At 35.6% G+C, this 51,287-nt stretch overlaps 6 protein-coding genes across 7 annotated transcripts; 4 read left to right on the top strand and 2 right to left on the bottom strand.

Moving 5' to 3' along the window:
- The first annotated feature begins 1,778 nt into the window (after positions 1–1,778).
- On the top strand, positions 1,779–7,571 carry LOC306875735 (BBSome complex member BBS5). Its single transcript, XM_079426445.1, has 12 exons — positions 1,779–1,980; positions 3,713–3,795; positions 3,883–3,948; positions 4,152–4,201; positions 4,283–4,410; positions 4,991–5,126; positions 5,233–5,328; positions 5,423–5,485; positions 6,168–6,302; positions 6,451–6,534; positions 6,823–6,846; positions 6,921–7,571. Exons 1-12 carry the CDS (start codon positions 1,919–1,921, stop codon positions 7,020–7,022), a joined length of 1,029 nt encoding a protein of 342 aa, XP_079282571.1. The 5' UTR covers positions 1,779–1,918; the 3' UTR covers positions 7,023–7,571.
- A 616-nt stretch (positions 7,572–8,187) lies between these two features.
- LOC306876151 (kelch-like protein 41a) lies at positions 8,188–13,477 on the top strand. Its single transcript, XM_079427128.1, has 6 exons — positions 8,188–9,362; positions 10,791–10,948; positions 11,022–11,129; positions 11,217–11,402; positions 12,278–12,424; positions 12,926–13,477. Exons 1-6 carry the CDS (start codon positions 8,268–8,270, stop codon positions 13,035–13,037), a joined length of 1,806 nt encoding a protein of 601 aa, XP_079283254.1. The 5' UTR covers positions 8,188–8,267; the 3' UTR covers positions 13,038–13,477.
- On the bottom strand, positions 13,181–24,143 carry fastkd1 (FAST kinase domains 1). 2 transcript variants are annotated; one of them, XM_079426468.1, is made up of 15 exons: positions 23,856–24,143; positions 22,267–22,700; positions 21,803–21,871; positions 20,952–21,077; positions 20,469–20,867; positions 19,773–19,883; positions 19,149–19,280; positions 17,610–18,096; positions 16,397–16,511; positions 16,180–16,308; positions 15,470–15,601; positions 15,219–15,332; positions 13,990–14,137; positions 13,788–13,902; positions 13,181–13,717 (listed from the first exon to the last, which is right to left on the bottom strand). In XM_079426468.1, exons 2-15 carry the CDS (start codon positions 22,599–22,601, stop codon positions 13,631–13,633), a joined length of 2,499 nt encoding a protein of 832 aa, XP_079282594.1. In that variant the 5' UTR covers positions 22,602–22,700; positions 23,856–24,143; the 3' UTR covers positions 13,181–13,630. The 2 variants fall into 2 exon arrangements, with proteins under 2 accessions (XP_079282594.1, XP_079282595.1); XM_079426469.1 differs by having other exon boundaries at positions 22,267–22,638; positions 23,856–24,116.
- A 792-nt stretch (positions 24,144–24,935) lies between these two features.
- cfap210 (cilia and flagella associated protein 210) lies at positions 24,936–29,489 on the bottom strand. The gene is made up of 9 exons (XM_079427804.1): positions 29,256–29,489; positions 28,980–29,164; positions 28,460–28,633; positions 28,177–28,382; positions 27,936–28,092; positions 27,716–27,855; positions 26,638–26,830; positions 26,236–26,400; positions 24,936–25,353 (listed from the first exon to the last, which is right to left on the bottom strand). Exons 1-9 carry the CDS (start codon positions 29,353–29,355, stop codon positions 25,000–25,002), a joined length of 1,674 nt encoding a protein of 557 aa, XP_079283930.1. The 5' UTR covers positions 29,356–29,489; the 3' UTR covers positions 24,936–24,999.
- A 1,396-nt stretch (positions 29,490–30,885) lies between these two features.
- LOC306876533 (D-3-phosphoglycerate dehydrogenase-like) lies at positions 30,886–40,471 on the top strand. The gene is made up of 12 exons (XM_079427805.1): positions 30,886–31,186; positions 31,743–31,894; positions 33,991–34,056; positions 34,376–34,430; positions 34,738–34,836; positions 34,928–35,060; positions 35,615–35,763; positions 35,882–36,034; positions 37,507–37,645; positions 38,569–38,696; positions 38,829–39,042; positions 39,623–40,471. The coding sequence occupies exons 1-12, from the start codon at positions 30,989–30,991 to the stop codon at positions 39,775–39,777; spliced, it is 1,641 nt and encodes a 546-aa protein (XP_079283931.1). The 5' UTR covers positions 30,886–30,988; the 3' UTR covers positions 39,778–40,471.
- An 815-nt stretch (positions 40,472–41,286) lies between these two features.
- LOC306876271 (kelch-like protein 23) lies at positions 41,287–46,223 on the top strand. The gene is made up of 4 exons (XM_079427299.1): positions 41,287–41,629; positions 43,009–44,226; positions 44,709–44,861; positions 45,011–46,223. The coding sequence occupies exons 2-4, from the start codon at positions 43,014–43,016 to the stop codon at positions 45,319–45,321; spliced, it is 1,677 nt and encodes a 558-aa protein (XP_079283425.1). The 5' UTR covers positions 41,287–41,629; positions 43,009–43,013; the 3' UTR covers positions 45,322–46,223.
- Positions 46,224–51,287: the final 5,064 nt, after the last annotated feature.

Here is a 51,287-nt window from a genome sequence, read left to right as displayed (position 1 = left end):
CACAGCCAATCAAATGAGGCTCTCGCTGACTCTCGATTTACTCTTATCTGATTGGTTCAATAAACACTCCAGACGTGAGAACACATCTTTATCTTAATTTGACTCAGCGTCATTCTTATTGTAGGGATGGTATTTTTAATGCACAGATACATATTTAAAAAAAATTATTAATAATACAATAAAATAAAATAATAAAACAAAAAGCATGATCCTTAGAAGCTGTGTAGCATTAGGCCGACTACCATGTGCTCATACACTAATTTTCAAGCTAGAGTGAACTTTATTGGATTGGTTTTACGTTGCATTGAAATGTAAGATTTTAGATAATCTGCCTACACCACTGAAATGATGTTAAACTTTACAATCAAAATGTTTAATAGCGCTTTGTCTCCAAATTTGACTACAATGCAAACACTGACACTTCAAACCAAATCAACATTTAAAAAACTACAATTACTTTGACGTCTGGCGTGTTTATTGAACCAATCAGATAAGAGTAAATCGAGAGTCAGCGAGAGCCTCATTTGATTGGCTGTGAGAAGAAGGTCCCGCCTTCCACTTGCACTTGCAAATCTGAAATCAGTGAGAGAATCGTGCCAAAACTGCAAGCGCAAAGACGCCGACATAAATAGCGGGTTATTTGGGGAACATTTTACCCTACGCACACAAGAAGTTATTGAGACAGTTGCAACTATTTTTTTTCTCCACACACATATTGGTTTTACGCGGTCAATCCGTCTTGATACGGTTGTTTTCGCTTGCAAAACGCTGTGCACAGGCTTGCAATACTTTTGGCTGTATTTGGGCGAAACAACAGTAAGCGCGGAAAAATGGAAGTCAGAAGAATACAGATCATATTTATTTTGGCTTAGCATGAAGTTGCAGTTCCACAATACATGAATTACACTTACAAAAATCAGTAAAAGGCTGCAAATCTTTTTTTCTTACACTTGAAACGCGATCTTTTCTTGCGCATGCTAAATTAATTTACGCTTGCTATCTTATGTACACTTTGACAAATCTTACCCTGCGCATGCAAATCTTTTTGACGTCATTTTACCTTCATAGAATTGATTGTATATATGTTTTGTTTTATTTAAAATTGATACACAATTTGTGACTTGAGTAAAGCCCCAGGCAGATTTAGCACACTGAAACGCCATAAATGAGGGGTTTTATGGGGATATTATCATTTTGTAGGAAATAAAACAAATAAACAAACAAATCAAATAGTTAGGTCACTAAATCCTAATAATTTAAATGCAATTATGATTTTCAAAAAGGAAAACATTTTGTATATATTCTTTTTCATGTGTCACAGTTGCTTTATATTAACATTCAGACAAAATAGAGTTGCATTCCTGAATTTTGTATTCAAAACAATGTTTGCCTATTTTAATGAACCAACCCTTTCCTAACCGTTGTCTGAAATAAGCCGTTATTGAATTGTAGACATAACTTTTTTAACTGTTTTATATAAATGCTATTTTTGAACGTGTTCTTTTGTGGAATTCTTGAATAAAATGTTTGGTTAATAATGATCTCTAACCTTGTGCTTGTTATTGAATGAGAAAACAGATAGATAGATAGATAGATAGATAGATAGATAGATAGATAGATAGATAGTCTAATATAGATTCCACATCGACTGCTGCTTTAAACACATATTACTCCCGACAGCTATTGTTATAATATGACCATATACAAATGTACAGGTAATATAGCAAGCATGATAAATCTACTTTTAGATATTCGCGGTTTGTCCCTTCCAGCCCGCCGTACTCACTGATGTTGCCGTGGTGACGTGAAGACGCTCTCCGCTAAATCCTCTTACAGAGCGGCTGCGTTTCAGTCAATATTATCGAAGGAAAAACATATTTACTTTGGTTTAATTCGCTTATAACAGTAAGCACTGGTCATGGCGTCGGTGTTAGACGCACTCTGGGAGGATAGAGACGTGAGATTTGACATTACTCCGCAGTAAGTCCTCAGGCTAACCTGCTAGCTCAGAAGCTAATGACATTCATTTATTAAATCAGACACATGAAGAGTGATATTTTGTGCTACACGTCGACAGATGTACATCTAGTGTTTCCATATGATGTGTTTGTTGTGATTACAGTCAACGAATGAAAGAGATTCAACGATCTTTAAAGGTTTCAGTAAGGTTTATAAACGAATACCAGGCGCATTATTGTTAACTAAATTATAACAAAACTATTAAAAACGTTTGTTAATTCAAATAAAGATGAAACATGTAAATATTAGGTGAACAAATAAAAACTGCAACTCAAATTTAAATTAAAACTGAAACATAAACATAAAAGCTTATTTAAATTCTGGATAAAAACATCATTATATCCAAATAATATTAAAATAATGAATATTACATACAGTGCTGCTGGAAGTTTGTGAACCCTTTTTCTGCATACATATGACCCAAAACATAATCAGATTTTCGCACAAATCCTGAAAGTAGACAAAGAGAACCTAATCTGGATTAGCAGTTCATTTAAAGGTGAAATTAGAGTCCATCTGTGCAGAGGTGTTTTCAGTCAGTGCAATGATTATCAAATGTCAGTACGTGACCTGTTTTATTGTTTTATGCAAAAGTTCCCAGGGTCACTTCTAAGCAAATAAAGGCCTTTCTCACATTGGCTAATGTTCATGAGCCCACCATCAGGAGAACACTGAGCAACCATGGAGTGCATGGCAGAGGTGCAAGAAGAAAGCCGCTGTTCTCCAAAAAGAAAATTGCTTGCTAAAGATCATGTGGACAAGCCAGAGGACTATTGGAGAAAAGTTTAATGGATGGATGAAACCAAAACAGAACTTATTGGTTTAAATGAGAAGCTATTATTTTTGGAGAAAAGAACACACTGCGTTCCAGTTTAAGAATCTTATCCCATCTGTGAAACATGATGGTAGTATCATGGGTCTGTTTTGCTGCATCTCGGCCATCATTGATGGAACAATGAATTCTGAATTATACCAGCAAATTCTAAAGGAAAACGTCTATTTAAGAACAGCGTCTCAAGAGAACGTGGGTCATGCAGCAAGACAACAACCCCAAGCACACAAGTCATTCTACCAAAGAATGGTTAAAGAAGAACAAAGTTGATGTTTTTGAACGGCTGAGTCAAAGTCCAGACCTAAATCCAATTAAAATGTTGTGGAAGAACCTTAGCAAGCAGTTCATAGGAGGAAACCCACCAATATCACAGAGTTTAAGTGGTTCTGCACTAAGGAATGGGCTAAAACTCCTACATGTTATTGTGCAGGACTGATCAGCATTTACGAGAAACTTTACCTTCAGTTACTGCAGCAAAAGGGGGTCACACCAGATACTGAAAGCAAAGATTCACATACTTTTGCAACGCACAGATATGCAACACTGGGTCATTTTTCTCAACAAATAAATGACAAAGAAAATATTTTTCTCACACTTGTTTGATTGGGTTCTCTTTGTCTACTTTCAGGACTTACTGTATATGAAAATCTGATGGTTTTGGGTCATATTTATGCAGAAATATTGAAAATTCTAAAGGGTTCACAAACTTTCAAGCAGCACTGTATATCTAATTATTAAATACAATACATTTAAGGCATTTTATTACCTTTTTGATGTGGGCCTGTTTATTTATTTAAATGAACCATTTAGTATTTTATTCTCCTCTCAGACCGAAGCAAGTGATTTTCTGCTTCATTTTAGGCAGATGAAAACCAGACCAGGTGAAGCGCTTATCGACTGCCTGGATTCAATCGAGGACACAAAGGGAAATAATGGCGACAGAGGTGATTAAATGTATTATTTCAGCCTTATTACCTGTGGTTACCTTTATGTATATTAAGTTGTCATAATCTTGTTTTGTCTTGATATAGGAAGACTCCTGGTGACCAATTTGAGGATAATCTGGCATTCACTGGCACTGCCAAGAGTCAACTTGTGTGAGTATTATGTCTTTTATTGCACTCTCATAAAACATCAATTTGATTCTTTTCTTGTTTTTAAGTGAAACAAATTCTTCATTTGTGATGTAATGATTCATGCATCAGAAAGCTGCTTAACATCAGTTGATGAATCATTATCCGACTCATCTTGTCTTTTATATTTACCTTTTTATTTATCTTCTATTTTTATTTATTAACAGCTGTGGGATACAACTGCATTATTAATATCACCACGAGGACAGCAAATTCAGTGAGTCATCTCGATGCATGTTTTCCTCATATTCTTTTAAATGGCTCATATGGATGATGTCAAATTCCCTATTTTTTCCAGAAACTGAGAGGTCAGACTGAAGCGCTTTACATATTAACCAAATCTAATAACACTAGATTTGAGTTCATATTCACCAATGTGGTCCCAGGAAGTCCCAGACTGTTTACATCTGTCATTGCAGTTCACAGGTACTTATGCTGTACATAATGACACGATTAGACCACTTTAGTGACAGTACAATTATTATTATTTTTTGTTCTATTGTTCTATTGAGTTTCCATATTGACTAAATTAACAAACTATTATTTAAATCTAGTATTTAGATACATAGCTTAATATATACAATATTCTGTGAATTGCAGAATAAAAAATTCCACTTTTTTTTTATATTTACAGTATTTTAAGCAGCACTTTGAAGAAATGTTTAATACTTTAAAATAATTGTAATTATTAGATTTACAAAGGGACATAAAGAAATGCCACATAATCTGACAAAACAGAAATCCTTTTAATAAAATAAATTACTCAGAGGAAATATTATTATAGGAAAACCTATAAGAAATGTTGCATGAGATAAAAAAAAAAAATAGACTAAAATTATTACAAACAAAATATTATGCTGAAATTACTGGAATGTCAATAAAATATATTTATTTAATTTTATTCATTCAGCTAACACAAATAATAAGAAATATTAAGCCATGCCTTTACTTAAGGCATGAAAAGTATTAGTACAGTAAACTAACTATTTGTGTTTCTTTCTTTCAGAGCTTATGAAACTTCCAAAATGTATCGAGATCTGAAGCTAAGAGGAGCTCTTATTCAGAATAAACAGCTGAGGCTTCTGCCACAGGAGCAGATTTATGATAAAATTAATGGAGTCTGGAACCTGTCTAGTGATCAGGTGTTTTCAGTGGATTGACAGTATTATTGATTGCTCAATAGGAATTTAACTGAGAAAATGTCTGTTTCTGTGCCCTTAAACAACAAAGCATGGCCTTGTGTTTCAGGGTAATCTTGGAACGTTTTTCATTACTAACGTGAGGATAGTGTGGCATGCCAACATGAACGAGAGCTTCAACGTCAGCATTCCTTATCTACAAATTGTGAGTGTTTCTTTTGCTTCAAAAGACTCAGCCATCAGTAATGAGTTGTAATTATTAAAAGTGTGCTTTCTTTTTCTTATTACTTTGTTTGAAGCGCTCCATAAGGATTAGAGACTCTAAATTTGGACTTGCTCTTGTGATTGAGAGCTCTCAACAGGTAAGTTTGGACCAACATTAAGATCACCAGAAAAAAAACATTTATGTCATATAGTGTCATATTATGTGACCTATAATGACCCTAACATTTCATTAAAATCATATTTTCTTAAAATTATTATCATTTTTTGATGTAATGAATAAAGGGATAGTAATTTGTACACTACCAGGCAAATGTTAATTAAAAGAAATTATTTAGCAAGGACACATTAAATTGACCAAAAGTGATGGTAAAGAAATATTTACATTTTTCAATAAATGCTGTTCTTATAATCTTTCTGCTTATTAAAGAATCTTTAAAAAAAAATGTATCACGTATTCCACAAAAATGTTTTCAACATTGATAATAAGAAATATTTCTTGAGATGCAAATCGGCATATTAGAATGATTTCTGAAAGATAAAGTGACACTGAAGACTGGAGTAATGATGCTGGAAATTCAGCTTTGCATCACAGGAATAAATTACATTTTAAAATACATTCAAACAGTTATTTTAGATTGTAATAATATTTCACAACAGTACTGTATTTAATCAAATAAATGCAGTCTTGGTGAGTATGAGAAACTACTTTCAAAAACATAGAAAGATCTTACTGACCCCAAACTTTTGAATGGTTGTCAATGTAGAATTAATTCCCTGGTGTGAATGTAGTGACATTTTGTGCTGTTTTCTCTCTCTTAGACAGGAGGATATGTGCTGGGATTCAAGATCGACCCAATGGACAAGTTACAAGATGCAGTGAAGGAAATCAACTCCTTACACAAAGTGTACTCGGCAAACCCCATCTTTGGTGTGGAATATGAGATGGAAGAAAAGGTAGTATTGAAGGTTTTTGATCTATAGTGAAAAGCACAATAATTTTGTTCATCACTATTAAACACGGCTGGAATGGCTCCACTTTTCAATAAATTAAAAGCAAAAAAATGTTGGTAAATAACAAAAATAAATGAGCTTTCTGTCTCAGCCTCAGCCTCTGGAGGAGCTGACAGTAGAGCAGCCGCCTGATGACGTGGAGATTGAGCCAGATGAGCACACAGACGCTTTTACCGTGAGTTTTACCTCATCTGCTACTCTCAGAGATAATGACGCTCTGCTTTCAACACAGTTCTGTGTGTGTGTGTGTGTGTGTGTGTCTCACATGCTGAAAATAGCTGATCGCTTAAGCCACAACTCACAATGTCCCATCAACACAGACTTTTGTTGCCTGGTATCAAAAATGTTTACACAGAGCTCTGATGATTCTGACATAAGGAATGTTCTCTTATTTCATACTTATAGTTGATTTTATTACACATACAATCACTGATGTACTATTTCTTCTCTTTTTCACCTCAAGGCTTATTTTGCAGATGGAAATAAGGTAAATTCTATGTCTGTCAGTCTATCAGTCTAGAGGAACTTTCCATTTAAATGACATCTTTTCTTCTTCTTAAGCAACATGATCGTGAGCCGGTGTTCTCTGAAGACCTGGGTCTGGCTATAGAGAAACTAAAAGATGGATTCACACTACAGGGACTCTGGGAAGTTATGGGTTAAAATGCGCAAACTCTCCATTCCATTATGTATTTTGGCATTGCATTGTTTACATCCAATATATAGAATTTTTCATTAGCAAAATGTCAATTTTATTTATTTTCAGAGTATTTTTTGATATTTTATAATGACATATGTTTACAAATCAAATGTGAACCAAGTGTACGTTAGAAGAAAAATGCTGGAAAAAACATTCATATATGTGTTAAATATAAAATAATATTTGTATATTAGAAACTGTGAGCTTGTTTTAAGCATAGAACTTTACATACTCATTTTGCTGTTGTGTTGTAATAAATGTACGAGTGAAAATGATGATGGAAATTGTTTAATCTTGTTTTTCGACACCTGTTTAAGTAGTTTTCATAGCAGTGGGTTGATCAAACCAACACATGCATGTGTTGGCTCAGGTTTGACAGGTCTGTTTTAAAATGTGACAACTACTTCACAATTGACCAGAAGAGCTGATTAATTGCTCCTGTCTGACAGCAGCTGTTGTTTGCTGACCTTATAGGCAACAGAAGGTTATAAAATAAAAAGAGCATTTAAAGGAATACTTCACAAAAATAATTATTTACTCACCCTCATGTTGTTCCAAACTTGTGTGCTGTTAAGTTTTCTGTTGAACCAAAATGTAAATTTAGAAAAATGTACACTCATTTTTTCTATTTACAATGACATTTTATGGTCTGTCAAGCCCCAAAAAGAAAAAAAAATCCATACATTTTATGGATCATGATCACATCATGAAAGTACATAAATGACACCATTTTCATTTTTGGCTGAACATTTCTTTTAAATAGAAACCACCACGCAAATGAGTCACAGACCTATAAACTTACTAATGGTACAAATGACACCATGTGCAAAACAGAGGTAATGACACACACCTTTACAATTATTTAAAGCTCTCAGACACCTGCTGCATTCCTATTGACACGTCACTCCTTCCATCCTTTAGTCATACAGCACCAAACACACATTCATTTACAAAACACCCCTGACCTCTGAGTGTGTCCAAGGTTCACAGTTGTCTTTTTCAGTCTTTGACAGCTGCTTGATGCGACACTGGGCTCCCATTTGGTCAGCCTAAATTCTTTCTGACTGTATGAGGGGTCTATATTTAGAGGGGTGGACTTAAATTGCAGGGAGTTTGTGTTGGAGCCCTGTGTTATTTCAGCCTCTTACAACTGAGACGGCAAGACAAGAGGAAGTACAGCCTCCTCTTCGAGACCTGCACAATTTGAGATGGAACCCATGAGTAGCAAGGAGGACCTGAGGCTCTTTCAGAGCACCCTGCTCCAGGATGGTTTGAAGGAACTTCTGAAGGAGAACAAGTTTGTGGATTGTATTCTGAAGGTTGGAGATCGGAGTCTGCCCTGCCACAGACTCATCATGGCTGCATGCAGCCCCTATTTCCGAGAGCTGTACTTTACTGAAGATGGCGTTGAGAAGAAAGACTCCAGCAAGGAAGTAGAGCTGGAGAACGTGGATCCCACCATTATGGACATGATTGTTAACTATCTCTATTCGGCAGACATCGAAATCACAGATGAGAACGTGCAAGACGTCTTCGCAGTCGCCAACAGATTCCAAATCCCATCCGTGTTCACCGTTTGCGTCAACTATCTACAAAACAAGCTTTCGTTGGCTAACTGCTTGGCCATCTTCAGAATGGGACTGGTTTTGAACTGCCCTAGACTCGCTATCGCTGCTAGGGACTTCATAGCGGAGCGTTTTGAGACTTTATCCAAGGATGAGGACTTTCTTGAGTTCGACGCTCCCGAGTTGTTCGCTATCATCGGGTGCGATGCTCTGAACGTGGAAAAAGAAGAGGTCGTGTTCGAGCTCCTGATGAAATGGGTCAGGAAGAACAAGGAGATCCGGACGAAAGCTTTGGAAGATGCTTTCGAACACATCCGCTTCCGATTACTACCTGAGAAATACTTCAAGGAGAAGGTGGAAAAGGACGATATCATCAAGGCCGACCCTGAGCTTGCCAAGAAGTTGAAGGTCATCAAAGAGGCGTTTGCTGGAAAACTTCCTCTAAATAAGGAGGGCGAGAAAGGCGAAGGAGAAGATGGGGAAAAAGCCTTGCCTGGTTATCTCAATAATAACAAACGGCTGGGGATGTTCAACCAGGATCTCATCCTGATGATAAACGACACGGCGGCTGTGGCCTACGATGCTGATGAAAACGCATGCTTCCTAGCAGCCATAGCAGAGCAGATACCTCGAAATCATGTTAGCATCACGTCGAAGAAGAACCTGCTCTATGTTTTGGGAGGACTGTTTGTTGATGAAGACGACAAGGATTCACCACTGCAATGCTATTTCTTCCAGGTTAGGCTAGTCGCTCATTTATATAACAAAAGGCTGTTTACACCAAGGATTATAACTATACCTACATTTTTTGTGTTTGTGGTCTTACCTATTCTCATAGAATAAGTATAACAACATAGAGAAACGATTTCGATGAAATCACTTTTTTTTTCCTGCTGAAGAGCGATAAATTCATCGACAGGCCATCAGAATTTACCCGCATTTAAAGCGGCAGACGATCATAACAGCAGGTCGCGCTTAAACACAACATTGGCATACCAGGGGCCTGTTCCATAAAACAAGTTTACCAAATAAGCCAGGCTTATTTCAGTTAGTCTGACTTACTTTGCACCAAATAAACTGACAATAAGTCAGAGTAACTGAAATAAGCCTGGCTTATTTGGTAAACTTGTTTTATGAAACTGGCCCCAGGTTGTAGATGCTATTCAAAAGACTTAAAAAAAAAAATGTCAACATGGAAATTCTCTCATCATTTACTCACCTTCAGGATGTTCCAAACATGTTGTACTTTTCTTTTGGTAACACAGGACTAGTCATATAGCCCGGGATTTAGCACATAAGACTAATTTTATGGTAACGTTACGTTTTTTTTGCCATTTTTGAAGCTTTTGCATTTTTGCAGCCCCAGTCCCTTTCACTTACATTACATCGAAAAGAGTAATATTTTGTCTCTGAACTTCTTAGAGCTTTTCACATTGCAGTTAACCATGTGTTGTCATACTTTTAACCCTTGGTTATGAACTCTTTAGCTTTTAAACACGAATCGCAACCAATCAAAAAGTGAAATAATCATTCGGCCTTATTAAATATACACATTAATCACAGAAAATGCAAACAGTGTTATTTATCCAATAAATACAAACAAAAATTTTAGCACAGAATTGACAAACTTCTGTTTTTTTATATACTCTTTTCCTTTTAATTTGAGTAATTTTGTTGTTTTTGTATTTTTATTACTTTGAGTATGTCTATATAGTAATTTTTATGACTTTTTATTTCAATTTTAGTTTTAGTTAGTAGCCTACATCCAGCTAAATTAAAATAAAAAATCTTTCCATGGCAACAAGCTGAAATAAAATAGATTTTTCATATTTTAAGTGCATATTTTAGCCTAAGTAATTAACATTTTTATGGTTTTAGTTTTAGTTAAGAATGACCCTGGCTTAATTTTCAAGGGTAAAACCCCCACTTTTGTGTTGCATACTGGTTTGGAATGACATGAAGGTGAAGAAATGATGACTACATTTTTAATCTTGGGTGCACTATTCATTTAATTGCATGACTTTATATTTATAGGAAGTGGTTTTAGGTGCAGAAAAGTCTCAAATCATTAACAGGCCTAGCACAAAGGCCTATATCATCAGGGAAAATAAAATACATGAAAATTCAAATAATTGTAATTAATTTTAAATCATGCATATTGTTCAGCTGGACGCTCATTCTCCAAACTGGATAGCCCTGCCACCGATGCCATCGCCCAGGTGTCTGTTTGCCACGGGGGAGTTTGAAAACCTCTTGTTCGCAGTTGCTGGTAAAGACCTGCAGAGCAATGAGTCTCTGGACTCAGTGCTGTGTTATGATGTCGAGTAAGTTTTTTCTACATTTTCTGCTACATAAGCCAAACAAGTCCATCTAATAACTTTCTGTTGCTCTTGGCAGTAAGATGAAGTGGCAGGAGACCAAAAAACTGCCCTTAAGAATTCACGGTCACAGTGTGATCTCACAAAACGGACTAGTTCACTGCATAGGAGGAAAAACGGATGAGAAGTAAGTCAGATTTTAGTTCACATAAGCTTAAAAACAACATAAAAGCCTGAGATTAGGCTTCACTACTTGTTTCAATCTCTGGAACAGTAAAACCATCAACAAGATGTTTGCATACAACCACAAGAAGTCCGAATGGAAAGAGCTGGCAGCCATGAAGACACCCAGGTCCATGTTTGGAGCTGTAGTCCACAAAGGAAAGATCATTGTGGTTGGAGGGGTCAATGAAGATGGCCTTTTATCCTCCAGTGAAGCCTACGACTTTGGGACAAACAAGTATGTAATACATTACTAGTTTTTAACTAATACTTAATCCTAAAACCACAAATATTTTAAAAAAGTGTAAAGATACTCTAAGCTAAAGTTAGCCAGTGATAAGTGAAGGATTTAAAAAAAGAGGCATACAAAACACTGCTTTGTGAAGCTTTGAAACATTTGTTTCGAACCAGTGATTCGGAGTGCATGATTAGCGAAGCTTCAACATTTTTTCAAAATTTCAGGTTCACCGCTATGTGTTGATCTCTATAAAACCATGAACCATGGTCAATAGGGTTTTAATGCATGTTCAGGGTGAGGCGTCATTGCATTTCACCATTCTGGTTTGGAGCACTTCGAAAGAGTGAATCATTTTCAAAGCAACTGGTTTAATTGATTTCAAAGCTTGTTTCACCACCAGTTACCTTGCACATTTGGTATTTTCCAGCTATCTTTTAAAATATAGACATTATCATAGATAATACATTTAACACCACCAAACAAAGTCTATTGAGAACACTTACTGATTTGAGCTGTTGTTCTTGTTTTCCCTCCAAAATTATGTCACTTCCTGGAGTATGAGGTCAGAAAGGTTAGCATACAACGATATTGAGGAGGGCACATGGAAAACCTACAAAATGATCACCAATTAAAACAATATTCTCAAAAAAATGTTTAGTTTGAACCATATAGATGACATTATTATATTCATAATAACTTGCCAGTTTTTCATTTGAGACATAAATTACAAAAACAGGCAAAAATATGATTTAAAATTCACCCCTATGTTTACTTAACCGAGATATTGTGGTAGTTATCCTTTTAGGTGATCCTCTACTACAGAGCTATCAGAATCAGTTTAAACCCTGTTTTTTTTTCTTTTCTTCCCCCAATAGATGGGAGCCATTCCCTGAGTTTGAGCAGGAGAGAAGTTCTGTGAATTTGGTCAGTGCTGCTGGTGTCCTGTATGCGGTGGGTGGCTTCGCCGTGGAGGAGAACGAGGACAAACAGTGTGTCCCGTCAGAAAACACTGACATCTGGCAGTAAGTGTTGTGCTTCACACAGCAATAGTCCATCTGATTTATATTCATCACACACTACCACTCAAATTTAGGGATCAAATATTTAACAGATATATATATATATTTTTTTAAATGCTATTCTTTTGAACTTTCTATTCATCAAAGAATCCTGGAAGAAAATGTGCACGGTTTACAAAAAAAAAAAAAAAAAAAAAAATACAATACAGCATATTAGAATGATTTCTGAAGGATCATGTGACACTGAAGACTGGAGTAATCCAGCATTGCATCACAGGAATAAATTACATTTTAAAATATGTTAAAGGAGAAAACAGCTATTTTAAATGGTAACAATATTACTGTTTTTACTGTATGTATTTTTGATCAAATAATTGCAGCCTTGGTGAGCACAAGAGACTTCGTTCAAATACATAAACTTATTGAACAGTGATGTATACACTTTAACAGGTAATGTATCATTCCAATTGGAATTAAATCTAAAAACCACTCTATTTTTAACAGGTTTGAGGAGGACAAGAAACAGTGGACTGGAATGGTAGGAGAGATGCGATATGCTGCCGGCGCCTCCTGCGTTTCTATGAGATTAAATGCAGCAAAGATGCCTAAACTTTAAAAACATTATCATCACTTATTATAGTTTGTGTCCAATAACAAAGTGTAACTATATTTTAAAGCAGCAAAAACAACATTTAAAGTCAACATGAAATCAAAACTGACTATATTTACTATAATGCACATTCCTAGTCTTTGAAAGTTTGAATCAAAATGAATTGCAACTTTCTCCACCTCTAAAAAATACATTTCTTTTGATGCTAACATTACAAATCATTCATCCCTCTTCTTTATGAAGTAAAATGTATAGCGAATTATGTCTCATGTTGACTTTAAGAGTAAAAATGACCACAGATTTCTGTTTCTGTTCTGTTGTGAAATGTGGTGCAGTTGAGGAAAACATTTCTACAATGGATGCAAAAATGAAATTTACTTTTTTTTCCATACGCACCTTTGTCTTTTCTTTTATATAAAATGCATAATAAATACATATTTAAAGGCAAACAGCTATGCATTTCTTCCTTGTGAACGAAAAAAGTCACATAAGTAATATCACTTATTACAAAATGAGCAATTCAAATAAGATTGCAGTACTAATCTTAAAACAGTCTGCAAACAATCCGATGTCTATTGTTTCAAGATAATGTCTCAGGGTTACTCTGAGAATATTTTCTTCCTCAGATATTCTTTCCATGCATCTTCGGTGGAAAGCTCCATTGAGTTCCATTCAAAGTGAGGAATCTGTAAGAATACGCATTATTAGCAAAACCACACTTTTGTCGTCAGAATTATGCGTTATCTTTCTACTGACCTGTAATACATGATATCCTAAAATTTCCAGATGTCTTTTCTTCATCATGGCCTCTCCTTTCATGTGCCAGGAATTTTTGCAGAAAGATTTGGAGTCCAGGAAATCCAAGGCAATGCTAGACAGATTTAGAGAATCAGATTATGTCTGCTTTTTTATGTGTTCTCGTGCGCAATAGAGCGAGTGCAGGTCACATGACGCATACCGGCGAGCTCCAAGCGGCAGCTCCGTCCTCTCTCCTCCGTCTTCCGATCCGGACTGCCAGTGAACGTTTCCGTTCTCACTGATCTGCAGCTGACTGGGTTCGCTGTACGGTACTGGATGAAGATGGCGATCCAGGACGAGTTCAAAATCTGATAACAAAAATATCACAGTTGTCATGTGCCTACAGAAGTAGCAGTACTGGATCTAGGACTTTCACCCTGTACCAGGATAAATGTATTTAGTCAATGAAATATTACACTGGGTCACTGTACATCAAATCAACTCTAATATACTTAATGGTACATAGCACAAAAAGTAAATATTTCGGTTAAAACAGAGGTTAGGCCTAAGGCAAATAATTTTGTCTATTTTTGTTTGATATGGAATGCTTAAGCATGAAAATAAATTAGTGTTGCATAAAATATATATGTGACCCTGGACCACAAAAGCAAAGTCATAAGTGTCAGTTTTTCAAAATTTAGATTTCTACATCATCTCAAAGCTGAATAAATAAGGTTTCCATTGATGTATGATTTGTTAGGATCGGACAATATTTGGTTGAGATACAACTGAATGTTTGGTTGAAAATCTGGAATCTGAAGGTGCAAAAATCTCAAAATACTGAGAAAATCGCCTTTAAAGTTGTCCAAATGAAGTTCTTAGCTATGCATATTATTGATTGAAAATTAAGTTTTGATATATTTACGGTAGGAAATTCACTAAATATGTTCATGGAACATGATCTTTACTTAATATCCTAATGATTTTTGGCATAAAAGAAAAATGGATAATTTTGACCCATACAATGTATTTTTGGCTATTACTACAAATATACCCCAGCGACTTAAGACTGGTTTTGTGCTCCAGGGTCACATATATATTTTTTCAATTAAAACAGATGCTAATCCTAAAGCAAATTTGTTTGTCTTTATTTTTGTTTGACAAGGTAATGCTTAAGCATGGAAATGAAATTTCATTGTTAAACTGTATTTAGTCATATATTTAAAGTGAATTTGAAACAGTGCAACCATGGCTTTCAGCTATTTTGAGAAGCATTTTGAGAGGGATGTGTGATGAAAAGGTAAGCTATTTCGTGTGCGTGTACAATGAGACCAGGGAATGTGTTTTTAAAAAACTGAATTATGTTCAATTTAACCGTACTATATTGGCCACTGAAAAAACACTCATCAAAGCATTCTCTTTTATATGTAACGTTGGTTCAAAACTCACCGACTGTATAGAAGTATGGCGTCAGCACTGCTACTTTGGCACAGTTCATCCCACCCAGGACGTCCCCGAGCATCTTATGGATCTGCTGCAGAGCTGGACTAATGGAGCTGTTGGCTACAGTGTGGAAAACATGATTTCTAAATAAAAACACTTTAGTTCTTACATTAAACCTTTTAAATCTATTTGTTATTTGTATCTTGAGCAGCAAAGAAGGATCACGTGACACTGAAGACAGGAGTCACGATGCTGACCTCTCTTCTGCAGCTGTTTACAGTAGCGCTCATGAAACCAGGACACCTGGAACTCAGGACACTCCAGACACACGGCCCGATTCAGCTCCATGAGACGGAGACGGATGCGCATGTTTAGAGCATCCGGAAAGGCTGTCAGCAATGAAAAAATAACACAACACTAAACAACAAAGAACTATTAAATATCACCATACTTCTCAGGTGATTGATAACATTAAGAATTGCAAAGAAACACCTGATAAAAACAGTAATCCTGGGGGGTTATTCATATGCGTTATAGTTGCAGCAGCAGTATTTCCTACATGCTCACAGCAGCATGTTGTGGATGTATTAGAGAAATATCCTGTGCATATTTCTCTCCTGATTCAGACGAGACAACTTTTTGGGAAGCGTTATTATGGATCATAGACTATTTTGGTCCGAAGCAGAAGTTTGAAGTTAATGTCTTCATGATGGATTCTCTTCACAAGACGTTAACTGATGGACTGGAGTGGTGTAATGTTTTTATCTGCTGTTTGGACTCTCATTCTGACGGCACCCATTCACTGCAGAGCATCCATTGGTGAGCAAGTGATGGAATGCTACATTTTTCCAAAAGAAACAAACTCGTGTCCTTTTTGGATGGCCTGAGGGTGAATAGATTTTTTACCAAATTTTCATTTTGGGATGAACTATTCCTTTAAGTTTCATATGAATGAACAGAGACGTACTCTCCAGATGGGCATCCAACTTTGCAAGAAATTCCACATTGAAGATCTCTCTGACCACCTCCTCAGGGAAATAATCAGCCAAAGCCAGTGCGTAAGCCAAGAGAACCAGCAGGTGAGGGTCAAAAGAACCTGTTTGAATTAGCAAAAACAGGTTACAGTGCAACTTCAGGTATTTAAGATTAGAAACTTTTAGAAATGCATAATGGAAGAATCTTACTAATATACGGAGTGAAATGTCGAATGCACACATCAAAAAACTCCTCCGCCTTTGGTGGGTCATAATTTAGCACAGCGAAAGGCAGCAAAATGGAATAGGTTGCAGAGTAATGAATCTGTGCGGAAGAGACAAACATACAAATTTATTTAACAACAGGAGTTCTGTCATGACAACTCTCTGAGAGTCTTGGCATGGTAATGTACATGACAATGTTAATGTGTTTGGTCTTGGCGGAACAGATCTGCTGCGGCAGAGCAAGTACCGAGACTTGCTACTGCTAATACATCCACAACATGCTGCTGTGTAGCATGTAGGAAATACTGCTGCTGCAACTATAACACACATGAATAACCCCCCATAGCATACATGAATGACCTCGTAGCAGATCTATACAGGTGGAGCTGGGGAAGGTGGAGGGTTTCTGAAGTGCGCCACGAATTGCGCTGAAACTGCTACAGCAAAACAAACCCAGGTATTTGAATACTGAGCAGTGAGCTCATTGGCTTCTGATACATAAGAAAACCAATCAGCTGTGCCATGAGATAATGATGTCATTGAGTCAGATTTAGTTAGACCTACGAACTGCGCCATCTAGAGTTTCATGCCAGATTTTCTGATGCATTTTTTTAAATTAATAACAATAATAATCATGTTTCTTGAGCAGCAAATCAGCATATTAGAATGATTTCTGAAGGATCATGTGACACTGAAGACTGGAGTAATGATGCTGAAAATTCAGCTTTGCATCACAGGAATTAATTACATTTTAAAATATAATCAAATAGAAAACATTTTAAATTGTAATAATATTTCATAATATTACAGTTTAGTAAATATAGCCTTGGTGAGCATGAGAGACTTCTTTCAAAAACATTTTAAAAAATCTAACTCGGCCCAAACCTTTAAACAGTAAAGTATATCTCAATAAATGGCAATCAATCAATCGATAAAACAAGCAATTATATGAATTATGTATTATATACATACATTACATAAAACAAAATGCACTGAACTAACTGAAATAATAAAATAAAACTGAAATGAAATAAATTAAAGCTAAATATAATTTAAAACAAACCTAAAACTAAAAAAATTACAGCAAAATTACAAAAGCTTAAACTAAAATGAAAAAAAATTGAAACCTTATATAAGCTTAAAAATTAATCTTATAATAAACAAAATGTATTCAAACAACATTTAAGATGACTCCCACCTTGTCTATATTTTCAGTCGTCACAGTAGCGATACGGTCCATCAGCGCGGCACAGAAGAAGTGAGTCCTGGTCAGATAAATGCCCAGCTCATGCACGTTAGTCCAGGATATCTGGTCAATCAGTTTCTGCATGGTGACCATAGACTCTTCCAGCAGCATCTCATCAAACCACTCCCCTGACAAACACTTCACTTCGTCCAGCACCACGTCCAGAGTCTCGAAGCTGTGCAGCCGCTCACGGCTGCAGCGGTTCAGGGTCTGGAGCAGGCGAACGTACTTGCTGGAGGTGTTGTGCCGATACGAGGAATCGTTGCGAATCCACTTGGCGACGACCGTGGCGTAAGTGTTGAGGTCGTTTAGGTTGCACTGCGGGATCACGGCGTTCACCCGGGAAAGGACGGCCTCGTCAGGACGGGGAGAAGGAAGCATGGACAGAACCCTGGTTAGCATGGTCACCTCATACGGATACACACTGCCCTGCAGGTAACTATGAATGATGATCAAAGAAAGACAGAAAAAACAACCCTTAAAAACATTCATGTTAAATAAGATAGTTCAATAGTGTTAATTCTCTATAATAAGGTCTCATTAGTTGTTAATGGATTTGCAAAAATGAACTAATGTTGAGCAATATATTTATTTTTTTACAGAATGTATTAGTCTTTGTTAATGTTAGTTAAAAAAATAAAACAAAATTCTATTTATATAATAATTCTATAATTATTATAATAATATAATATAATAATAATAATATTTTTTATAATAATATACACATTTCATTGTCCATTTTACTAATGTTAGCATACAAATTTTGATTTAATAAATGATTAAATGAAAAGTTAATAAATTATTTAAAAGTACTGTTTATTGTTAGTTCACGTTAACCTTAAAGACTCCAAAAAACATGACTTCAAATGATTATGCACTGCTGTTCAGACATTTCAGGTCAGTAAGATTTTTTTAAATTAATAATTTTATTCAGCAAAGATGCATTACATTTGATCTATTACATTTAGAATGTTAATAAAGATATCTATTTTAATTAAATGCTTTTCTTGAAAAAAAAAAAAAACAGTTTCCTCAAAAACACAGTATTAAGCAGCAAAGCTGTATTCAGCATTAATAATAATAATAAATGTTTCTTTAGCAGCAAATCAGCATATTAGAATGATTTCTGAAGGATCATGTGACACTGAAGACTGGAGTAATTTGATCACAGGAATAAATGACATTTGAAAATATAGCCTAATCAATTAAAAAAAGTTATTTTAAATTCCAATAATATTTCACAATATTGCTGCTTTTATTGTATTCAATTGCAGTACTTTCTGCATTCAAATATCTTCCCAACTGCACACTTTTGAATAGTAGTGTACAAAACACCATACAGGTTCAGAATGACACAAAAAGGTGAGTAAATAATGACAGAATTTTACATGCTGTATGAACTATTGCTTGAATTATAAGCCTCTCAGACTGAAGTAAAAAGCAAAAAAAAAAAAAAAACAACTCGATCTCTCTGGTTTTGAAAACACTTACTCCAGCAGTTTGGCTCTCAGTCTGGAGAAGATCTCTGGATTCTGGCAGTGCAGCAGGATGAGCGATTGAGTGGTTCGAGCGATTTCCACTGCCCTATACATCTCCAGATTCCTTAAGAGTACTGCTGCCATCCTGCCAAAAATACATGGTAAGACCTCCTCTCCTGTTTCTAGTCATGACTGCAATGCAATTACATTTTTCTGACACACAACAATTACTGCATTGCTGTTGAGGCTGGATGGTATGAAGACACAAACCATGTGTTGGTAGAAATATGTAATCTGTATGCTTTACTCATGTATCATTCAATATGCTGATTTGATGCTCAAGAAACATCTTATTACTAACACTTAATATTAATGTTGAAAACATTTTTTTTTTCAGGATTTTTTTAAAAAGAGAAAGTTCGAAAGAACAGCATTTATTTGAAATAGAAGTCTAAGAAGAATAATATAAGAAGTCTAAGAATAATTTAAATGTATTTACTGTCACTTTTGATCAATTTCATGCATCCTTGATGAACAAAAGTTTTAATTGCTTCAAAAAAAAAAAAAAACTTAGTGACCCCAAACTTTTGAATAGTTGTGTTCCATGTGAATGTAATGCAGAAAGTACTCATCTTACCTGTTTATCAACTGAAGGTTTCTGCATCGCATCTCCTCCATTGTGTCCACCACACTTAAAGCCTGATGGGGATTCAGCTCATCAGCCAATAGCAGTGCTGTACTCTCTAACCTGCAAGACCAATCAAACAAATCAAACCATACTGTTGTGATTCTTCTCCGAGCTGGTTTGTCTGGTTCATGGCTTAACCACTTTTACACTTAATCCCTATGGAGAGAACGATAAATACACTCACTGGTAAACTTTACAATAACGATGCCATGAAGTGAATTTAAAATAAATAAATTAAAAAAACAAGGCAACATTTCTAATTATTCTTTCAGATGGAATACTAAAATTGCTAAAACTATAGCTGAAAAAAGTAAAGTTAAGTAGAAATATATATATATATATATATATATATATATATATATATATATATAGAATTTTTTTTTTTTAATTATTATATTAACTAACAGAAATAAAATTTTAAGTACCAAAATTACAAAAACTGAAATAAATATAAATGAACGCTAAAGAGAAATATATATTGAAAAATGACAAAAGGACAAATTAAAGCAAAAGTTAAATGAAAACTTTAAAAGCTAATTAAAATATCAATAAATACTATAATAGCACATAAATAATACTAAAATAACATAAAAGACATAAAATAATTGTTATTAAAAAAAATAAGGGATACTTTCCCTTGCTCACCCCTCTCTGACACCTTGCCTTGCCATTGGTCCTAAAGAAGCAAAGAGTTTGGTGAAAGTGGCAGGATCAGTGCATGTGTCCACCAGCTCCATGAGTCTCTGTCTCACAGCCAGCCGGAAATCACAGTTATTGTACTGCATCGAGTGATACAGTCCCAGAATGATGCTGATGTGCTCTATGTCCATCCGGGGGACGTTCTGCAGGAGAAGCTGGTTGCATTTCTCCAGGAGGGGGCGGTGAATCTGTTTGACATTTCGGATGAACTGCACAACCCTTCTGGGGTTGTTGAAGTGCAACGGGTTCATTTTATCCAAAAGGGAGTCCGCTTTTTTAAACAGTGCATCCCTCAGTTGTGGCGACACCAGGACAAAAACACAGTTCATCAAGGGTGTAAGCACTCTGTAAGGAGGATACGAGTAAACACATTTGTATTCTTGTTGTACCATACCTTCAAAGTGCATGATGGTTAAAAAAAACCCAGACCTGGCGTCTTCAATGGAGTCCAGTCTTTGACTCACTATCTGCGTAATCTGACCCATCAGCGGGCTGTGCTGCAGGAACTGATCGCTCAGACAAACCGCAAACTTTGAAAGTGTCGTCATCTGGAATCTGAAAACACAGAAAGCTTAAACATAAATATTTCATTGCACTTTTATGGGGCATTTATAGGCAATTTATGTTTTTAAATAATCATGTTTAACAGCAGAATTCCTGGTGAAAACTACATTAACCACGATAACTACACTGATATTGAAAATTGTATTTTAGACTTTTATTATTTATTTACTGTACATTTTGTGTAATTATATTGTGTGTGTGTGTGTATGTATATATATATATATATATATATATTTTTTTTTTTTTAATATTTAAGATTATTTAGCATAAATAATTATGCAGATATTTACTGTATATTTCAAATATATTTTCAGAGTCTATATTAATACTTTGCATACATAAATGCAGACATATGTGTATATTTTATACCAAACATAAAACACTATAAATTTCACATCTACTGTATTTATATGGAATAATATGCATGTTTTGGATAAATAAATAAATATACATATATATGTGTATTTTGCCATAAACATAAAACATACTGTGTTACATTTATATGAATATTTATATGCATTTTGGATAAGCAGATTTACATGCATATTTTGCAATAAACAAAAATAATTGCATATTTCACATTTATGTATATCAAATATATGCATGAATATTTTGCATAAAATATATTGTATATTTACACCCATTGCAATATTATACACACACACACACACACACACACACACAATTATGCATTCATGTGCAGCTTTTTCATGAACCTCTCTAGTCTGTTCCAAGCCTCAGTCACCAGCTGCTGCACAAGAGAGTCATGGTGTTCTACTTGAAGCCTGCAAAACAAGACATCACAGAGATCAAAGACTGGCTATTTACCCACAAACATTTAATTAGGACACCATATATACAGTTCAGTTTAGTGAGCTGCCTACTTGGGGAGCATTCTGACTGAAATAAAACATGACCAAATGCCTAGAAAACTTTTTGATTCAAATAAGCTGAACAGAGCACAACATTCTAAATATTGAGCCAAAACTTTTTCACTCCAATGCAATGCATTAGTGTATTGCTTTTTCCCAACGAATTCATGCGATTCTGTGTTAGAATTTGACTCAGGTAAGGTATCTCAAAAACGCAGCTTGATGCCTACCTATAAGACCTTAAAATAATATCTAGTTAGCTTTTTGGAAAGGAGCTTTTCTTTGACCTTCATATTTTCACTCTGTACCTGAGCACAACATAAAGCACATCCACCACTGAAGCGTCATCCATGAGGCTGATCTTGTTTTCAGCCAGAACTCGAAGCGTCAGGAACTGCGGGTGATTCCGGACCTGCTCGATTGTCCTGAGCATGTGTGCTCGCTCTCTTTGAAACTTCCACAGCTGTCCAATAGCACAGCTCACATGGCTCACGGACAGCTTGGCTTTGTTCCGGCCCACCACATCGAACACCTGGTCTTCAGCAGAGCACGTCTGGAGCTGCTCTAGCACCTGATCACGGCTGACGGCCCCGCGGTGGAACAGACTGCGGGAACATGCTTGAAACGATCGGAGCCGGAACATGGCAGAGGACGGCCGGTGTCAGGATACACTCCACATACTAGACAGATTAGACGCACCCCAGAATCAGATCATCAGGTTTTGTCCATGTCAGCTTGAATACTGTCATTATAAAAGCAAAAGATAGTCATGTCAAATATTAAGACATTCTGAAATAGATGTAAATTGTGCACTCATTGTTATTATGCTAATTTGACATTTTTACTATTTAAAATAAATGTTTTCTATTTGAATATATTTTAAAATGGAATTTATTCCTTTGATTTCAAATCCTTCAGAAATCATTCTAATATTCTGATTTGCTGCTCAAAAAAACATTTATTATCATTATTATTATTATGTTGAAAACAGCTAGAACTTTTTTCAGGTTTCTTTGATGATCAGAAAGTTCAGAAGAACAGCAATTATCTGAAATAGAAATCTTTTCTAACATTATAAATGTCTTTATCATCACTTTTGATCAATTTAAAGCATCCTTGCTAAATAAAAGTACTAATTTCTATAATATATAAAATCATCCTTAAAATAAAATTGCATATAAAATATACTGACTCCAAGCTTTTGAATGGCATAGTGTGTAATGTTACAAAAGCTTTTTTATTTCAGATAAATGCTCATTTTTGGATCTTTCTATTCATCAAAGAATCCTGAAAAAATGAGCTCAATTGTTTTAAATATTGATAATAATAATAATAATAATAATAATAATAATAAATCTTCCTTGAACAGTAAATCAGTATATTAGAATGATTTCTGAAGCATCACGTGACACTGAAGACTGGAGTACTGATGCTGAAAATGCTTTGCATCACAGGAATAAATTACATTTTAATATACATTCACATAGAAAACAGTTATTTAAACAGCAAAAATATTTCACAATATTACAATACTATACAATATACAACATTATATATATTATGCATGAATAAGAAATGAAAATCCTGGAAAACATGCATGTATAACAGAAATAAATAATATTAGATGCTTAAATTTTAAGCATATATGTGCATAATGTCACCATGCATATATTATCACAATCTTGTTAAAAGCTTCTCAGTTTTGCCATGAATTCTGATTTGTCACCAGTCTTTTAAACTCTTACCTAATGCCCTTAACATGCCTGCTAGAAACAGCCAACAAGCGAACACATACTTAAGAGTTAGAGTTAGTTCTTAACACTGAAAGTCAGCTCCATCTGACAGCAGCAGATGTGTTGGACAGAATCATGTGCCATATAAGAGAGATTCACAGTACCTTCAACATCAGACAGCCATGACATAAACACACGTGTAACCAGAGTCATGTGCTGCAGCAGATCACGTGCAAGAGGACAGATGTTTAAAGCCCCACAGATGCGCGCTACTGCTTGTGCCTGATGTGCAGCTGCTTAACGTGCATGTAAGAACAATGTTTTAGCGACCATGTGTACAGAAAAGAGCAAAACTTGAGTGACATGGTCAATGCTACACCTTGCTTCCTGTTTAAGGCAGCGCACAGCCAAAAGTCACGGTGTCTGTCAAAATAAAAGTCACTCCTTGTGGTAGAAAACATTTTGAAGGAGGTATATATACACGTTATCGTTCAGTATGTTAATATTATTTATTAATATGTTAATAATATATTAAATAGATAGAAATATATTAATAAATAATAGCATATGCAAATCATTATCATTATAAGAATATATCATTATATTCATATTGCAATTAATTAATAAAAATATTTTTATTTGATTGCATTTTTAAAAACATTTAATCGTATTTTTGGCTGACTATTTTGGAAATACAATATATTTATTTCATGATTTCAAATATGTTAATTACAGAGCTGTAATCTAGGCAAAGGGTGGCTACTTTTGAAGATGCTCAAAAACATGTTACATATATATAGTTGCTGTTAAAAAGGGGGAAAATACAAAACAAAATGTATCCAGGATTGAGGGTATAGCTGTTAACAATGTTGCCATCATATTAATAATGTTGTTTTATTGTAGGAATAATGCCTATTTTGGTCATTTTCTGCGTTTTTCTTGTATAATGTAAAAAAAGTGAAAAGATTGTTTTAACACCTTTCAGGTAATAGGAAAATAATTATTAGTTATAATGTATTTATATTTAAATATTTGTATACAGGCATCCCAAAGCAAATCATACTTTAAATTTAGCTTGTTTTGACTATTACTAAGTTTCCAGGAATAATACTTTTTTATAACCAAGTTTTTTTTCATACATCAGAATATTTCTAAATAAAAACATCTAAATTGTGCAGCAAGAACTTTGATTTGGGGTTAAAAAGCAATATTGTAATAAAAACACAGCAATTACAGTTTCTTTTGCGTAAGATCTTTATTATTGCAAGAGTACGAGCGAGTCATTATAACAGCAGATGTTGTGAAGTTTTACAAGTTGAATCCTAGTCTTTTCTTGGACTGTTGGAAGTCAGGGGTCTCGTTCAGCTCTTTTATGTTTTGAGTGGTGCCGCTCACATAAGTGGGCATCTCAACACCCGACTCATCATGAACTAGATAACTTGGTCTAATTCCACCAAACACGGGCCCCAGACCCCCTCCGATGCCTTCTCTGGCAGCCTTCAGTAGCGGGAAGGTGTTTCTCTCTGACTTCCTGGCTGTTTCGATGACCTGTTTGGTGTATTTCTGAAACTGGTTTTCCTCCTCAACGATGAGAGCAGTGTTCCTCGCAGCAAAGTCCATCTCTTCTTTTTTTGTACGGTGATGCCTTGCACGTTTCTCAGCCTTCACAAAAACCAATGTTGCATTTGAAAGACATCATAGTTAAATGCATAGCATTAAACACACTAAAGGAATAGTTCACCCAAAGATAGAAATTTGCTGAAAAATTACTCACCCTCAGGCCATTCAAGATGTAGAGAAGCTTGTTTTTAATTTGAAGAAATTTAGCTTTATATCACTTGCTCACCAATGGATCCTCTGCAGTGAATGGGTGCCGTCAGAATGAGAGTCCAAACAGCTAATAAAAACATTACAATAATCCACAAGTAATCCACACCACTCCAGTCCATCAATTATCATCTTGCTTATCAAAAAGCTGTGTGTTTGTAAGAAACGAATCCATCATTAAGGTGTTTTTTAACTTTAATGTCTATAATAACGCTTCCTCCAGTGAAAAAGTACATTTTCTGTTGTCCTCTCACATCAAAATCCACAACATATTTGTTCAGAACTGTTTTTGCTTGTAAATGGTGCTTGATCTGCGCATATTTCTCTCCTGATTCAGACTAAATGGCTTTTTCAATAAAGAAAGCAACATTAGAGGACTCGTATTTAGCCGGAAGCAATGATTTGAAGCTAAAACACCTTAATGATGGATTTGTTTCTTACAAATACACAGCTTTTCACTTCACCAGATGTTATTTGTTGGTCTGGAGTGGTGTGGATTGCTTGTGGATTATTGTGAGGTTTTTATCAGCTGTTTGAACTTTCATTCTGACGGCACCCATTCACTGCAGAGGAACCATTGGTGAGCAAGTGATGTAATGCTGCATTTCTCCAAATCTGTTCTGATGAAGAAACAAACTCATCTACATCTTAAATGTGAGGGTGTTACTTTTCATTTTTGTCAAGACCAGTGAGTGTTCCTTTAAGAGCTATACCCACCATTTCTTGCATATAGATGTCCTGTAGTGTTTTGCCTTCTTCTCTAGCTTTTTGAGCTTTAAGTTCTTGTTTTTCAATGAAGATTTTAGCTGCTTCCTTCTTTGCATTCAGCATCTCCAGGGCTTTCTGTTTCTCCTCTTCTGCCTTTCGTTTCTGTTCTTTCCTCTAATATAGGGTTAAAAAAAGTTTATTTTATTGCATGCATTTCAAATTATATACATGAACACTTTGATGGTTATAAATGCAACATTACTGTGGTAAAATCACTGTAATACATGGCCTCTTGTCACTAGTTGCCTTAGTTTAATCAAATAAAAGTCTAAATAATCATGCATTCATTACTAGACAAAGCTTTGAATAGTTAGGACATTATAAGTTATACATTAAGAAGAGTTTATTTACCACGGACTCTCTGTGTGCAGCGATGGATTTCAACAAGGCTGCATGTTTTTCTTCTTTCTCACGCTGTTCTCGGGCCTGTTTGGCCTCACGTTCAGTAACTGCTTTCGCGATGATCTCTTCCTCATTGCTGATCTGTTGCTGCTTCTGTACTGCTAACTTCTGTATAATAGTCTCTCTGTGTCTCTGGAGCTCTCTAAAGCAAAAAGGAATGCAAATACAAGCCCAGTGCTGAGACAAAGCAAGCAGTGAAGAAAATTATTCTTTCTTGCCAGGGTTCCCACACTTCACCCACACATTGAATTTTCATGACTTTTTCTTAACCAAGTATGTTGTAAAATATGTTGTATGTCAGGTTACAGCCTTTTGAATTTATTAGTATATGATACTATACACAGTATATATGATATATGCATAAATGTTCCCATAAAGAGTCTTAACAGGCCAACTGAAGACGAAAATGTAAGCTTAAACAACTTAAAAATAGAAATGTTGAAATAAAATAAGTTGCAGTAGAAGTACTAAAGTACTGGGGGAAAATGAAAGCTAAACAGGTTTATTATAGTTAAATAAAAAAGGAAAAATTTTATCTATAAATTTGAAATAAATATTGACTGAAATAAAATAAAATATAAAAATATTTTTCAACCTTCTCATTTAGCTTGAAGTTCTAAAATAACTAAAACAAAAATAAAATTAATAAAACCTACTAATCTACTAAAAATCTACTAATAACATGACAACACAACTAAATTTCAAAAATTTTAACTAAAATGAAAATAATTGTATATTATATATTTTACATTATATTATTAATAATTATATATTAATCCTTAAATAACACGGAAAGCTCATAATCAAATATTTAAAATGCTGTTATCTAGCCTTTCATGTAATATATCAAGTTTGGTATGGGTTGGAAGTGTTTACCATTAAATAGTCGGCATGCTGTGTTTTATATGTTTGGAAAAAATGCCTTTATAAATGTAAAAAAAAAGAATATTTTCTGGCACTAGTGGGAATCCTGGCATTTATACCCACTAGACACATTTACACAGTGTTAGCATGTAATTTACAGTACCTAAATATTTCCTCTTGCTTCTCTTTCCTCATTTTCATGACCTTTTCTTTATGTTTGGCGAGCTGCTTCCGTCTCTCCTCCTCTTCCTCCTGCCTCTGAGCCTCTGCTGCTTTCATCAGCTCTCTATTGGTCAAATAGTCCTGATGGAAGACAGAAGAATGGATTTCAAAACAGCATCTGATTGACTCTATCTGTAAACATTGTTCAACAACCGCCTCACCTGATGAGCCTTCATCGCGCTTCTCTTCTCTTCCTGTTTCTTGCGCTCATTCATGGACTGTTCCCACAGATGAAGATCTCTGAGTCGCTCAATTTCTTCAGCAGCACTTTTGACCTCCTGCCTCTCCTGCTCCTTCTTCAATTCACGATCATTTATCCTAATATAGCAGGAAACATCAGGTCCTTTTGCAATACCTACATCATTGTTGCCCATGCACTGAAGCACTTTAATGTCTCCTTACTGTTGTTTCACGCTCTCAGCAGCGGCCAGCTGGTCTTGTTTCCTCTGCAGGGCTTTCTGCTGCTCCTGCTGGAGGGCCTGATCTTCTCTGCAAGCCATTTCGGCTAAGATTTCCCTGTCTATGTCCTTGCTGGCATTTTGCTTCATGCGTTTTAGTTCGATCTGAGCTTCTCTTTCCTTCAGAACCTCCGCCAGCAACAGAGCACTCTATAAAAAAACAAAAAAATAGTTTCTAGTAACATTTCACAACAGAAAATTGTGCTCAAATAATGAGAGGCACAGACATGGAAGCCTTTCACTCTGTCGGTCTGGTAGTACTGCTGGGTTTTTGCTTTTTCAATGGCCTCCTTTCGTATCTTGGCCTGGTATTTTGCTTCATCTATGTCAATTTGTTTCCGCTCCTCTTCTTCAATCGCCTCTCGAATTTTTTTCGCCTCTAGCTTTTTTTGTCGCTGTCCCTGTAAGGGGGAAAAAAATTGATCTGTTTTTCTCCATGGAAGACATTTTGTAAAAGTCAAATGCATTAGCTCAAGCATATATATTAATTATTATTATTATTACTTTTTAATTTTTTATTAAGAAAACCCAAAAATATTACATAAAGACAGAATTCACATTACAATCAACTTATTGAACATTTTAACATCGAGGCATAGACCAAATGAAAATAGGCATTATATAGTGTTTAAGTAATTAAAAATGACAATGTTTACGCATATTATATTTAGCGTAAATTGTGGGTTTTTCAGGCAAATATTGCTCATTATGTCTACTAAGAGAGGTACAAGTCCAGAATGTCCTCACAGCGATGGTGTTGGTCCAGTGTTTGACGAGCTCTTTAGAGCGCATGCGCAGCGCCTCTGCAGTCTCACTCCTGTTGTGTTGATTGATTCCGTTCACACTGTGCTGCAGGCGCTGCCACTCCGATTTGGACAAAACTACCGTTTGACGAAGATCCGCTTCGGTTTTCTCCACATCCGGACTCACAGCTGTGTGCATTTGACCACATATTTCCAAGTGATTATAAAGTGTATTTATTATAATTCTAGCTATCCTGCTAGTAAACTCAGTCATTCTCACCTTGTTGGCTCGAGCCTTTCCTCCGCCCGTACTGAACGACACCTGTTGTTATCGAGGCTGTTGACATTTTAACTGCTTTTTTATTCGTTGATCTTGACATACACTGAGGTGTTTATATATGTTTATTCCTTCATACATCGGCAAACTTGGCTAGCGTTGGTAACATGCTCGGTCTCTTTGCACTGTGTTGCTCGGCAACCATTTGAACTTTTGTTACACTGTTGCCCAGCAACCCTGCAAGGGAAGTAGGTGACGTCATGCGAAGCCTTAAAGAGCCCGCAAGCTGAAAATAAACTTTCCAAAATACAGCATTACTTTGGGGCTATTTCTAACTCTTGTAAGCTTTCTCAAGTAGACTTTAAAAACAATTAAAATTTGTAAGTTGTTAAACCTTCTCATTTGAATGTAATGTGCTTTGTTTAATATATACCTCTGTCTAGTAATTTCCATAATTATTATTTTTTATTATTAATATTATTTTATATGTTTGTATTGTAACTGCGTCCTTATTTAAATATGGAAAATAAACTAGTTTTGTCCTCAAATATGTTTATTATTTTGAAAACACAAAGCATTTACTCTCTAGAATATGATGTTATTATTATTATTATTTTGTATGCAAAATTCTGTATTGACTAGCAAAAATGTCTCCTTTCCAGTTTTTCTGTAGAATTTAACTGTGTTATTTAATCCCTCAGACTTGCAAACAACAAAAAAGCAAAACAGGTTTGGTGCTTTGTGAGGATTTAAAGATATTATTTAACCTTCATAACGTTTAATACAAAAAAATCTAGAAAATAAACTGAATAGAACTGAACTGCAATAGCAGTTGATTCTGATTTTTTTTTACTTTATTTAATTTTTATTTTATTTATTTATTCTGAAAACACAAAACTAAACAAAATCCCACAAACTGTATACAAAAAGTATACTGTCCATGACCAAACCAAACAAAAGAAAATACAAAAAAACAAAACAAAACAAAACAAAAAACACCCACCCAAACAGGCACAAGATACAGCCATACTTAATCAGACTTAAACAAAAATAATAAAAATGGAGTGAAATAATAAAATATGGAAGTTATCCATTACACAATTTAATTAAAAATAAAGTGAATGCATATATATATATACACGTTTTTATGTATTGCCTAGTTTATGCATGACTAGTTGTCACATGTTTTATTCCAGTAAATATAAGGGTAGGTTTATTTTGAACGTTTTTAATTATTTAGACCTCTGTCATGTGCTCATGTAATTGGTCAGATGCATGAGCTTGTGTGAAGAATTAGTCCAACTGACCTGTTATAACCTTCTTTTCATCCTCTAATCACTTTAATCTCAAGTAAATAGATTATTCATATAATAAAGTATCATGGTATAGAGACTCAAACCTGCAGAAATTAAATATAAATAAATAAATAAATATAAGTAAAGTTAAAACAAATAACTGTATAAATAAATGTGAAAACATACAATAACATAAATAACTGAACACAAATAAATAAATATATACATGCATGCATGCAAGAATAAAAAAGTTGAAAAAAGTAATACCAAAATTAATTTAGTAATTAATTAAAATACGTTTAATTACATTGCATAAATATATTCCTTTATTTATTTAGTTATTTTTGCAGGTTTGGGCATCCATGAGTCGTGTTTTCACAACTGCCAAGATTACTATGGTAAGAGGAACTTTTTTAGGGAGGCGCGTGAAGGGCGGAGTTTATGCGCCACGGACGGAACATCATTCATTTGAGGAGGAGAGTCGAGTTACAATCAACAAGAATGGCTCCGGTATCAGTCAAACGCGTTTTAATCAGTGAAAGCGTCGATCCATGCTGCAAAACGATTCTGCAGGAGAACGGCATTGAAGTGACGGAGAAGCAGCAGATGACTAAAGAAGAGTTGATTGCAGAGATTCAGGTAAGTGAGTGATTCTTCAACTGATTGACTCTCAAGTTCAGCAGCAACTTCTCCGGAATATCAAGTGCCTTGATTTGGCGTCCTCCAAAGCAGCAGCAGTAACATCAACTCGGTGTGTGTGATGAGATATTAGCATGTGAATGTGCTGAAGATTGTGTGTGTGACTGTCACCCCTCCTCCTCGAGTCTGATGCAACAGCAGCCTGTATCTGCACCATATGAATCGTTTCCTAACTAATGATTTTATCAGACACCAAGTAAACCATCAGTTTATATATTCGAAGTATGTTTTTCCAGTGCATTGTGTATAATGCACATGTGTTTGGCTCTGTGCATGTGATTTTGTGTGTGTTTTAATTATTAGGTATTTGCTTGGATATGATGTAAATAAAATGCATATCATTTTTCTTTATCAGGAAGGCACGTGCATTAAGTAAAAAGATGAATGCATGTTGACTTGTCACTATTGTCATGCCACGTGTTGTTCAGCTTAGGAAATAGCATGCCAATTTTGTTAACATGTCTCAAATATTTTCTTAATTTTTTTTTCTCCCAAGAATTATGATGGTTTAGTCGTCCGATCAGCAACCAAAGTTACTTCTGATATCATCAATGCTGGCAGTAACTTGAAGATCATTGGACGGGCCGGAACTGGAGTTGACAACGTGGATGTGGATGCAGCGACTAAGAGAGGCATTATTGTCATGAAGTAATGAAGCATGTTGAGTCTTGCTCTGACCTCAATTCTGTTTGTTTTCAGTGCTAAAGCAGGTTGCTCTAGTCGTGCACTCTTCTTAATTCTTTTCTTAATCTAAAGGAAGTTGCCAACATTTATTGCCTATCATGCTAAAATCTTAGATGTTAAAGGAATAGTTCACCCAAAAATTAGTATTTGGTGGAAAGGAACTTGCCCTCAGGCAACATCTGAGATGTAGATGACCTTATTTCTTCATGGGAACAGATTTGGAGAAATGTAGCATTACATCACTTCTTCACCAATGGATCCTCAGCAGTGAATGGGTGCCGTCAGAATGAGAGTCCAAACAGCTGATAAAAACATCACAATAAACCAAAAGTGATCCACACCGTTCCAGTCCATCAGTTAACATTGTGTAATGTTTATATACCGGTACAGGGAATTAAAACCCACTAATCATATCCATATTTATCATAATAGGCTCATAATAGACCGTTCTATACGCACCTCTCCGATGAATGGATATTAGATGTAACCCTCTGTTCCCGGTGTCCGTGACCACTTGAAACTCGAAGTAAGGATTTATTTAGGTTCTGATAATGAGTTATTTAAGAATTAATTACTCAGAGACTGATTTAAAAGTTTAACGAATCACCAATACAATGGTTTCGTTTTATTAAAAAAATACAGTAACTCATAAGCAAATATCAAAAATAACAAACGAGAAGTCTTCACCACGCAATTTTCCGGCCCTGTCCATCTCTGTCTTCAGCCCTTTATAGTCTTCCATCCACCTGCGTTCTTCTTGCACGTGTCGCTGTCTGGGTTGGTTTCAGCTCCACGAGCTGGCAGAGACTGTGACCCTTCACCCAGATATTACTCATGTCAGGGTTAACAGTTCAAATACAAAATAACAACTTCCCCATTTCTTAGATCGCAAGCATGCCTATTATTATTTTAAACTATGGAAAATTGTAACACCTCATTTCACACATATATATTCGTAAATATAGGTGTCAAAACCATACACTTCATATATAGCAAATATGAATAACACCTCATGACTTTGTTTTGACTAGAAGGTCCATTCTGCAAGTGTATTTAACAAATGCATCTCCTTGACATCAACCATTTCTTTGCAAAGCAAGCTTCATAAACATATTAGTAATAACTTCACAGCAATTCATATTCGTGCTCTCCATATACAGCACATAATGAAAACATAACATCTTGACATTTATATTTCTGTAACAAGAGTTTGAAGTTCCATTACCTCATTTGTTAACATTTACAATTCAGTAGAAAACCCACTCAAATTAATAATTTCTCTCATATTCTTCATGATTCTTGTTTTCTCTTTTAGTTTAACACAGATCTTTTGATTTTCCAGCTCTGCCTTTGGCCCTCTTGCGTCGTTCCTCTTTTTGTCTCTTCTTATCCTCCTTACTCTGGTAACGTCGCAGCCTCTGGTCTAAAAGATCGTGAAAATCCATTTCTATTTTTTCTGATTGTCTTGTTTGATTAGTTGGGGATTGATTAGGAAATGTCATACTATTATTACCAATTGCGTTGACAATTGAAAAGCAAAAAGCTGTGTGTTTGTAAGAAACAAATCCATCATAAAGGAATAGTTCATGAATAATCCGTCATCATTTACTCCCTCTCAAGTTATTTTAAACCTGTAACCAAATAGTTGCTGGTCCCCATTGACTTCTATAATATGGAAAAAAAGTACTATGGAAGTCAATGGGGACCAGAAGCCGATCAAACAAACAGCTTTTCACTTCCCAAGACAACAGTTGATGGACTGGATTGGTGTGGATTACTTGTGAGGTTTTTATCAGCTGTTTGGACTCTCATTCTGACGGCACCCATTCACTGCAGAGGATCCATTGGTGAGCAAGTGATGCAATGCTACATTTCTCCAGATCGGATTTGTTGAAGAAACAAACTCATCTGCATCTTGGATGGCCTGTGGTTGAGGACATTTTCATCATTTTCAGTTTTGAATGAACTATTCCTTTAAGTAGAATAGCCAGGAATTCCTTTCCTAAATGTTTTTTGTGTCTTTGTTTATTCTTTTTTTTTTTCTCCTTTTCATATTTTAGCACTCCGAGTGGAAACACAATCAGTGCAGCTGAGCTCACCTGTGCTCTTTTGATGAGCTTATCAAGGTAAACTGGCAAAATTAATAAAGCAGTTCTGTTCATTGTTTTAAGGGCTTTGAGATAAATAATTAATTGTATTATAAAATGTTTTAATTTTCAGAACTCAAAAGTCTGTGATGTCTATGGTCCTGAAATAGGGTAGAAAATGATTAAAAAAAAAAAATTGGGTTGTAAAATAAACTCAGTTTTGGACGTATAAGTGGACCTCAGAGGGGAAAAAAAGGATTTAAAAAGACCTGATATAACCAATCTAAGTTGGATTTATTCCTGTTACATACCTAATGAAATATTTAAAATATTTATTAAGGTTTTCTGTATTTCCTAGACACATTCCACAAGCTGTCATGTCAATGAAGGATGGAAAATGGGATCGGAAAAAGGTATGTGCACATTTTGTCCTCTGTGTGGCTGTTGACAGCATGTTAAAGGCTTTGCATTATGGGATAGAGTATTGCATGCACCATCATGTTGTATATTGCACATTTTGGCAAATCATCCAGATATTCTACACATGCTGAAAGTTTGTGCATAATATACAGTACATAGTGCAGAAACCGTCAGAGTTGTGATTCCATAGCCATACTGTGTCTGTGTTAAGCCAGTCATCACTAATCGATTGTGATCACTGAATGTGTTGCTCCGCATAGTTGTGTTAAATGGCTGAGTGCTTTGCTAATGATTTTGCAGTTCATGGGCGCAGAGCTGTATGGAAAAGTTCTTGGGATTGTGGGGCTTGGAAGAATTGGCAAAGAGGTGGCGACAAGAATGCAGTCCTTCGGTATGAAGGTGAGATCATTGTGTCCTAAAACCTCTCCTGACTTGAAATGCAAATGCAATTTAAACTTTTATAAAAAAAAATTTATTGCATCCCTGATAGACCATTGGTTACGACCCCATCACCCCTCCAGAGGTTACTGCGAGCTGGGGTGTGGAGCAGATGTCTCTGGAGGAACTGTGGCCACAGTGTGATTATATCACAGTCCACACTCCACTCATGCCCTCCACCACAGGTACACACAAACAAAACAGTTTTACAGCTTGCTGCACAGTTCAGTAAAAAAAAATCATGATTATTTTGCCTCATATTGCTGCTGCTTATATGCCAAAACTAAAGGTCATTGCACACCGAGTCCAAAATTCCCGTCTGAAATTTTCATGTTAAAAAATAAATACGAGCTCACGTTGTGTCAATCACGTTTACACACTGCCTCCGAAACGTTCGTCCTTCATAAAAAAAATTGTATCATGTTGTTCCAAACCCGTAAAAGCTTCATTCGTCTTCGGAACACAAATTAATATTGACAAAAAACAATTTTACAACTGGCTGAAATGAAATAAGTTTAATAATGTTTTAAAAATTATAATTAATAAAACATTTATAAAATTAATAAAAGATTATATACAATAATATTTTTTATATATAATAATATTAATAATAAAATTAATGTATTATTATTATGCAGTTTAATAATTGTACTACTAGACTATGTTGCAGTTCTAATTGAATTCATTTAGCTTGAATTGCCCCAGTGTAAAATCAAGCCTTTGGTGTTGTGCTACATAGGTCTCCTTAATGACACTTCATTTGCTAAGTGTAAGAAGGGTGTGAAGGTGGTGAACTGTGCCCGTGGCGGCATCATCGATGAAGCTGCTCTCCTGCGGGCTCTGGAGTCAGGACAGTGTGGAGGAGCAGGGCTGGATGTGTTTGTGGAGGTCAGAGTTTGTCGATCACTTAGACTGAGAATGGCTTTAGCTTCTTGCCACTGGTAAATGGCATTACATGCAAACATATTTAAAATAATACTGATCATGTATTTTTGGGCGAGTTCAGGAGCCTCCAAAGAACCGGGCGCTGGTGAACCACCCCAATGCGATCAGCTGTCCTCATCTGGGAGCCAGCACTAAAGAAGCACAGGCTCGCTGTGGGAAGGAGATCGCCCTGCAGATTGTGGACATGGCCACGGGCAAAGCGTTAGTGGGAGCCGTGAGTCACGCTTAGTTTTATAGTGACACAAATGACTTTTTATGACTTTTTATAAGTTTTTCAGGGACATTTTGTATGTTTATGAGGATATATTATTTTTTCTTAACCACATAAATTCATAGCAAATTATTCATATGTCAAATAGTTAAATGAAAATAAAAATGTTTAATCTGAACAATTATCAAATACAGAAGTAGCTGTAAATGATGCACATTTATTTTTTAGGACAAACAAAGACTCTTGAAGTGATTTTCGCCACAGATTTTAATCCAAAACTGCTTTTCTAAAAACCTAAAGAAAATTCCAGAAACAGGTTCCTATAGTCAGAGAAAACCTGAAAATGTCAGGAAATTTTAAAAGTAAAGCTATATGTGACCCTGGACCACAAAACCAGTCATATTTTTTAAATTGAGATTTCAAAATATCTGAATAAATGAGCTTTCCATTGATGTATGGTTTGTTAGGATCAGACAATATTTGGCCGAGATACAACTGTTTGAAAATCTGGAATCTGAAGGTGCAAAAAAATCAATTTTGAGAAAATTGCCTTTAAAGTTGTCCAAATGAAGTTCTTAGCAATGCATATTTTTGGCATAAAAGAAAAATCAATAATTTGGACCCATACAGTGTATTTTTGGCTATTGCTACAAATATACCCCAGCGACTTAAGACTGGTTTTGTGCTCCAGGGTCACATATGTATATGTAAGGAAAAATGTCAGCACATCAAAGCTGCAAAAAAAACAAAAAACATGCACTTTATCAAACTCCTCCCTTTAAAAGACAAAACACTTGTTATCAGTGAACAGCTCTATTAAACTGGGCCCTGGGGACTAGGAAATATTTTTACTCCGAAAGTACTTTAATGAACTTTTTTTAAAAAACTTATTTTGGGAAAATATATATATAGTTTTTTTAAATCAAATATCAATTTGAAAGATTTGTGTAATTTTTTTTATTTTGTTTGTAAAAATAATATTGTTGAATTATTGTATATAATTCATTGCTTGAAGTATTAAGACTATTTTAAATCTTATTATTCTTGAGTTAGCCGTGAATATAGCCTTTGATGCTGATATGGCGTAAAATGATTACATAAACTATTAAATTGTGGCAGGAGAAAGTATATTAACTGAAGAAGAAAAAACCATCAATCACCCACAACTGTAATTTTTTACTTGGATTGAATTGTTTAATGTCAGCATTGAATGGAAATTCACAGATTTGTAAATACAAGTTGATTTTAAGGTGAAAAAGGGCTTATTTCTTTCTGGTGACACATGCCGTTCTTCTCCAGTCATTTAGTCTGGCTGCAAGATCACATTCAGCTCCACCTCCATCCAATGATCAACCGATATATAAAACCCAGTCCCTTCCCTGCATTCTTTTCTTTTTCAATAATCTGTTTCACTCAGCTGTATGTCACAATACGGAAGGGAAGATCACAGCTTGAAGTCTTTTTTCCATCCTCAGGTGAATGCTCAGGTGTTGGTCAGTTCTTTCTCTCCTGACTCTCATCAGTGGATCCTGCTGGGAGAGTCCATGGGCAGAGTGTTGAAGGCCTGCACCGCTTCTAAAGAAGCCTACAGTCAGGTCCATGTCACAGCACTTGGTAGGTGGAATAATTCACCCAAATATGTTGTCAAAATTCACTCACTAACTGAAAGAAATCAATCCTATTGTTACGACAGTACACTTCTGGGAGAAGTCATTTCCACATGATGCAGGACAGGATACACAAGACTTGGATATTTACTCAGGAGGAAACCCTCCCATATGTACATATCAGAGCTTGTTGTCTATCAAACATATTTTATTGGATTGCAATAGTTCTACTCTTTTGAGAATTATTCTGTTAATAGCCTTGAAAATGTTTTTAATCAAGTTAATCCAAATTAAGTTTTAGAACTTTGTCTTGATGAAATTAAGAACATAATTAATTTAAATGATAACAGAATTTGTATTTTTGGGTAAACGGTACTATAGTCCATGGGTTCCCAACATTTGTTTTAGGGGAACCTCTTAGGTGTAAAATATTTACTTAGCTGAGAATTTAGATTCATATTTTAATGATAGAAGAATGCATTTGCATGTTTATGGTTCTCTGTCATGTGGCATGCAAGTAAAAAGATTATTTTCATTTTAAAATATTTATGTATAGGGCTGCACACCAAAAATTATACTCCAATTATTTGGTATATATTGTGATTTGAACTGCCCATATGACATTTAATCTGAATGAAATCTATATATATATCTGTAAGTATGCTTATAAATTCTAAATTACAGCCCCATGTCTTTATAATTTAACAATCAATTTAATTATTAGCTTTTCATAAACTTAAAACCCTGTTCTGGTCAAATGGCATTACAGTTTATCATTCCAATGATGCCATCTTGTGGCAAGATATATATGTGTGTGTGTGTGTGTGTGTGTGTGTGTGTATAATATATAATATACACTGTTTTATAATATTTTATTATATAATGTAAATAAAAAAAGTCATATGTATTTATTTATTTTTTGCTGTATAGGGGAGTCCTTGAAGAAGTCTACTGGGTTTTTAAGCTCAGCAGCTGTAGTTGGTTTGCTCACTGAAGGTCCTCAGAAAGGCCCTAACTTGGTGAATGCACTGCCTCTAGCTGCAGAGACAGGAATTACAGTAAGACTGTTTTACAAAACCAGAGTTTCATATTTTTTCATACTTAACATGTTAAGTTAAAGCACAAGCGCCATCTAGGTGGATTATTTTCCCGGTATTGCTCTAATCTGTCCCGATTTCACAAACCTCCAGGTGCAGATGGATCATAAAGACAATGAGTGTGAGGCATGTGTGCTGGAGGTCTCTGTGAACGGCAGGAGCTATAAGGCTGTTGGCTCGGTGCAGGCCGGGGTTCCTGTGCTGCTGGAGCTGAATGGAAGTGTGTTTCGACAGCCTGTTCCTCTCACTGGACACCTGCTGTTCTTCAAAGCCGCCAACTCCACTGAGCTCCTGCTCTCCGTAACCGGTAAAGACTGATTCACATTCTGCACAAATAAGAATATCTATACTATACAAGTAGTTTATACATATATACTTGCATAACATATTGCATGTCATCTGAAGCCAATGTCATTGCCCCTTGGTCACTATGTGCTTTCATTATGTGGGCTAAAGCAGTGTAAGGCTTCTTTAAAATTTCTTGAAAGAAAGACGTATGTGACCCTGGACCACAAAACCAGTCTTAAGCAGCACGGGTATATTTGTAGAAAAAGACAAAAATACATTGTATGGGTCAAAATGATAGATTTTACTTTTTATGCCAAAAATCATTAGAATATTAAGTAAAGATCATGTTCCATTTAAGATATTTCTGAATATATCAAAACTTGCATTGCTAAAAACTTCATTTGGACAACTTTAAAGGCGATTTTCTCAATATTTTGATGTTCGTTATCTCATGCCACAAATTGACCCTTATGATTGGTTTTGGGTCTAAGGTCTCACATGGGTTTGGAATGGCATGAGGGTGACTAATGACTCTTTAAAGTCTGTGTGAGAAAATAGGGCTCAGAAAAAGTTTATTGATGCTCTCCTATGTTCCTCAGGGGTTTTGGCAGCTGCAGGCGTGGAGCTGCAGTCCTTCAGTGCTTCTACTGCCGGCAGGGGTGAGCAGTGGTACTGCATGGGCATATCTTCACTGCTGGGGGACATCGGTGCCCTGAAGTCCTTAGTGAAGGAGGCGGCACAGCTCACTGTCTGAATATCTGTCAGTGATCCTGATCTGAACCACGTAACATTCCAGCATCTTAACCTGTAGCCTGAGTTTCATTGTAAGCTGTTGCTCACATTGTTCGTAACACTACATTTCCTAAAATGACAGTATGGAAAAATAGTCTGTTTACTAAAGCCACTGTATTCCAGATACGTGAAAGTGTTTGATTAAAACAACAACAATCAGTGCTTTGCAATGGAGTGTCTTTCTTTTCAACATACTAAAGAGTTTCTGTTTCAGTCCCTTTTGCGTAAAAATTACGTTAAATAGCTGATGCCAATTTGTGCTGCTAATATGGATATTTACCAAACACTAACAGATGAGGTTTTTTTGTTTCAAATCCTCTTTGTCCTTATTAGGGTCGCGAGGAGCTGGGGCTTTACCCAGCGTCTTGAGCCACAGCTGGGCAAACTCCCTGCATGGATGGTCAGTCCATCACAAGGTTCATATACAGACTTTAAGAAGTCGATTTTATAGAATTTCTCTTCCTTTGTTAGAGCATGAGGTGAAAATGTTCAATGGTAACTGTTAACTTGCTTATGTGTGTGTTACACGCATACATGCTCTCTTTAAACTTTAAATGTGTGTGTGTGTGTATATAATGTCAATTTGATTTCACAGATACTATTTAAACTGAGCTAGACAATGACATCTGAATTCAATAATGAAGTGCTTTTAACTGAAAACTGAGTGTTTAGTCTTATTATTATACATTACTGACACTCTATCCTCCAATTTGATACTGTTAAGTGCTTTTAAGACACAATCTGTATTGTTAAAAGCGCTATATAAATAAAGCTGACACACACACTATAGCTAGTTTTCATTTCCCAAAATATTTTTGGTGTAAACTCAAACTTGCCCTTTTTCCATATACATCATATATGATGGACACTTCCTGCTTATCACATTATTATTATTAAACAGATTCTGTATTGCATACACTTTCAAAACACCCTTAAGTGTCATGACCATAACCACAAGGCTTGCAATGTCAAATTAAACTTGCCTTTCAGAAGGCATGCATGCATCCAAACAACCTTTCCTTAACATTAGAATACATTCTCATTCTGATAAGAACTTATGGAGCCTTTTGGTTATTTTTAGCATTTATGACCTTTAATGTTCCAGGAACCAAACATTGTTAGGATTAAAATGTTTATTTGTCTTGAGATTGCAGAATGCACTCCCAATTAAATACTTGAATTATTAGCACTTAAACACTATTAATTTGGAGTCACCTCACAGAAATATACTTTAAATCGCCTCTATCAAACAGGAAAAGGCGACTGACCCTCAGTTTCTATGGTAACAGAGTTATTTCTGTCCTTTACTGTACCCTGTGGACTTAATGGCAATTGCACAGCAATAATTCCCCGTCGCTAAGCTATAAACAAACGCTCTTGCGTGAAGCGTTTAGAACGGATTCATTCTTGGTGTTTTTTTCGCTCAGGCATTATGCAACGGCTATAATCCTTATTAGGATTAACTCTCAACACTGCCATGACAACTGAAACGTGAAAACTGCTATTACGTCTCAGTTGATTGAAAAATCAAAATTGCAAAATGTATTTATGCAGATAGGATGCTTGTGAACAGTGTTTGGTCACATGGCTGAAGGACGCGGGCACGCGCTTGTGTTGAATCAGTAGTGGCTGACAGACAGCAGCGAGTCTCCTGATAAACACTGATACCTAAATAGGAGCTCCACATGTTCTAGTGGCTGACGCTAAATACAGGGGCCACGTGTCTGATCTGACCGAGCACAAGGCACACTGTTGGGATAAAACTTCTCCAACGAAGAAAGGACGAGTGTCAATCATCTTAATCATCGGGTCAGGTAAGCTTGTTTTTACATAGGGGCTAGTTGTCACACGCTATTACTGTAAAATGCATTAATTTAATCATTAACAGTGTTGTTGTGGGTTGGTTTCAAAAACCTATTCATAACAGGGTTATTATAGTTTATTAAATCTAAAACCAGATTTTTGTTTAAAATAGAATAACTGAAAATAAATGTATATGTAAAAACTTATTTTTATTTAAGCTAGTTGCAAAGGCATATTTTTTACTTTATGTACTAAAATAACAAACTGAAATACAGAAAAAAATAAAAATGCATAGAAACTAGGCTATATAGACATAAAACTAAATTGAGAAAAAAATGAAAACAAAAAGCTAAATCAAAGTATTATTAAAAAACTGGTTCAAAATCGCCTTTAAATAGGATATTTTTTGTGAATTTTGTGCTCAAGATTAACATTTATAAATATATTTTGTAAAACCTGTTAGGTAAACAGATGAACCCAGTAAAAAAACATTAGTATAAATTCAGACAAGAGTCAACTATATAATGAAGTTTGAAATTGAGTCATAAACGTTTTAGACGATTGAAGGATCATTATAGAAAAAAAATGACTATGCCAAGATAATTTCATATTTTGTATGTTACAATTTGCATTTAGCTTTTTTGGGTTGTGTAAAATTGTTTTACTGTTTGCATTTTGCTAAAAACACCTAAAATGTTTAATGGCCGATGTAACAACTTACCCCATATGATACCACAACATATAAATCAACATCTGTGAAAATATACAACCAGGTTTAGACAGTTACCTTCAGAAATAATAATGAGAAATATTTACTGGAATTAAAATGATAAAAATAGTGTCTAAAACATGAATTTGGTTTTAACTGCATCAGGCTTTGTTGTGTTTATCTGTAGAAAATTTACAATAGTGATTTTAATTTACATATAATCCATTATATCATACATAATCCCCTGGTTTCACAGACAAGGTTTAAGACTAGTCCTAGACTAAAATTAAAATCTGAGCCGTTTCAGCTGAAAGAAACTTGCACTGACTGATCTTAAAACGTGTCAGTGCCTTTGTTTTGTCTTGAGATGAACATCAGTAATGCTTTTTTCTAAGGTATGTTTATAAAAATTACTTAAATGTCCTAATTAAACTATGGCTTAATCCTGGCTTAGTCTAAATCCTGTCTGTGAAACCGGGCCAATATATCATATAATAATTATATTATTAAAGTCATGGACAATAAACAATCCTAGAACTGAGCAGAACTAGAAACATTTATTTTCTAATGTTTGTTTACTAAATTCCTACAACTTCAATTAATTTTCATGGGGGATAATTTAGTAGGGAGTTAATTTTGTTAGGACACTTGAAAACTCATTTGAAAATCTTCTCTTTCCAGTTGCAATGTCAGGAAAAGCTCATAGCGGTTACTCCTACGAGTTCTTCGATGCCTCTCACTCCTCCGAGGTGCTGGAAGCTCTTCATGAGTTTCACAGCAGCGGTCTGTTCACGGACGTCACCCTGCAGTCTTCATCCGGACAGCTCTTCCACTGCCACAAGGCTGTCCTATCAGCCCGCAGCTCCTATTTCAAGGTAATGTTCACCTTAGACATGAGAGAACGTTTGAACGACACCATCAACCTGCCTTGCATAAACGGAGAGATTCTGGGAGCTTTGGTGAGCTACATCTACACTTCAAAGATCAGCATAACCCAGAACAACGTCCAAAGTCTTCTGGAAGCCGCAGACCTGTTGCAGTTCAACTCGCTCAAAAAAGCCTGCGAGAACTTCTTGATTCGTGTGCTGGATGTTGATAACTGCCTCGGGATGCACTCGTTCGCCGAGCTTCACGTGTGCTGTGATTTGCAGCGCGAGGCTTTGAGGATCATACTGAGTCGCTTTGAAGAACTCACACTTCAGGAGGAGTTCCTAGAGGTGGATTTCCAAAAGCTATTGAAGATATTAGCTACAGAAAACCTCAGTGTGTGGAAAGAAGCAACTTTATTGGATGCGGTGGTCAAATGGGTCGCCCATGACACGGCTCCTCGGATAGACCACCTTCAAGAGCTTCTCAACTGCATCCATCTCGACGTGGATGATGCTTGCCTCAAAACTGCTTTGGATCCACGCAGACATTGCTCTGAAAACAAACTGCGATCTTCAATTCTCACCTCCTTAAAGCCGAGCAAAGGTCTCTCACAGTGCTGCAAAAAACTAACGTGCAGCTTGTATGTTATTGGTGGATATTACTGGCATCCGTTGTGTGAAGTAAACATGTGGGACCCTGTTTCCAACACGTGGGTTCAGGGAAAAGACATGCCTGATTTTGAAAGAGAGAGTTATAGTGTGGCACTTCTAGGCCCTGATATCTACGTGACTGGAGGATACAGGACACAGACTGTGGATGCTTTAGAGACCATGTGGATTTACAACACAGACTCGGATGAATGGACAGAAGGATGTCCCATGATCACAGCCAGATATTACCACTGCTCCGTGGCTTTACGTGGATGCATATACGTCATTGGTGGATATACGGCAGGAGCTCCTACGCAAGAAACTGAATTCTATGATCCCTTGAAGAAGAGATGGTCTCCTGTGGCTAATATGATACAAGGTATGAGAATTTCAGTTTATTTAAACACAGCTGTTGGATTGGTTGCCTGAAGGAAACCTTTGATAATAACCATTGATAATAAGAAATGTTTATTGAGTAGCAAATCAGCGTATTAGAATGATTTCTGTAGGATCATGTGACACTGAAGACTGGAGTAATGATGCTGAAAATTCAGCTTTGCATCACAGGAATAAATTACATTTGAAAATATATTCAAATAGAAAACAGTTCTATTAAATTGTAATAATATTTCACAATATTTGTGAAATTTTTGATAAAATAAATGTAGCCTTGGTGAGCATGAGACCTTTCAAAAACATAAAAAAAACCCTATGCATGAAAATCTTAAGCTTCACCAGGATTTCAGCTTTTTAAAACATAAATGTTGGAAAATGCATGGTCTTACACAAAATCTTTCAAATATCAAAGACCTAAAATGCCTGTTAATGGATGTTCATTGTCTTTCTGTTTTGACTTTAAAGGTGTGGGAAATGCAACCGCTTGTGTAGTGAATGACAGAGTCTATGTAACCGGAGGGCATTATGGGTACAGAGGAACCTGCACTTACGAGAAGATTCAGACTTACCGGCCAGATATCAATGAGTGGAGCATCACAACGATATGTCCACATCCTGGTGAGCCACCTACATTTTGTGTTAGATAAGCTAAATGGATCAGATCTTTAGGCTAGAACCACCATAGGTTGGTTGCTGCCTTCTGCGTCAGCATCCTAACAGAAATGAGCCCATCTGGATTTAATCATCTCTTGGCTCTTTACTTTCAGAGTACGGCCTTTGCTCAGTCTCCTTGAACAATAAGCTTTATCTGGTCGGCGGTCAGACCACCATCACAGACTCTTACGATCCCGAGCGAGATGAGTGGAGACAGATGTGTGCGATGAAGGAGAGAAGGATGGAGTGCGGATCCGCTGTTATAAACGGGTGCATCTATGTAGCAGGTGGGTATTCATACTCTAAAGGGACGTATCTGCAGAGTATAGAGAGGTACGACCCTGAGATCGATTGCTGGGAGATTGTGGGAAACCTCCCATCGGCTGCACGCTCTCACGGCTGCGTTTGTGTGTTCAGCGTGTGAAATCACAGCACAATCACTGTCTGTGGAGCCACTTCCAGTGGGGTCTAAAAGTCTGAGACCACTTTTATCTATTCCAACATGGAAATGAAGGGAATAGGCAATACTTCAGATTTGGTGCTAATTCAGGGTTTCTACATATTTTCCATTTAAAAATCTTCTCTTCTCTTAAAAATTTTCTTTCTCCATACTTACCCAGACCTGGAAATGACTAAAAATCTAATTCCATACTGTGCAAGAACCCTGCAAATTTGTTACATGAATCATGTGACACTTTATATAGATGGTCAGATGTTTGTCCACTGAAGCTCAAGATGCTCTTCGGAGCATCTCAAATCATGCTGGAGAACATGGGTTCACATCAGCTCCAAAAGGGAGACAAACCAATAAGAATTCTTCATTTTCAGTTCAATTCATCACTTGAATTGTTATCCTGAAAATCTCAGACTTTTGGGTCCCGCTATATAATTCTAAACTGATGAGTGTGATGTCGAAATGATATATTTGTTCAACATGTGTCACTGATAATGTGTGAGACACAGTTTGTATGTTATCTGTGCTGGAAGATAAAGGGCTGTTTCTAAATGTATACTGAACAGCACAACAGATTACAGCACTATTTGCACAGTACCTTTTTGTAGACTGTAATGTTTTGCAGCAAAAAAAACAAATCTGTTTAGGTGTTTTAAATCAAGAAATGTATTTATTCCTTAGTGTTATTTATATTTATATGGATGATTTTGTATTTGTAAGACAGTCGTGAACCCAGAATTTTACTGTAAATGTGTGTGATGTGTAATTTATTGTTTTTTAGTTATGATGATGTTTTATTAACTGTGTATGCTGCCAAAAATGTGAAAAGCACAAATTTAAATAAACTTCCAACAAGCGTGTTTGTAAATCCTACATAGACTCTGGTATTTCTGTGGTATCCACCCAAAAATGATACAGTATGCTCATTTATAAAATTTATTTTGAAGAACAGTGTATTTTTAGATGTGTGTGTGTGTGTAATATATATATATATATATATATAACTAAAATTTTTGCCTTTTTAGTTGATATTCAAGTGGATCAAGTCCACTTGAATATCAACCTTAAATAAGATTGAAACAACAACATGTTACCAGTTTGTCTTGAGAAAATGTGTCTACATGTGTCCAGTGCAATATTTTTGTGGCAATTAACTTACAGTTTTGTAGCAAAACATTCACTTACCAACTTTTTGTGGAACTTAAAAGATGCTGGCAGGTCATATCTGAGCTCTGAAGGGATGACACCAGTTGAGGATAAATAATATCATATTATAATGTGCTATAAAGCTTATTACAACTTGCATGGTTCTGCATAAGATCCTTTATGCTCGGTGTTCAGACAATAAAACCTAAACCACCGTTTAAAAGATTTTTTAAGTCTTTTAAGCTCATAGAGGCTGCATATATTTGATAAAATTATATTAAAACATAAATATAGCAAAATAGTTTTACAGTTTAAAATAGCTGTTTTCCATTTGAATATTTTTTTAAAATGTAATATATTCCTGTGATGCAAAGCTGAATTTTTAACATCATTACTCCAGTCTTCAGTGTCACAAGATCCTTCAGAAATTATTCTTAATATGTTGATTTGCAGCTCAGGAAACTTTTTTTTTTTTTTCAGGATTCTCTGATCAATAAAAACTCTAAAAGAACGTTTGTTCGGAATAGAAATCTTTAAACATTCTAAATGTATTTATTGTTACTTTTGACCAATTTAATGTGTCTTTATAATATTAATTTCCCAATCTTTTGAACTATAGTGTATGTTTATAGATTCACTAAATATTACCTGCAATGACTTCCATTTTCACTTTCCAATCATTTGCTTTCTTCTGAATGTGCTGCATGAAAATCCAATTAAATTGTAAGTTTTTCTTATGAATATAGTTGAAATATAGCTGTGAAATGATGACGTAATATGTCTTGTGAAGTGATAATGTAGTTACTGATCATTTGTGACCCTGGACCACAAAACCAGTCATAAGGGTCAATGTTTCGAAATTGAGATTTATGCATCATCTGAAAGCTGAAGCTTTCCATTGCATTGCTCCATTCACAGCTTTCCATCGATGTATGGTTTATTAGTATAGGACAATATTTGGCTGAGATACAACTATTTGAAAATCTGGAATCTGAAGGTGCAAAAAAATCTAAATACTGAGAAAATCGCTTTTAAAGTTGTCCAAATGAAGTTCTTAGCAATGCATATTACTAATCAAAAATTACGTTTTAATATATTTACAGTAGGAAATTTACAAAATATCTGCATGGAACATGATCTTTACATAATATTCTAATGATTTTTGTCATAAAACAAAAAAATCTATAATTTTGACCCATACTTCTAGTTTCTTCAAGTAGAAAATTTACATTGGATCAAATATGAAAACATGCAGTGCACTTGCATGTGTTTTCTTCTACTTCTGCAGGCTGATCTTGCCAGCTGAGAGTATTAGCGCCATCTGCTGGCTGACTACTGCCATGGCACACAGTCATCATGACAGATTTTATCTGTCGCATCAGATCTGGGCTGCGGTTCCCCAAAAGCATTGTGCATCATAAACACATTGCCACCGATGGAGCTACGATCAATTTAGGCTTACGATGCTTTTGGGAAACGCAGCCCAGATAATTTCACTTGTTGACTTTTTACTAACATAATAACATGATAAAATGATAATGAATTAAGAAATATCCTGGTGTTTCTTATTTTTATTAAATAAAAAAATTACTACTACTAACCATGCCTGAAATGACTCCTTATTCCCTTTGATAATGTAGTTCAGCACAAATTCTAAACGGTTTCAGATAACATTCTCAGTTGCTGAATTTGGAATATAATAAAAACATAGCCTACTAGTACAAATATCAGCAACAAATTCTGCAATGCTTTGTGTTGTTAGTTGGGTTGTGTGAATTGAAAACACTCCATCCTTTCATAAAATGATAGTAACTGGACTCAATTGATATCAGCTTAACACATTTCGAGATGACATCCTCATGTGAACAGCTGCTAACATTAGCCCTTAAAAAAATTCCAACTGTTTTGACCGTCTGAGCTTGACCGCAGCATTTCCTCTTTTTTTAAAATAAAATCTTACAAAAATCAGGAAATTGTACATGAACAAACCCCTGTGTTGAATAATTCATATTCAACATATTTTCAATATAATTTAGAGAATAGAATTGAGTAACACTTTTACAAATTCTTTAGTGGCATATAAATTTATAAGTGTAACATTATTTTGCATGTCCTGTGAAGGAGGAAACCAGGATGCCTCAATTGTCTCTGTAATTTCTCCTGTTTTGTCAGAGAAGTGGAGACATTGGTGAAATCATGTCATTGCCTGACCCAGAGCAGACGGATTTCTCAACAGACATTAATGTATGAGTGTGAGAAAACTATTGCCAACTATATGCCAACACAACTTTACAAAAACCGTGGCAAATGCGCTAGCTTGCGGGTCAATACAAGACATTTAGTTAATAGGCCAGCCGTGTATTTGGGGTACGAAACATGGAGACAACATAATAAAAATTACAACATCTTCTTGGACAACTAACACAAAACAATCTTAAGTAAGGTGGGGGAAAAAAAATTACTATTATAGAAGTATTTTTATTATTTTCAAGTGTTATTTTTGGCGGCCTGTTTTAATTTTAGTTTTAGTCTAGTCTTTGTGTGAAGCTGTCATTTTAGTTTTTATTAGTTTTAGTCACGTTCATACTCCTTTTAGCCTAGGCAAGTTTCAGTCAACTAAACGTCTGAGCATTTTTAGTCTTATTTTAGTCAGAATTAAATTATCCATGACTATTTTCGTCTAGTTTTAGTCGACGAAAACTGAAGACATTTTAGTCTTAGTCAATGAAAATTGTATTTTATTGTTCTCTCTTAAACGTGATTTCTACCGAGGGGAACGCTAGAGCCCTGCATTTCAGCCCGGCCCCGACCGATGGGCCAGTTTTCACACACAAATAAAAGACCCTTTAAAGTTACGAATGATGTATTACTCTTACTTTTACTTTTATGAGCAAAAATTACGGCTTAAGTTGTTTCCATTGAAAAAATGCAATTGATTGCGCTGGCGCGTCCATGTCCTGCGCTTTAACTTCCACTCTCCGCACAAACTAGGATGCAGCGCACATTTATCTAGGTTTATCGTTTAAACATTGTTATATGCTTGAACTGTGTTAGTATATCTATAGATTTTATTTTAGGCAAGTCATGATGATTTGAGAAGGCTAAATTGATCAAACATGACTATGATCAGCCTGCCGGTCTGCCGCTGGCCGCTCGGCCATACTTTAAGAAAGAAAAAAAACGTATGAACTATTTTAATAGCTGAAACAATATAATCTGATTTGGGAGGACTCGGACTCGGGCTGGTATCTGTCAAGCTCTCGGACACGGGCCGGCTAGGACCTGAGCGTCTCGGCTCGATCTCCTAAGTGAAGATCACATGATCACAATAATAACGTCGTCTCGTCTTGGTTTTAACTAGAACTTCCATTCTGCAAATGTGGACTTACAGGTGCAAAATGCATCTCCTTGTTAATAACCATCTTTTTGCAAAACAAGCATCGTAAACATAGCATTAGTAACTTCAAAGCAATTCATATTCGTGCTCTCTAAATATAGCACATACTTAGCATCTTGACATTTTTTCTGTGACAAAACTTTGAAGCTCCATTGCTTCTAAATCATTTGTTAACATTTGTAACTCAGCAGAAAACCCACACAAGTTAATCATCTCTCTCATTTTCCTCATTATCCTTTTGTTCAAAGACTCTTGTTTTCTCATCAACTTCAGAATCTCTTTTAGTTTAACACGGATCTTTTGATTTTCCAGTTCTGCCCTTGGCCGTTCCTCTTTTTGTCTCTTCTTGTCCTCCTTACTCTGGTAACGTTGGAGCCCCTGGTCTAAAATATTGTGAAAATCTATTTCTATTTTGTCTGATCGTCTTGTTTATGTATGTTTGAGATTTGAAAAACATGACTTTGGAAAGATGTCAGCATCATTGTTATTCTTACACTGGGATCAATAGGTCTATTATTAAAATCAGTTGACACAAGAGGAAACACAAGACATGCATTTTCCAATTTTTGAACTGTAACCAAATAATGCAGCAATAGATGTTAAAGTCTAACCACCTTCTTTTAGTCTATTTTTTGGCTTAAAGGATTAGTTCACTTTTAAAAAAACTTAGATAGGCCTATCTCTGTACTTCCGCCAACCTCAACCGTGACCTTTTCCACTTCATTGCGTATTACGTGACGTCACGAACGCGCATCACAGAACAGAGCAAGGCGAGCATTTGTGCTTATAAAACTTAAACTTTTTTATTTATTTTTGAAATGACCGATCGTTTCGCTAGATAAGACCCTTATTCATCGTCTGGTATCATTTAAAGCCCTTTGAAGCTGCACTGAAACTGTCATTTGGACCTTGAACCGTTTGGGTCCCAATGAAGTCCATTTTATGGAGAAATGTTTTCATCAAAAACCTTAATTTCTTTTCGACTGAAGAAAGAAAGACATGCACATCTTGGATGACATGGGGGTGAGTAAATTATCAGCAAAAGTTTTTTAAAAAGTGAACTAATCCTTTAATGCAGTGGAAAGCAAAGGGTGAGAAACCACATCCTGGAACCTTCTGGGAAAAAACCCCAAAACAAAAACATGCTTACATCAGGCCGGAAATGGATTATTAGTTCATATACTTCATTCTCCACTGATTCTTTGATTACCTGAACTCTAACCCTTTTTTTAATCTTTTTTATTTATTGATATTGGGAAATAGGCACACTGATAATAGGTTAAACTGAGGTTAACACTGATACAAGAAATAAGCCTGAGATTATGGGATGGACACAGCATTGAGAATTAGAGAAGAGTTTGTTTATGCAAAAAGACAGAAGTGAACTGTATTG

The sequence above is a fragment of the Barbus barbus genome, assembly GCF_936440315.1.
Source record: "Barbus barbus genome assembly, chromosome: 10".
Classification (NCBI taxonomy): domain Eukaryota; kingdom Metazoa; phylum Chordata; class Actinopteri; order Cypriniformes; family Cyprinidae; genus Barbus; species Barbus barbus.
The sequence above is the reverse complement of the archived record's forward strand: the minus strand, read 5'-3'. Positions and strand labels throughout refer to the sequence as shown.

Bases quoted from the DNA above. Each gene is read 5' to 3' on its own strand.
- LOC306875735 (XM_079426445.1), top strand. From the start codon at position 1,919: ATGGCGTCGGTGTTAGACGCACTCTGGGAGGATAGAGACGTGAGATTT. The intron at 5,127-5,232 runs GTGTTTTCAGTG...CTTGTGTTTCAG, and splicing joins GGAACCTGTCTAGTGATCAG to GGTAATCTTGGAACGTTTTT. The intron at 6,847-6,920 runs GTAAATTCTATG...CTTCTTCTTAAG, and splicing joins ATTTTGCAGATGGAAATAAG to CAACATGATCGTGAGCCGGT.
- LOC306876151 (XM_079427128.1), top strand. From the start codon at position 8,268: ATGGAACCCATGAGTAGCAAGGAGGACCTGAGGCTCTTTCAGAGCACC. The intron at 9,363-10,790 runs GTTAGGCTAGTC...CATATTGTTCAG, and splicing joins TGCAATGCTATTTCTTCCAG to CTGGACGCTCATTCTCCAAA. The intron at 12,425-12,925 runs GTAAGTGTTGTG...TATTTTTAACAG, and splicing joins GAAAACACTGACATCTGGCA to GTTTGAGGAGGACAAGAAAC.
- fastkd1 (XM_079426468.1), bottom strand. From the start codon at position 22,601: ATGTTCCGGCTCCGATCGTTTCAAGCATGTTCCCGCAGTCTGTTCCAC. The intron at 16,309-16,396 runs GTAAGATTCTTC...TAATTCAAACAG, and splicing joins ACATTTCACTCCGTATATTA to GTTCTTTTGACCCTCACCTG. The intron at 15,333-15,469 runs GTCAGCATCGTG...TCCACACTGTAG, and splicing joins TAAACAGCTGCAGAAGAGAG to CCAACAGCTCCATTAGTCCA.
- cfap210 (XM_079427804.1), bottom strand. From the start codon at position 29,355: ATGTCAAGATCAACGAATAAAAAAGCAGTTAAAATGTCAACAGCCTCG. The intron at 29,165-29,255 runs GTGAGAATGACT...AAATGCACACAG, and splicing joins GAAAGGCTCGAGCCAACAAG to CTGTGAGTCCGGATGTGGAG. The intron at 27,856-27,935 runs GTGAGGCGGTTG...GTCTTCCATCAG, and splicing joins GCGCGATGAAGGCTCATCAG to GACTATTTGACCAATAGAGA.
- LOC306876533 (XM_079427805.1), top strand. From the start codon at position 30,989: ATGCGCCACGGACGGAACATCATTCATTTGAGGAGGAGAGTCGAGTTA. The intron at 34,431-34,737 runs GTATGTGCACAT...ATGATTTTGCAG, and splicing joins GAAAATGGGATCGGAAAAAG to TTCATGGGCGCAGAGCTGTA. The intron at 37,646-38,568 runs GTAGGTGGAATA...TTTGCTGTATAG, and splicing joins GGTCCATGTCACAGCACTTG to GGGAGTCCTTGAAGAAGTCT.
- LOC306876271 (XM_079427299.1), top strand. From the start codon at position 43,014: ATGTCAGGAAAAGCTCATAGCGGTTACTCCTACGAGTTCTTCGATGCC. The intron at 44,227-44,708 runs GTATGAGAATTT...TTGACTTTAAAG, and splicing joins TGTGGCTAATATGATACAAG to GTGTGGGAAATGCAACCGCT. The intron at 44,862-45,010 runs GTGAGCCACCTA...CTTTACTTTCAG, and splicing joins AACGATATGTCCACATCCTG to AGTACGGCCTTTGCTCAGTC.